Here is a 52,589-nt window from a genome sequence, read left to right on the forward strand (position 1 = left end):
TTCTGCTCTTTACTCCCTTCACCCGCCATGCACTTTGGTCCTGGATATACGGATTGCACTGACTCTGGCATGCCCCTGACCCTGTGATGAACTGTTTCACCTTCCACAAAAGCAACAAGAGCAGTTTCTTGCCAGGTAGATGAGGTTGAGCTGGCTCAGCCAAACAACACATAACAACTCTGAATAGGAATGTTATAACTAGCTTAAGATGCTCTGGCTAAGCAGCGTCCACAAAAAGAAGTGTTCCCACCCTCCAGTCTATCCCTTGCCAATTTTTCCTGTTCCTTCTACACGTTGGCAGGAAGCTGCTTTTTCTGAGCAATAAAACAATTAAAAGTTGTTTCCTGACCTTGTGCCTGCATGAGGAAGGCAGCGAGAGCAGCCAGTTGGCAATGGGAAGCTGTGGCAGGAAAAGCCTTGCTTAAAGCTACTACAAAACGCATACTAACTTGAGTGAAATCCTTGTGAAGGTGCAGAGCCTCTGTCAGGTTAGCTGTGTGTCTTGTGCATTTGATAAATGGCATGAAACAGCCAAAAAAGACAGCAAGACCTATGAAGGTAAAACTCCGCCAACACAGAAGAGAAACCATGTGATAGATTGAGCATTTTAAAGCACGTCTAGCTCATCTTTCCAGACAAACTCCTATTCTGGTTGGCAGTAGCTCTCCAAGCCTGTTCCTCCAGTTACATTCCAACAATTGCATTCTTCATACCTAGTTTTTTACCCTGTGAACTCCAATTCAGTGGCATTTCTTCTGTGTAACATCTACTTCTCATCTCTGATTTGACCTGGTGCTTGATTCTATTCTGCCTATGAAAAGATATCAGCAGAGGTGGTGATGCACTAATTACATTATGTGCGTCTTTCTGAGGCTCTGAGGTTTTCTGGGAGAAATGACAGGCTAGAAGCGATCACGCTGCAGCCTACTAATGGCCTTCGGTGCAGGGCAGCCACGAGGTGGCATGCTGAGCTTTCATTGCTGTGCCTCGATGCTCTGAGAGCAAGTCAATCAAGAAAAGCAGGCAGTGGAGTGGAGTTAGGTAAAACGTCATTCCTATTAGCAACCATCCGCCCTGCAAGTGCAAGCTTTGATTTCTAGATAAACGGCTGGTTGGATTTTAAGTTATTGTCATATGATTGAAATAGATCTCTTATGTCACTCAGACTAAGCAGAGCGTGAGTCATGCTTTGCAAAAAGCAGGAAGTTTGGGTTTGTTGACACAAGTTTTTAACATGGATAAAATTATGCAGCTGTATTGCAGCGTTTGGCTTTAAGGATTTCTGAATAAGATTATCAGTGTTTTAGAGAAGTACATTTCCAAGCCAGGAAAATAATAGCTTTTAGATTATGATTGCTATTCCTTATGCTGCAGTGGCAAAGGGGAATGTGGAGAAAAGACTCACTTGTAAACTGTTGGAGCTCCCAAAAACAAAAGACAGCGATGGGGAGACTGCTGATCTGGGATAGGGGGTGGGAACAAATACAAGGCAATGAGTTCATAAGGTGAGGATCGGTAAGGTGCTGGAACAGGCTGCCCAGAGGGGCTGTGGATGCTCCATCCCTGGCGGTGTTCAAGGCCAGGTTGGATGGGGCTCTGGGCAACCTGGTCTGGTATGAAATGTGGAGGTTGATGGCCCTTCGTGTGGCAGGGGGTTGGAGCTTCATGATCCTTGAGGTCCCTTCCAACCTGGGCCAGACCGTGTGATTGCGTGTAATACACGTGGGTGTGGCAGGGACATTTGCACAAGGCTGTTGCTGCCTTAAGCATAATAAACCTTCAAGAACCAGCACAAAGGTAGAAGTTCTGGCTTAATGAAGTATGGATATGTCCTGCAAACGCTTTGGCCGTTCCCATTTTCTTAGCAGGCTGAAGATAAATAGCCAAAATGGAGGAAATGAGAAGTGTTGCTGTAAATGAGAAGTGATGGGAAGCACAGCAGTTATTGGAAGCGAAGCACATCAATAGAAATCTATAGCTGGCAAGGCTGAGCACAGCAGAAACCCCAGAAAGCTCTCCTCCAGGCCCATTACTAGATGAACACGATTAAAACATTGGTAATGATGCATTTATGAACATTTATGGTCTGTGTTTGTGAGGGAGGATATATGGGTGAATTACTTAACAGTGGTGTGGTGAATTTCAGTCCACTGGTAACCAATGAAGCTCCCCCATCTTCTAGGGATGACTGCAGCCCAGAAGGTGGGAAAGAACCTTCATGTTCCTCCTCAGGAAGCCTAGAAAGACCAGGGGAGATTCTAGAAAGCGTCAGGAGTGCCAGGACGGCACGCGCCTTTATGAAGGGCAGCCAATGTGGAGGTAATAACTCCTGCTGGCCAGGCACCAAGAAACGGTGTGTGTGACTCAGTTATAAAGCAATGAACGACACTTTTCATATATATATATATATATATATACTTTTTTTTTTTTTTTGCTTAGAACAGCACGGTACGTTAACTAAGAACTGTAACACAACATCAGTTCAGCACTATTAAACGCCGGCTGTACCGGCACCTCGCGCAGCCCTTCTCCCCTCACACAGAGCGCGTGCACGGCCCCCCCTTCCCGCCCGACCAGTCGCCCCTCCCCGCCCCACGCGCCGAGCTGCGCGCGCCGCTGTCCCCGCCCAGCCGACACGGTAAAAGAGCCACGTCTCCAACCCGGCGGAGGCCGGCCGGGAAGAGGCGGGGCCGCGCAGCCCTGCTCTCCAGTCAGCAACACATGTGGCGCGCCGCCTCCACCAATCCGCGAGCAGCTCGGTGAATCATGCGCTTTCGATTGGCCGCGCGTTGGCAGGGAGGGGAGAGAGCGGCGTGAATCCGATTGGCCCGGCGGCTCTGTTGACAAACACCTCTTCCTCCCACCCTCTCCCTCGACTGCGCCAATGAGAGAGAAGCCGCGAGGGGAGTGACGTGCCGGCTGACCAACGGGCTCGCTCCTCGCCGTGAGGGGCCGGGCGGCGGCGGCGGCAGTGCCGGTACGTGGCGGGCGGGCGGGGCGCCGGGCGCCCATTCCGCAGCGGCGTTTGCGGCGTCGGCAGCGTTCATGCCCTAACGGCTGCCTCGAGGCGGGGCCCCTCCATGCGGGGCCCGCGGTGCCGCAGCGCTCTGGCCGCCCTCACGGTTCTCTTCTTGTTGGGAACGGCGGCGGGCGCTGAGGAAGCTCCGCGTGGCGATGCGGCGCTGGTGGAGGAGGCCGCTTTCGGGCTGGGGGCGGCAGCCGCCGCTCTGCCGGCCGGGTCCGCCGATGTGACGGTGGAAGACGACGTGGCCGCCGCGCCGCTCGGCGAGCAGGAGGCGGAGAGCAGCGGGGAGTCCCGGAGCGGTGGCAGGTGGGCCTGGAGCCGCGCGACCGGGAGCCGGGGTTGGGCTCGGGGTGAGGGCGGCGCGGCCCCGTCCTGCCCTGGGGATGTGCAGCGTGCTTTGTGCCCAACCCTTCTTTCGTTGTGGGGTGGGAGGGAGGAAAGGCGAGTGGGACGGGTTGCCCGATGGCCGACTTTGGGAGCGCAGCACGGGGAAATGCGACCCTTCGTAACCGCTGGCGACCTTAAGCTGCGGCGGGATGCTTTTAATGAATGAGTCAAATGTGGCAGCGTTACTGGGCTGTTCGCTGCCTGTTTGGGAATTGGCTGAGAGCAGATGAGGTGATAAACCGCAGAGTCAAAGTATGACTTAATGCTTCCTTTATTTGAGAGCCCGTTCTAAAAATGAAGAGCTTTCTGTTGGTTGAGCACAGAACTGGCTGCTAACTTTGCATCCTGTTTTGTATAAAGCAAATCGATTTTCCTGTTACCAGCAGGAGCATCTGTTTCTATGTCGAGCCATCCAACTCCTGGCTGTCTTATTACAGCTCTGCTGTACTCGATTTTTAATGTGACCTTAATTTATTTAGCACGAAAAAGTACTGAAAAATGTTTTTTCTGCTTTGTATCTATAGAGTTAAATGGAGGCTCACCAAAGATGCTCAATCTGATCATTTCAGTCTAAGGTTAAATGTAGGGATTCTCTCACTGATCAGTGCACTGGTAAGATTTGCTGCTGCTGAATGATGGGGCAGTAGTATTTGCCTGCATTTCTTTCTTTCATCTGTGTTTGTGAGATGTCTGCTCCCCTCAGCTGATTGTTCTTCGGCTACAAAATATCTGTGTAATGCAATGAGGTCTCAGCATAGGCTGAAAAAAACCCTCACTCTGAACTGTTTTCCCTGTAGGCAAATAACTGTGGTTTTGAGGAATTTCTCTTTCCTAGAAGAAAGTAAAAATGATGGACAAGGGGGAATGGTTTTAAACTGAGGCAGGGGAGGTTTAGGTCAGATATTAGGAGGAAGTTTTTCACACAGAGGCTGGTGAGGCACTGGAACAGGTTGCCCAAGGAGGCTGTGGATGCCCCATCCCTGGAGGCATTCAAGGCCAGGCTGGATGTGGCTCTGGGCAGCCTGGTCTGCTGGTTGGTGACCCTGCACATAGCAGGGGGTTGGAACTGGATGAGCATTGTGGTCCTTTTCAACCCAGGCCATTCTGTGATGGTTAGTGGCTTACCTTGCTCTTTGCTTACAGATAGATAGATTTGAAGTTGGAGCAGACGTTCACAGTTTGACAAATAGCTGCCCCAAATGGCTTTGGAGTCCAAAATTAGGATTGTGTTTTTTCCAACTGAAGCAAGAATAGCAGTAAATATTATACCTAAGCAATGATATGTTCTGCTTTCTTTTACTAACAAAAAGAACTCGTTTGACTAGATGTAGTTCTTTAGTACAGCGAAAGCGAGTGGACAGGCTGAATCGGTGTTCCTCTGTTCTGTTGACATCTTCCTTTACGTCTTGGCCCCTTTCTTCTGTTTGTAGGTAAATATACTTCACTTATGTGAAGTAGAGCAGAGCTGAGTTCAGGCCACCAGAACTCAAAAACTGCTGTTCTTCATGGGACGTAGCTGTGGTTACGAGCCTCAGGAGAGGCCTTTTATAAATGTATGACAAAGTCTTTAAGAGTCTCTTGCATAGTTTTGAGGGGGAACATTGTAACTGTGCTTTAATAATAAATTAGTGAAAGATAAGAGAAAGTGGTAAGGAAATAGATTTTCAGTTAATTGTAGAGACTAATTCTGGATGTGGTGTGTTTGAGGGGGAAGCATTTTTAGATGCTTTGTCATGTTGGAAAGTGAAATCTGACAATATAGTGTTAGTCTATTGGCTGCTGCAGTTGGATATATCTGTGTGCACAGTTATAAGCTTTTGTCTTAGTCCTTCTGCTGGCCACCAGTAAGGACCTAGCAGGGATTTTCTCCTTCTCCATTACCTGGTTCGTAAGGTGCTGTGGAGCTGTAGCTAGAGACAAGGTGAAAGTACAGGAAGTGTATTTTTACTGATGTTTGTTAGTCAGGAGGCTGGTTGATGTGTGCTAGAATCAAGAATACTGCTGTTTCAGATTGGATATTAGGAAAAAATTCTTCTCAGAGTGGTAATGCATTGGCACAGGCTGCCCAGGGAGGTGATGGGGTCATCATTGCTGGAGGTGTTCAAGAACTGTGGAGATGTGCTACTGAGGAACATGGTTGTGGGCAGGGGGATGGGCTGGGGTTGCATTAGATGATCTTTGAGGTCTGTTCCAGCCTTAATGACTCTCTAATCCTGTTTCAACTTCATGCCAATGACTGAATACTCTAACTGCAATCAGCAGCGGCTTGCAGAAAGATGAATAAAACTCAGTCGTTTTAACCTAGGATAAAACTTCGTTTTCTTAACCATGTGCTACTGCTGTGAGTATTTGGCATTGTATGCTACAGTAAGCTTAAGGCAGCACAGTGAGGTGACAGAAAGGAAGTGCTTGCCTGTTTCTAAGCTCTGAGTGAAGCAGTCTCTTGAAGTAGCCACCTAATTGATGTTGTCAGACTGTTAATCTACTGCTTGATCAGAACAGCTGGAAGTTGGGGAAAAATCTTTTTTTCTTGTCACCACTACTTGCTTTTAGTACTCAAAGCAACAAGCAATGGAATCTCACAGAGAGAAATCTGGAAAATCTGACAGTGAGAAAGTATATAACACAAGCATCAGTGTAGACAGGGCACATGTAGATGAACGAGGAGCACTAAACCAAGGGACAGGATATTAACTCACTGGAGTTGATGAGAGATGGAGAGGATAGCACTTAGATTTTAACATATAGAAAAATGCAATAACTAAGGATTTTATTACAAGAGCTAGGAATTGTTAGTGTGTTTTTTGTGACATGCACGAATGCTGTTGGAAATCGAGGTGAAGATGGGACCAGAGATAGAGATGGGTTGGTCCTGGTCCTGTCTCATCACAGTGTTTGTTCGGCAGGTGGAGTTTGGGAAATAAAGTCCACTTGCCAACTGTTAACTGATGGAGCAAATAAAGAGTGCTGCAGCATCCAGAAGGTGTTGGGGGCTTTTGGGGTATGTGGGATATGCCGTAGCCGTTGATTGAAGTAGCTTAATCAAAGAGAATGTGCTGTTGGGGCAGAAGTTCCCTCTGAAGGCTTCTTTTTTGTTTGTTTTTTTTTAAATACTTTCATTTTTAATGGGCTGAACTTAAAACTTAGGTGCAGTTTCATTATGATTTATCTGAGATTTATGGTGTGGGTACGTACTCAAGGACTGCCACGTTGGGTGGCAAGGCTTCAATAATGAGGGCTCTTGGTGGAAGGCTGATATTTACATCTGGTGAGAAAAGATCATATGAAAAGACACAGGCATAAAATACTCCTTACTTAGGGTTAGTGGCAGTGGGAAGAATTAGATAAAGAAAAATTAGCTGGGAAGGGGGCAGATCACCCTGTGATGTTAGAATCTGCCTTTTCTACCTGCTGAGGTTATCTCCACTCCAGCTTTTCTTCCATAACCAACTTCGCAGCTGACCAACGTAAAATTGAAATAGAACCACTTGGAATAATATTTTTTTGCAGTGCCAGAGAGCTTCAGACGAATTGTTTTGCAGTAAAACGTTCAGATTCTATTCAGTGTGTGTCCAAGGCCTTTAAGGCACATGTTTACAGTGCTTGAGAGCAGTCTCCTGCAGTCCGGTTTATTATTAACCCAATCTTGATTTCTGCATGGTTGTAATAATTACGTGTACTTGGTTTATACAAACACACATATTCCACTGTTCAAATATTTGCACATCTGACACTTTTCTTTAAGAAGATTATGGAAGAATGTGTTGCTTGGCTGCCTTTGGAAATAAGGGCTGCAATTATTTTTGCTACAGGTTGAAGATGTACTCAGTTGCTCCTATACTCACCTGTACAAGCATTTCCACCCCCTCCCACCCACCTTCCAATCTGTCTGTCAGGCTTACTTGCACAGTTGCTCATTCTCATTGAGACCAATGTCTATGAAGAGTCCTTCTGGGTCACTAAATCCCTCTGCCCTCAGTACACGCTGTCTGTAAAGAGATCAGACCCCACTCCCACTGCTTGTGAAAGTCGGTCAGCTTGCAGGGAGCCAAAACTGCCTAACGTCCCTGGCTTTTTCTGGTCAGAGCACAAGTTTCAAGGAAATAAAGAGGCAGTTCAGAATTGCTTCAGCAGTGTTCTATCTCTGGGCGTTCTCTACCTGTGAATTCTGTTGTTGTGTGTATGTATTTGGTTTGGTTTTAGTTGATGCTTGAATTCTGTCCCGATCAGGATGGCTTGTTCTAATTGCACTGCAACCTAGGAGAATCGATAAGCTTCAGGCACTGTAGAAACCAGCAGCTCTCTTGCTGTTGCCATGCATTTCCAGATAGGCTACTTAAAGCTTAAGTGGCGTAAGTCAATTTGCTTGCTTTGTTGTCTGTAGTGGCTGGAGATTTCTAGCATCGTGTTTGTCTTGGGTGAGACTTCTTTGTTTTAGGATGCATAAATCTCCCCCAGGATTTCCTTGTTTCATCCAGAAGTACTTAAAACTTAGTTGTGGCTTAACTTTTTATTCGACATACTGATTTACTTGGTTTATTATTACTGATTTTGTTTGATTTGAAAGGATGAAGAAAGGTTGAGGGAACTGGGCTTGTTCCCTCGTTGTGTCCTTCCAGTACTTTAAGGGAGCTTATGAACAGGAGGGGGAAAGGCTCTTCACAAGGATAGATAGTGATAGGACAAGGGGGAATGGTTTTAAACTGAGGCAGGGGAGGTTTAGGTCAGATATTAGGAGGAAGTTTTTCACACAGAGGCTGGTGAGGCACTGGAACAGGTTGCCCAAGGAGGCTGTGGATGCCCCATCCCTGAGGCATCCAAGGCCAGGCTGGATGTGGCTCTGGGCAGCCTGGTCTGCTGGTTGGTGACCCTGCACACAGCAGGGGGTTGGAACTGGATGATCATTGTGGTCCTTTTCAACCCAGGCCATTCTATGATTCTTTGACATGTTAAAGTTCTCTGTGAAATCAATTGGATCTATACAGTTCATAACTACTTTAAAAGATGCCATCCTGTATTGTTGTGGTATCACATGTGTGTAGGACCAAGAAATCAGCTATCTCCCTTGGAAATGAACTCTGAGAGTGTCTTATAGCATATAAGCCTGTTGCTGAGTATCAAAACAGTTTATATTTTCTCTTCTTGTTGGTCAGGGTAGAACAAAATGCTGGGTTTTTTTGGCACGTGTCAGCATAGATTTATACTTAATGCAGTGGGGTTCCAACTTCAGAAAACTTCTGATTTCAGCTACCTGTTGCTGAGGTTTTGACTCTGGGTGTTTCCACTTGCAGATCTTTAGTAATTATCAGCACTTTGGATGGGCGAATTGCTGCGCTGGATCCTGAGAATAGTGGAAGAAAACAATGGGACCTGGATGTGGGATCAGGTTCTCTGGTGTCATCCAGCCTCAGTAAACCAGAGGTAAGGCTTGATCTTTCTCCTGACTGTCTTCTGAAACAGAATTGTCAGTGATTAATTGAATGCCATTTCTTCTATATCTAATATCTATTAAATAATGCAGCAAAACTAGTATGGACAAAGTTTGACAGCTGGTCTCAAACTTATTTTTGTGAGGCTTACATCATGTTGCTGTTTCAAACTTGAGTGGGTCCTACTATTGGCAGGGTTGGTAACTATCAAGCGAGATGATGTAACTGGGTTTGGGGATTGTGTGCTGTTGCTGACTGGAAACAAGTTACTTGAAATTTGAATGGAACAGAAAGATCATCTGCTTTGTGTTACTGGAGTATGTTTTGGCAAGTCCTGTCACTTTTTTTCTTTCCTCTCAACAAAAGCAAAAGTCCTTGTGACTTAACAAATGAACAAAAGATTGTTTCTTATACTAGATAAGCAGGCTGCCTATGAAATAGAATGTATTAGCAATGAAATAGAATGTATTAGTGATGAAATGGAGCACTGAAGGTCACGCTGAAGGACTTAGTGGGGGAGGGTTGCATCATTTCTTGCAGATAAGCTGTAACAGGGAAATTTAGGGAGTTAAATTTCTTGTTTGGTGCCATTTCCTCCGTCAGTGGTTGTATTTCCACTGGTTTTGAATTCATTTAAGCTAGAAATTAGGAGAAGTTTTCTTGCTTTTTTCTTCCTACATTGACGAAATGATCCATGATTTGATACTGAGCTCTCCTAGATTTAGGAGAAGTAAAAACACCAACTATGAGGTGGTTTGTGGTGCTGACAAAATGCTTGGTCCTTCACTGTCACAGATGGTTGAAGTTGATAACCAGTCCTATACCATACTTGTACATGATGAACAGCAAAGAATGAAAATTGAGTGATGGTTATTCAGACTGCAGAGTGTGATTGCTTGTGGCTCCCTTTTACATCTACGTGACCTCTGTTGAAAGGTTTGGTTTGATGCTGTGGGTGAGAGCTGATAATAAGCAGCTCAGGCTGACTGCAAAACTGAAGTGAATGTTGACCCGTGTTCCCTTGTTTCTGATAGACTTGTATTTCCAGATGCAATCTTTTGATGCTTGTTCAGGTATATTTTTGTATTTATATTCTTTTGTAAAAGAAACACTGTGGGAAAGAAGAACTTTTTCAAACTTTTCCTACAGCACAACTGAAAAGAATATGAAGGCTATAATGAGCTTGGTAAGGAAGGTGTCCAGTAGGAACTGTCATCTTCACAGATATCTTTTGTACTAGGAACTTGAAATATTGGCCTGATACCAGTTGCTGTGAACAGTTTCAGATTAGGAACAGAAATAGAACCACCACATATAAAACAAACATTTGTAATCTATACAAAGAAAATAATTTTTCATTACAAACTAAAACATGAGCCCAGGTTCAAGATATTCAGATACCAAGAATTCTGGCATGTAGTACTGGATGAGTTTTCTTACAAATCTCTGTTTTTGTGTCTAAACTGGTTGGAGTTTTGATCTTACAGTGTGGTGTGACTTCAGAAACTGAAGGTGGATGCCTGAACAGCAGGAATTGTACTTTGTTCATGCACTGTTTAGTTCAATTGTCTGACTGCAAGTTAGTAAGTTAGGGGAATCCCTAAATTACAGTTTGAATGTTATGTATATGGGAAATGTTCTGAGAGGCTTTCAAACTGTTTCATTTCTACATCTGTGGCCAAAGGCACCGATGGCTTTTGGCAGTTAACGTGGAGAGGTAACTGATAAAAGTAAAAGGAAGTAACGGTTCATTCTGACCTTTTAGAAGCTGTTAAGAATTATGAATGTAGGCCTTTTAGAACAGCCTTTGTTGAGACATAAAGCTTATCAAAAACTTAAGTAATGAGCATTCCACATTAACTACATTAAGATGCCTCAGTATTTAAACACCAGTATTCAGCTGAAAGATTTCATAGTGAATTTAGGGACTATCTGAAGTTGGCTTCATTAGTGTTGTTGGGCCATCTGTATTTTGAGTCAGCATATTAAATTCCCCAGGCTCTCACTGTCTTCTCTCCACTTCGGTGTTTCTGTTCTGTGTGGGCACGTGGCATTTTACCCCAAGTAATTACTTTTTCTTTCTCTTCCAGCATTTTTGAGGTATAAAGTTCTCCCTGCTTACAACCAGAATATTATCTTCCACATAAACTAGCGTAATTATGTACATTGTTTATCTACACCTTGCTAGGAACGGCAGGTGGCAAATTCCTTCTGCATTACATTTGGAGTGTTACTGTGTTCCTTCAGAACGAGGAGTGTGTGCTGCTGTGTCTGGGTTCTTTTTTACTCTTGTAAAACTTGCATCAATTTTGGGTGAGAGCGCAATCAATTCCAAGTCCTGGTGCCAAAGTATCAAATCCATTTCTAAATGTGCTTTAAGAGACATGAAGAATTCAATCTTTAATTGTTTAATAAAACTGCAGTTACTGCCTTTGCTTGCTTGCAAAGTGTTAACTTGTCTATTTGGAGCTTGTGTGTTAATTAGGAAAGCAAGAGAGTAAGATTTCAAATGTTCCAGCAGCTCTGTCAAACACTTCAGATCTTGAAACTATTTCTTAAGATGCCGACAAAAAGAGTTGTTCATCATTTGTCGTGTGAACAGATCAATTAGAAAGGAAAGTCTGCTGAACTACTGATTGTTTGTCTGGGTAACTAAAATAGTAAAATTCTTTGTCTCAAAGCTCCAGTGTACACAACCATGGTCAGTGTGCCAATGCTGAAAATGTATGAGATTGCATTTCAGCCTTGTGCATCAAAACTTCAGCTGCTGTTAAAATGAAAAGCCATTCTCTCCAAGCTGCGTGTTGCACGGTCGTTACCTGCACGTGAAGATTGCCTGCTGATGTTCAGGGTGAGGTCATTGAAGCTTACCTTTCCCACAAGTGAACTTAATTTGAATGAAAAACATTTACTCTTTAAATTTAAACTTTTTATTGAATGCACCATCTGTAGTTAGAACACATTTTGGAGAGTCGACCTGTTAAAATTAGAGCTGCCTCTCAAGCAATGGAAGTGGTTTATAACACACTGTTACGAGACTGTTGTCATGTACTAACAAGGGCAATGTGTTCTCTTATTTGCATAGCTTCATGCTGAATTGCTTAATGGCATTCTGTCTCTTTCATGTATTCTCTGTTACACAAGGAGAATTAATGTAAGCTTGGCAGTGCGTTCAAATGACCAGCCAGTAGAGGTGAGCATGACAAAGGGAGGCTGGAGAACGGGTGACAGGAGGCAGGCTAAAAGGTAGATCATCTGTAAAGATACTGCTGTGGAAAAGCTGGTGGCTTTTCTCCTGGTGTAAGAAAGAGAAAAAGCAAGTAGCATGCTCCATTGTGGTGCTGTGACAGTAACAGCTTAAAGATTCATGACTCTTTTTTTCTTTGCTGTCGGGAATACTGCAGGGAGTTCAGCCCGGCAGAGTGGCACCAATTGTATTTTCAGTGGTCCAGGTAGAGGGTATATGGGAATGTACTCAATAAAAGTAACTGCCCTGGTCATAATTCTGTTGCTATGGACTCATCCCCAAGTAAGAACTGCATTTTTTTTTTTTTATTGGAGAGATTTGAGACTATGGAACAAAAAGCATTTGAGTCCATGGATGTGACATTGTAGGAGCCATAATAAACATGCCACCATACGCTGGAAAAATGGAGGTTTGTATACTATAGCAAAATTCACCTACACCCTTATCACTCTAAAAGTTCATAGTGAAGCCACACCAAACAAGATTTGCTACCAATTCAAGGAACTGTGAGATCTTTTTTTGGTCATAAGTGCCAGAGTTTTTTTGTTTGTTTTTGCAGTATAGCCTGGGATTTCCTTCAGAGAAATGCAAAGATGCAAAAATGTTTTACTCTGGTCAGCACGAATCTATTTGTATTGTATGCAAAGTGGGTCTGTAGATATCTTCAGCAGTCTGTTCCTTTTTTTCTCCTTTGGAGTACAAGGCTGCTGCTTAGAGCAGGCAGTTGTGAAACAATTTCAAGGTCTCCAAATCTCTGCTAGCATTTAATATGCAATATAAATGTTTTGGGGTTTGTTTGTTTGTTTGTTGCTTTAACTGTGTTATAAACATGTAGAATTTTCAGTGCTTTGGTTCCCTAAAAGAAAAGGAATGAGAATTTCTGCTGCAAAGCCAGTCACTTTCAGGTGCTAACTGCCTGGACTTTGCTACACATTGGATGAAGCATCTGCTGCACCCAGTCCTGGACAGAGAGGGATGTGAGTTATCCTGGGTTGCTTTGGGAACACGGGCGAAGATTCAGCCTCACTCCTCCTTTGACCTCTTACAGAAGAAATTGCCAAACCCTCAGTGCAGCAGGTCAGGGCAAGATGAGAGGTCAGCGTGCCCTCTGGGGTCCTGGCTTTTGATTTGTGGATTTTCTTCTGTGTGCCCTCGCAGAGGTTGGGAGTGGGTGAATAATTTGACTGTCTCTTTGAAAGAGAAATCTTGTGACATCAGCTGCAGGAAAATCACACCCATCGCTTACAGCATCCCTGCAGCAGCATTTTATTAACCTGATTTAAAATGAGGTTTTTTGTTTGGCCCGTCGCTTTCTAGTTTAGTTAGTTTTTAATTAAGTCACTTTCTGTAAATATCATCCAATGGGAAGCTGAGATGTGTTTTTTGGGTATGGGTGGGGAATACTTCGCTGTCAGTCATGCAGTAAAGCTTGTTTGAGTGCTTTCACTTAAAGGGTTATTACAGCAGCTTTTGACTACAGTGTTGAATATTCCGAATTTCTATCAAACCTGCACAAATCTTCCCTGTTGCTCCTAGCAGTCACTGGGTAAAATAAAAGGAGATACGATCCAGTCTACAAGAGCACTGAGAAAATGGCTGTCTCGGCTCTCGCTTTTTGCCTTACAAGCAAGTTGTTCTGCCTGGCTCACTAGGGTTAATCTTAACTTTTAATGTATTCGTGCATCTTAAAACATCTGGCACAGGACACGTCAGCAGCAGAGGCAATCTGTTCTGCTTGGCACTTGGCTTTGTGCACAATTCAGGCTGCTTGCAGGAGCAAATGCTGTGCAGCGAGGTCTGTCTGCCATCCGCAGAGAAGAAGTTGGTCTTACGCTTCAGAGTATGTGCAAAACTCTCAAAAGCAGAACTTTACTCTGGAAGGGGAAGAATAAAAATGTTTAAAATTTCTAGTGGTGCTGCGAAATTATTTTCCAGCTGTTCTATGCTGTAGCCAGGTGCAAAGCCCCAGATTGCCACTCAGTTCGAGTAGACAGAGTGCGTAAAATGATTGACTTGTTATTGAGGCATGTAACTTGGAGGAATCCTATTTCCTGACAGGTAAAGTGATATACTTGTAATTGTCTGGAAATGCATATTAGTAGAGCTCCTCATGTCCTGTAGTTCTTCCTTGTTTTTTGTATACTGCTGGGGTAGATGCAGGACCACCAAATGCTTCTGTTGCTGGAGATGTCATTCCTCTGGAGGAAGGCATAAGCCAATTGTCCATTATACATCTTGTCTGTAATAGAAATGGAATTAAACTATCCTGAATGAAACACAAGATGTGGGGACTGATAACAGTGTTGTTGAGGGTTAGACGTGGTTGGTTTATAACTGAATATTGTGTGGTAAGAGGTCCTGTGTCAGGTTATCAGCTGCCATCTCTATTCCTCTGCAGGGGAAGGAAATGTGATCCTACACTGCTTGAGGGCACAGAGAGATATTAGAGTCTTAAATGGTCCTGGAAAAGCTCATAATGAATGAGAAGTGAGTGTCCAGAATTGTACTTCAAAGGAAGATAAATTCTAATTGCAATTGAGACAGAAAAGGCTTATTAGGGCTATCAAGGGGAGTGGAGCCTGTGTTTTACAAGAAGAGAATAGATGTGACTGCTCTTTAACTACACAGATGTATTATGATTACTGATGACCCAGACAGTTCTTTTTATTTTGCTGGCAACATGCAAGGTGCATTTGGCAGTAAAGCAGTGAATGCTTTGCAGCCTTGCTGCCTGTTGCTGAGTGTAGGTCTTTGCTGGTTTCTGGGTGAAATTAAAATGATAATTCTCCTGGCAGTCATTTTTCTAATATTTAGTGGACAAAATTTCATTAGCAAAAGATAAATTATTTTTAAGTATCTGCACGGCTAGAAGTTGTGCTGTTGTAGGAACTTGTTAAGGGGAATTGCTAATTGACACTTGAGCAAAATTAGGGATTAATGTGCTGCAGCAGCATGTGTTTTGGTTGGGTGACAAGTAGATCTGTTGCTTAGAAGAGTGGCCTTGTGCTGTTTTGATAAATACATCCTCAAATACAATAATCTAAGTTTAATGACTTATGCAATTAAAAAAAAAAAAAAGGGCTTCCTATAACAGCAGCTTGGTGGCTTTTTTGCTGACACTTAAAGTAGTTAGCACTGATGAAGCTCTGATAAAGTGCTGACATGTGTCTCTAACTTGTGCTGTAACAATGTCTGAGGGGGAGGGGGTGCAACTGTTCCAGGGCATGTGGGGAGCTGAAATAACGAGGTGTTATGGCTGGTGTGATATCAGAGCACTCAGCCCTAATTCTCACAATGCTCTTCCTTGAGCACTGCCAGCGAAGTTTTCCCTGACAGTCACTCAGGCAGGGTTAATGGTTATGGCCAACTTTCATCTGTTATGCTGACAGGCGTGGTCAAAATGTATTGCAGCAAATCTTGAAAAGGTCCTTTATCATCATCTTGCTGTCTCTGTTTAGTTATCTTTGTAGTAGCCTTTAATTTAATTACATATGGTACACTGCATGTTTTGTATTGGTTGTTAAGCAGCTCCAGTGTTCTCTGTTTTGAAATGGGTTGGCTCTAGTGGTGCCTAGGCAAACACTCATTTCAGAACAGCGTGAATGACTTGGGTACTTGGAACCTAGCTGTCCAAAATGCAACAAAGTGATTGATTCTGCCCTGCACTGCTTTTGAACTTCTGGCCTGTAACTTTATCTGTAAAAGGAAGTGCTTGTTTCAAACGTTAAACATTTCAGACAGTTCAGCAAATCATTCCTTTAACAGCACAGCTGCTGCTATCCCATTTCCAAAATTTCATCTGGACTTTACTCTCCATGCACAGGTAACTTTGTTAATCTTTCAAGATCCCTGCATGTTTCATGCTTTCTGTCCTTTAACTTCACTACAACCTTTGTGTTCTTGAAGAAAGAGGATGCATTTGCAATTTTTGTTGTTCTCCTTTATTGGGATCTATTTTCTCATAGGAATTGCTCTGTGGCTCCGTCTTCCCCTAACCTTGGGACTTTGTGTCCTTATCTAAAAGACCCTGTCCAGGCAGGACCAGGGAAGAAGCACAGCCAGCCTGGCAGAGATCATCTTAAATCCTGGACTGCTGAAGTGATGTGGGTCGTGTTACTGCTCATCTCTTAAGTGAAGCATCTTGCTTAGCTTCTTACTGATGCTATAAGAGCCCATTAGTGATAGGACAAGGGGGAATGGTTTTAAAATGAGACAGGGAAGGTTTAGGTTAGATATTGGGATGTTAGATAGGAGGAAGTTGTTCATGCAGAGGGTGGTGACACACTGGAACAGGTTGCCCAAGGAGGCTGTGGATGCCCCATCCCTGGAGGCATTCAAGGCCAGGCTGGATGTGGCTCTGGGCAGCGTGGTCTGCTGGTTGGTGACCCTGCACATAGCAGGGGGTTGGAAGTGGATGAGCATTGTGGTCCTTTTCAACCCAGGCCATTCTATGATAGTCCTGCATGCTGAAGAGGAGTTAAAACATCTTCAGACATCCCAGTATTGGAACAATACCAGTTTTGACATAATGACTAATGACCTTCCGTACAGTGCCTGCTTCTCTAGGTGAAAGGTTTGGCATAATCTTCATTTTCCTCACTGACCTTTTCCTCTACATGCTGTTGGTTTCAGTGACCTCAGGGGGTAGACTCAGTAGCAGCAGCTCCAGAGTGCTTTAGAAAGGACCACTCTGAACTTCCAGAATACTATTGAAGTCTTTTTTTTTTTTTTTTTTTTTTTTTAAACAAAACTTAGTGTTAAAGAGAGGGGGATGGAATAATGTCAAAATAAAATCTTTCTTAAAGTACTGTGCGCTTTTTTTTTTATTATTATTATTAAGGAGAACAGTTTTTTTAAAAGTCTGTTACCATGGCAGCAAAGCAGGCTGGCATCTCTGCAGTCAAAATCCCAAGCCTTGTTTGACTGTGATTAAAGTAACAGCGGTATTTTAGTTTGCTGCTCTTCAGAAGAGGGATCTGATTGCACAACACAGTGTTGGAGAACTGATCTCTTTTGAAGCCAAGGCAGTCTAGTTAACATGCTGCAGTTCCTGTTTCACTGCATGGCTGCTCAAGGGAGGGCAGAGGACAGAGTAGCACTAATTCTTTTAATGGCTAACTTGAGCCAAATGCAATACTGTACCCCGGTGCTGGCAAGGAATGTTTTAATTCTCAAGCTGCTCTGCTGCTGTCATATATTACTGTTAGCGCTGCTCCAGCGTAGAAAGCAGTTTTGTAAGCTGCAAGGGTCCTGACACTCAATCAGGTTTTAAGATCTGAAGTGTAGAATTATGCTGGAGATACCAAACACAGTCATTTAATAAAGTTCACAGAATCACAGAAATGTAGGGGTTGGAAGGGACCTCCAGAGATCATCGAGTCCAACCCCCCTGCCAAAGCAGGTTCCCTACAGCAGGTCGCACAGGTAGGCATCCAGACAGGTCTTGAACATCTCCAGAGAAGGAGACTCCACCACTTCCCTGGGCAGCCTGTTCCAGTGCTCCGTCACCTCACTGTAAAGAAGTTCTTGTGCACATTTGTGCAGAACTTCCTATGCTGCAGTTTCCAGCCGTTTCCCCTTGTCCTGTCTCCACTCACCACTAAAAAGAGTCCGGCCTCGCCATTCTGCCCCCCACACCTTAGATATTTATAGACCTGGATCAGGTCCCCTCTCAGTCTTCTTTTCTCAATGCTGAACAGACCCAGTTCACTCATAGCAGAGATGCTCCAGGCCCTTCACCATCTTTGTGGCCCTCCGCTGGACTCTTTCCAAGAGATCCTTGTCTTTTTTGTACTGGGGAGCCCAGAACTGGACACAGTACTCCAGATGAGGCCTCACCAGGGCAGAGTAGAGGGGGAGGATTACCTCCCTCGACCTGCTGGCCACGCTCTTTTTAATGCACCCCAGGATGCCATTGACCCTCTTGGCCACAAGGGCACACTGCTGGCTCATGGCCAACCTGTCATACACCAGGACACCCGAGTCCCTCTCTGCAGAGCTCCCCTCCAGCAGCTCATCCCCCATCCTGTACCGGTTCATGCAATTATTCCTCCCCAGATGCGAGACTCTACACTTGCTTTTGTTAAACCTCATCCGGTTTTTTTCTGCCCAGCTCTCCAGCCTGTCCAGGTCTTGCTGAATGGCAGCACAGCCTTCAGGCATGTCAGCCAATCCTCCCAACTTCGTATCATCAGCAAACTTGCTGAGGGTGAAGTTGTTGGAAGTATGTTGTAGATGTTGCTTTGAGGAAAGAGGAGGGGGAAAAAAAAAGGAGTTTCCAAACAGTTTTGCTACTATTCATCTAGGCACAGGCTTATAGCATTGCTTCTGCTCTGTGGCTGTACTCTGCACTAATCATACGTGAAACACAGGACCTTGAAAGTTAAGTCCATGTCTTGGTCTAATCTTTTCTAAGCAATGGAAGATGAAACAGACTCTATCAGTTAGTGGAGTATAAGACATGGTGGAGAAAGAAGAAAAAAATGTATTAAAACTACTTTCATATGGATCTTACTATGGGCAGGAGCAGAGGAGCAGATTTGGACATTTCATTAATCCTGTGAACTCCTGTTTCTGGGTGAACCACAGTTATAAAAGTCATCCTGAGGTTTTAAAATCACATATGCTCACTAATCCTATGCAAAGCTGGTGTGCCTTTTCACTGTATCACAGTCTGACTGAGATGAAACCTACTTCCTCAACTACTCTGATGTGCTGCTTGGGCATAGGCTGCCTTCAGAGCAGGAAGGTCTTATGATGCCTCCCCACACTGCAGCAGCAAATACTGATATATCAGAGTTTAGGTGCAACCTTTCTCAGTGCACTGGTCTTGAAGATGTTTTCAGTGTGTATGCTATTTAACAGAAATAGGATGCTGTTAGGAGCAGATACATGCTTTGCAAACAGCTGCTATGCAGAAATAGGTAACTCTTATAAGAAAGTGTGAAGAAAAGTGTGTCCTTATTCTGGCTGGTCCCTTCACAACAGTGTATTTCTGTTTGAATAGGGTTTGCCTGTTAGTAATGCTGTTGTCTTTGTGTAACCTGTGCTGCAGCAACCAGCAGGGACTCTGAAGGGAAAATGTGCATCAGCCATCCTGAAACCCAGGCTGAGGAGCAGAAATGAGCTTTCCTATTGGAAGAAAGAAATTAACCAGTGTATCTGTGCAGATACCTCCTAGCATGTGAATTGAAAAGGTGGTTAATAAATCAGTTCCAGACAAACCTGAGCTAGGTGCATTGTAAGGCCATGCCCTGTGTGAGACCTGAAAAACTGTAGAAGCTTAGTATAGAGGTAACCTTACTGTACATGCCTGCAGTTTCTTTTTATACGTGGGATGTGAAGCGATTGCTTTTTCTTTCCCTGATTTGTGTAGCTGCTTCTTTCCAGCCTTTATAATGAAAATGCTAATATTCTCTCCTAATATGTTCCCTGGATGAATTTTAAAGGAGTTTAAAAGACACAGTTCTCACTGAAGTAGCTCTAAGAGCACACCTGATGTTGGCTTTGATCTTGTTTGTTACAGTAATCTTACTGTAGATGCAATCACAGAGACAAGAATTGGAACCGTTATTTAAGGTCATATAGCTTAGTTAATTAGTAACTGTACTGAAGCTCTTACAGCAATGGTAGTTTATGATCAGAGTAAGGTTTGAAATCCACAAGCTGAAGTGTTGGAAAAACAAATGCATTCTGCTTCTTATTCTAAGGAAGGTATTTTACCTCTGATGAGTTATTCCCTTGGAGCTGCTGGGAAGTCTAGCACGTCTGATAGCAGTATTGACTGTTTTGGCATCACGTTTTTTTCAGATGTCTGCATTTTATATGGTAAGGATGGCTAGGTATGGAAATGAATGTTACGCTTGCTGTTAAACAGCTCGTGGAAGCTTTTTGATCTCTGTTTACATGACCTTATTTTTTTCTTCCTTACAATAAATCAGCAGCTTTCTCCCTGCGCCGGTTCAACCTGGCATGGGAACTCTCATGCAGCGCCCTCCTTTCCAGTAAAAAGTCTAGACAGCAAATTCCCTGGTAGCGTATGCCATTTCGGATCGTTATGCCTTTTTGCTTTTTGTGAAGGCTTTTTAGAAACTGCATTACCTCACCCGTCGGCCTGGAGATTGAGCAGCCCGCGTTGCTGATAGGCCTGCAGCACCCTGCGCCCAGCCAATGGACAACTTGAGCTTCAAACTCTTAATGAGCAAAAAGAGCAGCGTCTCGTTTAGGGCTCCATAGTTAATGTGTTGGGTTTTTTTGTTTGTTTGTTTGTTTTTGCTTTTTTTTGTTTTAAAGTGTTACTTCTGAAAGACAAGCTACTTAACAATTATGTGCCATATTGCTGACCAGTGAAGCTGAACAAATAGCTATTTACATTGACAGATCAGAGGAATGTGTAAGTGCATCGTGGTAACCTACATTTTCTGTGCCAAGAGATTTGCAGCTGACTGCCTGGGTGACTCACTCTTTGGATTAGGAGATGAGGTAATGCTTTTGAGATACAGGGTGATGTCATTCCTTTACCTGAGCTGCATGCCGATGCTAGCTGCTATACTTTCAAGGAAAGTCCCTTTGCTGATTCTGATTTACTAGAGCTGTACAACTCTGAGGAATTGATACTGTTTCTGTGCTCCTAAAGCCTCTGCATGTAGAACCACATTTGTGTGCCCACAGATGCCCTTCTGTTATATGGATATATCTGCACCTGCAAGTATACACGTTTGCATACCAGTTCCCTTACTTGAATAAAGCTGTTTTAGCGATAAAGGAGCTTTGTGTAATCAGATACAATCCCCACTTCTGCCATGTCACACGTTCCCATTAATAGAAAGATTCATCTTAGAAGGTGAAGTTGTTTTTTGCTTCTGTTAATCCGGTTGGAGCTTTCTATGAAATACCTTGTTTGTGATGGATGTTAACCAGAATATCTATTTACACTTATCCATGGTCAGTTTAACCCCATCTGTTCCTCCTCTCTTTGTCCTTCAGTGCTGTGACTCTTTCTGCTGCCTGTACTTGCTGCTCTGATGTGTTCACCAGCAGCAGCTGTGCCTTTTCTCAGCCTTTATTTCCAATGTCACACAGGACACACTGCTCCCGTGGGCACATTCCCAAGGTTGGGAGCATGGGCAGGTGATCAGCAGAGCTAACCAGAGCAGTCTCATCTGTTATCTGTGGCTGCTGAGGACCAAGGCTGTAACAGATGAGCAGCTACCATTGGAAAATTTCTGAAGGCATACAAGGCATGACCTGATTTGACTCATATCTTGGGAGCATACAAACAAGTGCTGCTAAGCGAGCTTATTCTGTACTGGGGGTTTGGGTGTGTTGTTCCCAGAAATGGCCAACATTTTTTGCCAATTTGAGGAAAATTTTCCCAGAATTACTGCTGGAGCCTTGGACAGAGAGCTTCAAAATGAGAGAAATGCTCAGAGTGCCATGTGTCATGTTGTGCCCAGGGCTCACAGAGTTAATTGAGAGCCTCCCTTGCTCAGAAAAGATACCTCACTTTGCAAAGTGATGGCAAGGTGCTCTGAGTGTACCAAGCCACACAGCCCCTGCTGTTGTGACTTCCAGGGAGCATATCTGGAAGTCTGAACCCACAAGTAGCTGTCTGGCTGCCAGCAGCATGTGTGTAGCTTGGCCAGGCTATATGAATTTAGCTGGCTGGTAGCCTGGCTGAATTTCTTCTGGCTCCAGCTTGAAGTCAGCCTCAGGTCCTTGCTGGCATATCTTGAGAGATGAGGGTGCGTGTAGCTGTTCTGCAGGAAACTGAAGTAGTAGCACAGTGCTGCTGATCCAGAAGACAGAGTGGGACTGCTCACATGTATGTGGCTCACAGACAGAGCTGTGACACCTCGGTGGCATAACAGGGTTTCCCTGTCTGGGGCTCTGTGTGCTGAAACACAGTGCTATAGGAGCTGCTTTAGCTTTTGGTTGGTTGGAAAGTTACCTGTGAAAAGACCAGTGTCTGTTGTTTGTTCTTTTTTCTTTCATATGGGATATCTGTATTGCTGGAGATAAAGCACAGCTCTCCAAATTACGTGCAGGTAACTGAACCGGGTGTGGGAGGAAGCCTCATGGATAATTTATTAATGCAGTACTGCTCAAGCTAAAAATTTTGATCGTTATTATGTGCTTCTGAAGGACTATATTACAAAAACATTTTTTGATGCTACTTCTCTGTGCTGAATATTGTAACAAAGTACTCAAGCTTGGTTAAGGCTGTAAGTTTGGCACAGGCTTATTTTGTTATTAAAAAGTGTTTTCCACGATCTGCATGTCTTTGTTTCTAAAGATCACAAGGCTTCTCTTGCATATGAATGTTTATGTAAACCTTTTGTTTGCTTTATTTTCATACTAATCATGTGATTTCTGCGAATGACCCCCTGCACAAATGTTTGCTTTTTATTGTTTTATTTCTATGCACGTATCCAGTCATGTATACGTGTACGTGTCCTCTTCCCCTCCTTGGAAAACCATTCTGCAGCATGTTTTGTGGATCACAGCTCTCACAGTGTCTCCTCTGGTATGCTTTGGCCTTTTTTAGTTATAATGTAAATATCCAGGAGGAAAATATACATACTTCATTTTGCTTTGTTTAAAAAAGAAAAAAGATCACTGCTATTCATGCGGTTATTTTTATCATCTCTTCAATTACATGTTCTATTCCTGAGAAGGATTTTTAATTGTCAGTCATCATGCAGCTTTTCAAAGCCAGGAAGCTTTGGTCTTAGATCCCTTAGGGATCTTAGGGGCAGTCACCAGCATTATCAGGTAATTGCCCTAAACTTCTTCTCTGAATGAGGTATATGAAGCACTGCAAGAAAAGAGGTCAGTCATGACACGTGCACACTGACAAGATCTTTCTTTTCCTTCCTCTTTATGTGAATCTCAACTTGTGATTGTGCTGTATGCTCTTGTGCAACCCAGTTAAAATAAGAAGTTTCATGTTAGAGAGCATTTCAATCGAAGATGCAACATCAGAACTTAAATTAAATCCAAGCAGAAAACTCCTGGATCATGTGTGCGTGTTTCCTTTGAAGTAACTAATATACATGTACCACAAGTAGTCTTTAGAATGTGTAAGGAGTCTGAATATAATGTAATTATGTTGTAGGGTACTGCCCAAATGGACAGAAGGTCTGCAAAAGCCTTAAAATCTTCCATGTTAATCCATATCCTCAAAAGCTAAGATTAGAGGGATTACGGTTTCTCTCCTTGATGGGCGCAGCCACCGCGGCTCCACAGTATTAGTTATGGTCTATCATGCTGATAATGAGTTTCTTAATAAGTCCCTTAGTACTCATTGACAATGACTCATGCTTCCGAATGAGGATCTCCTTGAATATCTGTGTAATGGATGAAACTGTATCCCAGTGAAGAATGTTTGACCTCTTGTGCGTTTTAAGAAAAATCAGAATTTGAAGGGATCTGTGTGTAAGCATAAGGCGATCTGGGGAGAAGTTGGATTTTACTGTTTGAAAAGCCATAAATGCAATGTAAGGTCTGTCAATGGTAGTTGCTCTGTCTGCTTTAAAGAAGGGTGGCTTTTCTGGTGTAGTCATCACTTGCAAAAGAGCACACATACAGCCTGAGCTTTTCTTTTAGAACAGAATTTAGTTGTCTGATCTGGAGGGAATGCTCAGTTCTGTATTTACTACTAAATTCACTCTGGGGAAGGTGTAGAAATTTAGAGCTTTACCTAGAATGCCACTATCTTGAAACAATCACAATAACGTGCTTAGTTTTCAGCCACTGTTCAGTCTCTTCAAGACTACTTCTACCCTTATTTCTCTGTTTGGATTGTAGAAATCAACTGATTGAGCTTTGAATGCTTAAAATGGAGGAAGTGTTAGAACTGAATTGTTTTTTAACATGATGCCTGAAAGTGTTCTTTGTAATTTTGAAAAATAAGATTCTGGGATACAAAACCATAAAATAAGGTGCTGCAATGTAAATCACTATACTTGCTCACGCTATGCTTCATTTTGCATCTCTGTATGTTTTGCTAGAAGTAGTAACTTATGTTCTGTTGGCTTGTTTTAGGTATTTGGAAATAAGATGATAATTCCTTCCTTGGATGGAGATCTTTTCCAGTGGGATCGGGACCGAGAGAGCATGGAAGCAGTTCCTTTCACAGTTGAATCTCTTCTTGAGTCATCCTACAAACTGGGCGAGGATGTTGTCTTAGTTGGGGGGAAGTCTTTAACAAGCTATGGGCTGAGCTCCTACTCAGGGAAGGTAAGAGCTTCAAAAGTTGTCTTGTGTGTCTCAGATTTGTGTATCTTCTGTTTCTAGTACTATCTTGCAAGTAGATTGCTCTTATGATTTAAGCTGCACTACGGTTTTGGTGTATGATTGCACAGCACCAAAGAGCAGAGTACAAATTTCTTGGGAAACAAATGAAGCAGGCTGAAGTAAGACTTAGCAGCTGTGGTTGGATGACACTGCTGAGAGCATCGCTGCAGTGTCTTCTTGTGTGAGCTTTTGCTCTCTCCCTTGTGCTGCTTGTGTCACTTGCCATTTGCTAAGCAGAATCAATTTGCTAACCTAAGAGAAAAACTCCTTGCTTCTATTGGATTACTTTTGTGCTGAGTTAGCAAATTCAGAGCAAGGGGAAGAAATGACCCCTTTCTGCAGAATTGGAAGATGAGTTCAGCTTTATTATGTGGCTCTGCCTGGAACAGCCTTCCCAGTTCAGCTTACTGAACATCAAATAAAGTTTTAGATGGTGCGTTTTTCACAATTAAAGATGTTAATTTTTTTGTCAGCTAGCAAAGAGTATCTGATTGAAAACAAGAGAAGCATTCAATGTACATGAACTTCTGAGATTTGTTCTTGTTGCCAGTAAGTTTACTCTACCTTAGGAGTTCTTAAATTTTAAACTCATGCAGAAGTTAAGTCGAAAACTACTTTTTATCTGACTGGTTCAGAAAGTGTGTTTTTTTTTCTGAAATCTTTTGGTTAAGTGGTGTGTGTTTTTAAAAATGGAAGGAAGAAAGGATTAAAACACAGGAATTGATTGCATTCTTTTGAGTCCTAGACTTTGACTTTCTTATCCTCCTCCTTCCATGTCCTGCATTATTTAAGTGATCACAGATGTTTTGTGTAGTGAATAGCAGATATTTGCTAAAATCAGAAATGTTGTTTTTAGAACATGTAAAAAGAAAATGATAATATTTGCTTTTCAAAACAAAACCAAGCCATAACAGTTTTTTCCATTTTAACCAGGTGTTTTCGTGTAGAATGCTGTTGCAGTTTCTGTAATGATCACTCATGATAAAGATCCAAAGCAGTAGTTTATGAAACCATTTAGATTTTCTCATTGATGGCAAAGGGCACTTGTACCAACTGTTAAGGAAGTGGTAATTTCAGTTCCTGCTGTGATTCAGGCCCAGACTTGCAGTACCAAAGGTGCTGCACGCAGGAAATAGTGCTTTACTCTTCCATGTTAAGAATTTTGGCAGTGTGGAACAGGCTGCCCAGAGAGGTTATTGGTGCCCCATCCCTGGAGGTGTTCAAGACCAGGTTGGATGGGGCTCTGGGCAACCTGGTCTGGTTTTAAATGGGGAGGTTGGTGGCCCTGCATGTGGTGGGAGAGTTGGAGCTTCATGATCCTTGAGGTTCCTTCCAACCCTGGCCATTCTGTGTGTTGTCCTTGGCACTGTAATGTCAATTCACGCTTCCTGAAAGTGTGTCCAACTTACTTTCAAAACACAAATGGCTGTATGTATTCCAAATACTGTTTGAGAATTGGACTGTTGCAAAGTCTGTGTGACAGCATTAATTTGAGGTCCCCACCCCATTTTAATAGCTGAAAAGACCAAGTGGGATGGCTCTGCAGTGTTTTATATAGATCAATAGTACTTAATTTGAAGTTAATAGAGTTATGCTGAGGCAGATATGGCACGAAAACAGAATTATACTGTGAACCTACTTCTAGAAATTATCTTTCTGTCAATATGTATCATAGGAAAAAGAGGAACTATGATTTCTTTCTGTTAGAATAGAAAACTATGCAAAGAGTCAATAAGTCAAAGATATTCCAGGCTGTAGGATTCCTAGAACTTTTTGCAAAAACAATTCTCTTAAACCATGCTTTGTGACATCCATCAAGTTGAACATCTAAAATCATAGAATGATAGAATCACAGAATGGCCTGGGTTGAAAAGGCCCACAATGCTCATCCAGTTCCAACCCCCTGCTATGTGCAGGGTCACCAACCAGCAGACCAGGCTGCCCAGAGCCACATCCAGCCTGGCCTTGGATGCCTCAGGGATGGGGCATCCACAGCCTCCTTGGGCAACCTGTTCCAGTGCCTCACCACCCTGTGTGTGAAAAACTTCCTCCTAATATCTGACCTAAACCTCCCCTGTCTCAGTTTAAAACCATTCCCCCTTGTCCTATCACTATCCATCCTCGTAAACAGCCATTCCCCCTCCTGTTCATAAGCTCTCTTCAAGTACTGGAAGGACACAATGAGGTCTCCCCAGAGCTCTTGTCCAAGCTAAGCAAGCCCAGTTCCCTCAACCTTTCTTCATCCTTTCAAATCAAACAAAATCAGTAATAATAAACCAAGTAAATCAGTATGTCCAATAAAAAGATAAGCCACAACTAAGTTTTCAGTACCCTCTCCTGTTTCTATGCTCCCTTCAAGCATAGGAGCTTGAAGGAGCTCTGTATCCCCTGTGAGCCGAAAATGAATGAGCCGAAAAATGAGCCGAAAACTGTAACAATTGTTAGTTTTGAACATTGGTGTTGGATGCTCTTTTTTTCGCTCTTGAGGCTGTTCACATTTCCAAGCTGTGAGTCTCTTGTCTTGTCTCTTAGGTGAAGTACATCTGCTCGGCTGTGGGCTGTCGCCGCTGGGATGACGATGAGGCAGAGCAGGAGGACACACTGCTGTTACGGAGGACTCAAAAAACAGTCCGTGCTGTTGGACCACGCAGTGGTAATGAGAAGTGAGTATTATAATAACATAGGTTTTAATTTGTAACTCTTTAAGAATTTGACCTTCTTACTCTCGTAGAAAAGGAATGAGGGAGTTTGTTCCGAAGGAATGTCACAGGCTTATTTAGCACCTATCTCTTCTGGTCTTCAATGTTTCTAAAAAAAAGAAAATCTGTAATTTCAGTTTTAGACCATTAGAAAAAATACTCATCCATACTTACTTCTCTTAAGTCAAATGACAGTGACTTTTCTTGTCCCTGTATATCTCAAAAGTGTGTCATTACTGCACAAGATAAATGTCTCTATTGTTTGTTTCAACTGATCATTTGGTATAGCAGGAGATAGCCTGAAAGCCTTCTGTGATTTTTTGATTCTCTTCTTAAGTTCTTTACAGAATCAGAGAATCACAGAATGGCCAGGGTTGGAAGGGATCTCAAGGGTCATGAATCTCCAACCCCTCTGCCACATGCAGGGCCACCAACCTGCACATTCAGTACCAGACTAGGCTGCCCAGGGCCCCATCCAATCTGGCCTACTAATGGTAACTGTCACTTTTTTTATACTTGATGTTTTAGCTTTCATTTTAAGTTGACAAAAAATGAACACTTCAAGACTGAAGACATTTCAAAAAGCCTCATTCTTACATCTCCTTTTGTTTCATGATTTAGGTGTTCTTTTTTTCACAAGCTGTAAAAATTGCTTTGGTCTGTGACTTCCCTCATGCTCTCACTTTGAAGTTTCCAGCACACTGAGATTTTTAAAAATAAAAAAAGCACGCACCCAAAACAAACAATAAAACCCAGCCCAACAACAGCTGAAAAAAACAACAAGCTAACACCGTGCTTAAATACAAGTTTACAAGGCTGGCTGCTATACAAAGATACAAAGATAACTGCCCACCAGTCAATGGAGAGCTAGTCATTCTCTGTTCACCTGCGCCCTCTTCTGTTTGCGGCAGGATTTGACGCATAGTGTGTCTGCAGTCTGTCAGAAAGAAGCTAATTAGAACTTGACTAGATTAGCAAATGAGAAGTCTTAAGAGAAAATCTTGATTCTTAGAGACTGATACTGCCAGGGAGAGGTATGTCATGAAAGCACGTTTGTTGTTTGCATGTCTTTCAGAAAAATAGCATGGTACCTTTGGTACATGAATTCTTTAGTTGTAGCCAGAAGTAGAGGAGCCTTGGGTACCGAAAGATATTGTTAAAGGAGTGTTTTCCTTCTTTTTGCTCTTTCAGATACCAACTTCCCATTCTTTCCCCTCTGTATTTGTCTACAGCATAATTACAGCTCTATGAGGTGGAAATAAGAGCTCTTTATTTTTCTGAGAGTAATTTTGGTTTTGTCCCAGTTCGTTGTTTACAGAAGTTGAAGAGTTTTAGGCTGTGCAAGCGAGCTCTATGTTCCTTATACAGCCATATTTGTTTCAGAGTATGTTAACCTGTAACATGAGCTGTCCTGGCTTTGTTGAATTGCCCATCAAAGAGATCCTGTGTTACGGTTTCTGTGTGGGATTAAAAGAAACAAACAAAAAAGAAAGCACCATCCCTTCTCTTGCTTGAAAGCCTTACATTTAAAATAAAATATCCTTTGTTAGTGAATTATGTCTTCTGTAGAATGCTGCTTCCTAAATGCTTTATACTTTTATCAACTGTGTAACATGTTTTTCCCTAAACAGACCTAGCTTTATTATTATTTGATGATTTTTAATTGCCCTCTCCATATACTATACCTTTAATGTCATTGGCACTACTTCATCAGCTGTCTTCTAACCTTGGATGTCATGCTAGACAACAAGATTTCTTTCTCGTTTGGTTTGTATTCTGGATACAGTTATAGGATTAGCACTCCCTCTCCTGGTACAGCTGTGTTACTGTGGCTTACTGGGCCAAATACAGGTAATTCAGTTTAAGAATCTTTGAATTGAGGGTATGGTACTTGCTTAGAATATATAACTTTTACAGATATTTTTTTTCCTCTTTTTCTTTTAGGTGGAATTTCAGTGTTGGTCACTTTGAGCTGCATTATGTCCCAGACATAGAAAATAGAGCAGGATACATTGAGAGCAATTTTAAATTGCATGTGAACAAAGAAGAAACAAAAATAATTTCAGATGTGGATGAGCAGGAGGCAATGATGAAAGATACAGTGATAAAAGTCTCAGTGGCTGACTGGAAGGTTATGGCTTTTAACAGACGAGGAGGACATCTCGAATGGGAATACCAGGTGTGGGAAGAAACAGAATAATAAATGTTACAGTTGTAGAAGATATGCAGCTTCATTGTTGATATCTTTCATCCTGGGTTTTAGATGCAGTCTCTGTGTTTAAAAAAACAAACAAACAAACAAACAAACACTTTTTTGGAACTTATTTTACTGATGTACTGTTTTTGAGCTGCTGCATCTGTTACACAAGCCAAACTGAGGTATTTAAGCACTTGATCTCTTACATAACACCTAATTAATATGACATTAATTTCCTTGTTATATCTGTCTGCTTCAGTTTTGTACTCCAATTGCTTCTGCATGGCTAGTTAAGGATGGCAAGGTAATTCCAATCAGTCTGTTTGATGACACAAGTTACACCACAAACAATGAAGTGTTGGAAGATGAGGAGGATCTTGTGGAAGCTGCCAGAGGGGCCACGGAATCCAGTGTCTATTTGGGTGAGGCACCAGCTGTTGTAAACATCATCGTTTTCTGTGAGCTTTTAGTAAAGCAGATCATTCCATACTGGTAGAATTAATTTCTATGACTATTTGGCCTAAAGTGGTAAATAAATGATGTTGTGTTTTGACCAAGAAGAAATAGGTTTTAAAACATTGTACTCTATTCTATTTACTGCTTTATAGGTGCAGTACTTTGCACATGATTGCAAATCTTGAAACTTTTAAAGATAGGTTTATAGTTAACAATGCAGTCTTATTGCTCAGAAAGCTGTAAGAAATATCTCCCTCTAGTCCTCTAACATTTCACATTATTTTTTTTCCTCTGCAATGACTGCAGTAACTTACTGTGAATATATTCCCGTTAAGTTCATATGTGATTGAGGTTTTTATCCAGCTATTAGAATTAATTTGATGTGATTTGTGACAGTTTGAAATAGTGGCTCCAGGCCCTTCTTCTCAGCTATCTGCCTGTCTCTGTATGGAAGATGTGCTTTGGTTTTCAAGGACTTTTTTTTTTTTCCCTTAGCCTCTTTCTTGAAGCCTTTCTTATTAATGGTTACACAGATATTTTCAGCCTTCCTGTTACAGTGTTGAAGAGTAGTGTTCACCAGCATTAACAAGGGTAGGAAGTTTGAAGGAAATCTTAGGCTAAGCCCAAGATGCTTGGTAACACTTCAGAACTGGTGGCAATTTTTTGAAGATGTTCTGATCTCATGCTTTTCTAGAGCAAAGGGAATATGTTCTGTTTGAATTCAATCAGTCAGTATCTCAGATTCTCAGAATATAGAGAAATGCTTTTAAAAGTATTCTAAACCATACATCTTAACTGGATGATTTGAATCTGAGAATGAAGGAAACCAAGTCTGAGTTATTATTTATTATATTATTATTGGTTTTGTTTCTCAGGTATGTACAGGGGCCAGCTGTATCTGCAGTCATCAGTCAGAATTTCTGAAAAATTCCCAACCAGCCCAAAGGCCCTGGAATCCAGGAATGATAATGCAATTATTCCCCTCCCCAAAATTAAATGGAAACCCTTAATCCGTAAGTAACAACTCAGAGTCTCATTTATTGTCTTAGACCTAAGAGCATCTTTCTGATAATTTTCAAGCTAGTCTACTAGTTCCTGAATGAGTTTACAGTTGGGAACATCTGTGCTCTATTAATTCTTTTTTTTTTTTAATGAGGCATTTGAATTGTAAGTGACTCTGTGGATTTGATGGGGTCTTCTAAAGTGATGCCGTGTTGATCTTCTAAAACAGTTGTTTTACCAGAAGAAGAATTCTTTTTGCATGATGTGAATATGAAGTTAGTTGACTTGTCCAAAATAGTATGTAGGCTGGAAAGTAGCATTTAGGCTGGAAAGTAGTGTTCAGCGGTGGTTACCTCTCTTGATTTCTACCTCCTTTGTGTTTCCTTGCATTAATTTTGGTCCTTACGGCCTGACCTGGCAACCTCATGTTTTCTAAGGTAATGCAATTGGAGTTCTCATGAAATTCATCCAAGAGCAGAATCTTGTTAATAATCATCCATCTCAGAAAGTTTTTCTCTTCTTTGCTTAGATTCTCCTTCCAGGACTCCAGTGTTGGTGGGGTCGGATGAATTTGATAAGTGTCTCAGCAATGACAAGTACTCTCATGAAGAATACAGCAATGGAGCACTTTCAGTCCTGCAGTACCCATACGGTAGGTTGACCTTCTGAATTTTGAAGTGTTACACAACAAAAACAAAGTGTGCTCACAAAACCCAGTGTCTATTGAGAAGACTTATTTATGAGAAACATTGGCTTTGTAGTTGTGTAACAAACAAATCTGTGCCCTTTTTGTGCCTTCTATATGCAGATAATGGATATTACTTACCCTACTACAAAAGAGAGAGAAGTAAACGTAGCACCCAGATCACTGTTAGATTTTTTGATGACATGAATTACAAAAACATTCGCAAAAAAGATCCTGTTCTTCTGCTTCACTGGTGGAAAGAAATTGTTGGCACCATTCTATTTTGCATTGTGGCCACGACCTTTATTGTACGCAAACTTTTCCATCCCCATCCCTACAGCAGAGTGAGTATTTTATTTTTTTTCCCCTCAATCCCAAATACAGAAGGTCTTATTCTAGCCTTTTTCTTTTGGTTTTGATTCTGCTCTGTGTGGTGTTAATAATTTATGAGATAACGTAGCCTAAATGTATTATTTAATCTATCTGTGAAGGCTGTCAGCTGCCACGCACAATTTGCTCATCTGCTTCAGCTAGCATTGCTTCAACCATATCTGATTACTTTGGAGATGCTTACACTGAAATGATGGAATGCGTTATCTACAGGTACAAACTGATCTCAAGTACTTAGGACTTGAATTTTTGTTTTTGTTCTTGTTTTGGTCACCATGTTAGCTGCGGAAGGAATCTGAAACGCAGTGTCAGACTGATAGCAAATATGAGCCTGCATGTGGAGATGTTAAGGACACCAGCTGGAGTGATGTCAAGAGCTCTGGATACGTATCAAGGTGAATTCAGTTCAATACTGCTCATGCAAAGTTTTTAGTCGGTGTGAAAACTAATGCTGTCTGCAAAAAAGAGTTGGTGGTCATTAGTTCTTACCTACCTGTAGTCCCCCTACTCCACAGAACAGTGAAAAAGAACCCTGTTGCCCCTTTATCAATTGGAGATTGCTGTTATGATTAGTCTAAGAGTCCCTCAGAGCCAGCACAGGACCTCTGCTTGGGAGTGTTGCTCAAATACTTCCTGCTGATAGGTGAAATGAAGGATTGATTCTTAATGTTCTCATTCTGTCTGTTTCTGTGCTTCTGGATTAGAACATGGAAATTGCAGGTGGAAATATGTTTGATGTATGCTACAGAACAAGCAGAGTATATATGGAAGAAACCTTTGTTGCTTATTAGGAAAGGGTCGTTTAAAATGGATCTATAGGGGCATGTCAGTAATAGGAGAAAATGTGACCATTCCTAATTTGCCAAAAATAGGAGATGGACTATTTAAAATGAAGAAGAAGAAAGATAGTGAGATTTAACAAGTGATAATTCAGAAGATGTGCTCAGGGTAGTAGCAGAAATACTTACTTGTGGTGGGGTTAAAAGCACGTCATGATTTGGAAAATACCCATCTATCACCACCTGAATTGGGCATGGGAGTTTAACTGAAATATCTGTGGTCTGTGATCCTGTAGTCATAAAACCTGGCACTGTGCAAGGCTTCTTCAGTTTGTCAGATGCACTTAGATGCACGTGTGAGGAGTCTTGCTGAGGATGTGATAGACACTGAATAAATGCATAATCAGCACCTGTCGGTTTCCTAAGTAGGTAACCATCTGATTGCTTCAGTGGGTGGGTGAGCAGAGGAGGAAGAGGAGAAATGCTTGAAGTCATTCAGCACATTTTGCCTGTACAGAATTATTTAACACTTAAACCCCTTCCCCTGACAAAAAAAAAAAAAAAAAAAAAAAAACAGCACAGCCTTCATTTATGTCTATTCTTGCTAACATATTTTTCTCCATCCATTCTTCTGTCCCTTATTCACATCCCTCTCCTCCCAGATATCTGACAGATTTTGAACCAATTCAGTGTCTGGGCCGTGGAGGTTTTGGAGTCGTTTTTGAAGCCAAAAATAAAGTGGATGACTGCAACTATGCTATCAAAAGGATCCGTTTGCCAAACAGGTACTGACTGAGTTTGCTGAGAACTAGAAAAATTAGTGACTGGCAGGATCTTACACAGTTCCTGAACTGATTGCCCAGGTTCTGCATTAGGATGAATTACATACTTTTTAATGGGTGGGCTGACTTAATTTTGGCATCAGGAATTTGACATATGTATTCACAGCAGAAGGGTGACCTGTTTGGCTAAGCTACTAACATAGCAGGACCCTTATGAGGATGCTGCAGCTACATGGGAACTCCATTGATTTCCTTGATGAATTGAGCCTTTAGTAACAGCACTAGTTATTTGTAGCACTGTTAATTTGCTTCTCTCCTTTCTTTCCTTACCTTTCCTATTCCACCCTTTCTTTCTCATCCCCTTTCCTCTCCTGCTTTTTTGACTCCATTTATCCATGTGTTTCATTCTCCGGTCCCACAACCCCTACCTTTTCTTTCAGTCATAGGTGGTCAAGCCTTGATGCTGAATTATCCTACACAGAACTTCCTTTTAGTGGGAGATGGGAGACACTGCTTCTGGAAATCTCAAGTTAGAACAGCAAACAGGCAGGCCAGTAGTGGGAGGGGGGTAAAGCTGTGAAATCTAGAATTACTATTTTTTGAATGTGTTAAATAAACGTGATTACTTAAGATAAAAGGTTGTGTTCAGAAATTTAAGGTAGCCTTTTCCAGGCATATCCAAATCATTTGAATAAAACCATTAAACTTCATTTGATGGAGTGTTATGGTCTTAACAAGAGGTCCGTAGAATGAAGATGGTCTTTATGTTGTGCCAATTAAAAAAGAAACACGAAGGTATTTCTATCTGTCTGTGTGCCAGTGTCTTCTACATCCCTGTAGAATATTGCTGTCTAGTGGATTTCTGTTTTCTGTCCTTGTAAATAGTTGAGAACAAGATGCACCTTTCTTTTCAGTTTTGTTGCCTGTAATTATTTGAAAAGAGGTGAATGAATGCTTAGCTGTTAGGAGCAGTCTGCTCCTCCATGCTTCTAACATAAGGGAATTACTGTGGGGAATTTGAAAAAGGTCTTCTTTGGGGTGAAGAGTGGTACTGCGAGCCTGGCTTACACATGGCTAACACTGGTTAAATTCCTTTGCAGAATTTTCTGTGGTGTGCTATTGCTTTATGTAACCATGTCACTGCTTTTCTTCTCACCCCAAATCCTAGGGAGCTGGCACGTGAGAAGGTGATGCGGGAGGTGAAGGCATTGGCTAAACTTGAGCATCCAGGTATTGTCCGGTACTTCAACGCGTGGCTGGAAGCTCCACCTGAGGGATGGCAGGAAAAGATGGATGAACAGTGGTTAAAGGATGAAAGGTAACCTGTGGGTGTTTGATCAGTTGAACTTGAGGTTGTATGCCAACAGAACAGGGGAACTGGAAGATGAACTAGGAAAGAAGTAGTTATTGACTGTCAAACTGTCAGTTCAACAAGATACAAATGTATCACATTCATGCCTGGCATTTCTTAATTTCTGGGTCCTCTTTAAGACCCTGCTTTAAGCTTCAGAAACATCTTGTAATTCTTAACATCACTTCCCTATCTGGGAATCCTAAGGAAGATCAGAGCACTGTTTACTACGGTGATTTGGTTTTAACCTTCAACAGCTCTGTTCTCTCTGTTCCTTTCCACAACTGTCCTTTTTTTAATGTCTGTCTTAGTTTTGATAGCTCTGATCCAGTACTTCAGTTAATTTATTTCAGCATAAATATGTGAGGGCTTATCAATCTGATGAGTTATAAAGCTTGGTAGAATTAGGTTAAAAATGAAAAATTAGATAAGGGAGGTAGGTGTTAGTTGTACAGAAAAGGTGGGTGTATGTTAACAACATTTAAAAGTGCAAGAGAGAATGGGACCTAATATTCTTATGATCCACTATTTAGTAGTCTCTTAATAACATCTTAACATGCCTATTCTAATTCTTAGGATACAGCAGATTTTGTATTTTAGGTACTAAATTAACATTTCACAGCTGTAATTCTTCTAAGGCACTTTAAATAGTCATGTCAATGCTTGCTCTAAAGGAATGAGGTTTGTTTGAGCTGAAGTTGAGCCTGATTGCACATTGGGAACTTGGCAGTAGAGCTTGCTATTTTTCTTTTCTCATTTGGGAGATGCTATCCAAACATTTTTGTCTCAATTAGAAGATATTGTACTCGCTGAGAAAAATAGGTGACAAATCCTGCTTGTTAGTGGCTCCCACACAGGGATAGTTATTTCCTGTTTTGCCAGAACTTTGTTTTCAGAAAAAGTCTTCTGAAAATGCATTCTAGTGGGATGAAGTTCTGTAGTACTGACCTCTTCATTTGGTTTTCCTAGCACCGATTGGCCACTCAGTTCTCCCAGTCCAATGGACGTCCCATCATTCAAGATCAGAACAGAGCCATTTTCCACAAAGGACCACATTGAAGTTATTGCTACTTCATCGGAGAAGGGAAGGTCTTTCTCTGTGGGAATACCACGTGGTCAGTCTGATTCATCTGAAAGTGAGTTCTCTCCTCTGGAATTTTTTGCTTCAGACAACAGGGACTTGCACCAGTCAGCAGATCCACTGTTAAACCTTCAGGACAGCGTTCTTACGGGCTGTGATGTAGAAGACAGTACTATCAACAGTAATGAGCTGGGTCACTCCGAGTTGGATCACTCCCTGGAAGTCTGTCTTCCAGCTGTTCCTGTGGTACAGCTGAGGGAAGGGACTTCCTCCTCTATTGTGTTCGAGGATTCTGGTTGTGGAAATGCTTCTAGTAAGGAAGATAAAATTGATGCTTCGTGTGATGAAAGTCTTTCTGAGGACAAGCCAACGAGTACAAAAGAACCTGGTAACAAGAAATCTTCAGGAAGTCCCCTTTCTGTTTCTCCACCAAGGCCAACAAGTTTAAGCCTGGACCTTTCTAAAAATACTACAGAAAAAGTCAAGCCCACCTCTCCAAAGGTGTATCTTTACATCCAAATGCAGCTCTGCAGGAAAGAGAACCTTAAAGACTGGATGAGCAGACGATGCATAATAGAGGAGAGGGAAAGGACAGAGTGTCTGCAGATATTTCTGCAGATAGCTGAAGCAGTTGATTTTCTGCATAGTAAAGGATTAATGCACAGGGATCTTAAGGTTTGTATTCCTAGGATACTATTGGAAATGTTTTTACCTGTTGGCATGGTCGTGATCAAATGTCTGAAGTTTCCAAATTGTGGTTTAAATTCCTTTATTTATATTTATTTTAGAGCTAGTGGTGGCAATGGTGATTAGGAGACGGTTGGACTAGGTGATCTTGTAGGTCGTTTCCAACCTTGTGATTCTATGATTTCCCATGCTGGCAGTGTCCTATACACAAACATTTTTCTCATTTACTACCATGAGATTATGAGATTTTCTTTGGAGTTGTTGTAACTTGAACTGTTTCTGCTCTACTGTTGTAAAATTCCTGAAACACGTGGACTGACTCAGATGGCATTGCTAGCTTGGGTGTTAGCAGTTACACATTTGACTGCTCCTAACAGCAGTGCCAGAGTGTTCATCTATGTCAGGTTCTGCTTTAAGCTGGCAGATCATGTGCTGCTACAGGTAGGTGGTGTGGTGGTGTTTTTTTTGTTGTTGTTTTGGTTTGTTTTGTTTTTAATGTGAGTAGTGCAGTATTGGAAGGAAATAACAGAACGGATGAGGCTGGCAGGGACCTCTGAGTCCTTCTGGCCCAGCCCAACCCTAGCAGGAACACTCAGAGCAGGATGCCTAGGCCCACATCCAGGCAAATTTTGAAGAAAAACCCAGATTTGGAGTAAACTCCCACTCTCTGGTCCCTGTGCCAGTGCTCCAGACTAGCACAGCAGTGCTGCCTGATGTGCTGGGAGAGCTCCTGGTTTTGGGTTATGCCTGGGCAACACTGAACAAAGCCTGTCTCTGTCCTCTTGCACTTTCCTACAGGCATTTGTGGAAACTGAGATCCTTCTGAGCCTCCTCTACTGTAGGCTGAGCAGCCCCAGTAGGAGAGTCTCACTAAGATAGTTGACTGCCTATCACTGACCTCAGGATGGATGTTAAAAAAGCTGAATTCACATCTGTATAACAATTTGGAGTTGTAGTGCTCCAGGAAGTAAAAATTAATTATTCATTCCTGCAGGTTTGGTTTTTTTACAGCAAGACTTTTTGTATCCCATACATTTTTATGGCTTTTTTAGTTTATGGCATTTTTTATGGCATTTGTAGTTCAGGAACTTTATGCAGGTTTCTTCATTGCTGAGCTGTATGGCAAAGAAAGCTATTTTGAAACCTGTTCTGTCCTTTCAAGTGAAGCAGATAATTCTGGTGTACATCTTCTGTTTTCCATAGAAATACTGCAGGACATCAGCAGTGTTAGTCCTGGTTTGAGAGAATGTAAGTTCTATGTTACTGCTCTAGGATTGAAATGTGAACTGTTCTGGAGTTGAATGTTGAGTCAGTGATGACTCTCCAAAAACAAATTTCTGGGGGATTCATGATCTTTTAATGTCTGATAACATCCAGGCTGTTAATTCTGGAAGTGAGCGCTGTACAGCATGGGAAAGGCTGTGGTTGTTTTTACCTTTGATGTTGAAGATGACTGAAGTCAAGCAAGACTTTAGTGTCTTCCTTTCATTTTGCTTCGTTTGTGCCTAGTCTTGATGGAAGTTGTAGCTCTGGGAGTGTTAGTATTTGTTACACAGTACCAGAATTTAGTTGAAGGGCCCAGCTGAAGTTAGTCTTAATCTTCTAAGCTGTGAGGGATTGACTCCTTTGCTTTTGTCAAATGGAGATGCAGTACCTGTTACTTGAGGAGGCATTGTTGCCTACCTCAGTGTAGAAAGCACTGAAATGCTTACAACCATTCTTGTAGCTCCTCAATAATCACCTGGTAGCAGTAGAAGCAGAACATGAAAATACCATCTTGGACATGGCTGTTAAAGGGGATTCAAGTTCAGTAACACAAAAAGATAACCAAAGTTAGAAAAAGCTCATGAACCCATCCAGCATTAAGCTATTACTTTGAGCCATTATCTGAAAAATCTTTAGTGCTTAAGGAAAAGACCAGAGAAGCAATTTAATCATTATGTCAATATGTTGCTAGATGTTATTAATTAACACATTTCTTAACAGTACTGTCTGTTGTAACCCTCTGCAGACTCTTAGTTTGCTGTTCAATAAAGCTTAGATAGGTGGTCTTGAAGCTGATTCACTCTTGTCATTTGCATGGAGTTTTGTTGGAACATCTTAAGGCCAGTGTTAGCAACTATTTGAATGTGAGGTTGTATTTTATTTACTTGGTTGAACAACTTGAGAAGGCTTTCCCAAAACAGGCTTATCAGGGTAGTAGCTTTTGTGCACTAAATGAGCTGTGACTCCAAAGGACATTCAGTCCTGAAAAGTACAGTGGATGATAAGACCTGGCTCAGGTGGCAGTTTTACAGGCAGGCTATGAGTAATGTGAAACTAACAAGTTAGATACCTCAATAGCTCAGCAATAAGCAAATAGTTGTGTTTTTACATGCTTATGAAAACTAGTAGCCTTTTCTTCTCTCTTTTCTGGCACAGAGTGGGTTTGCTTTTAACTGAGGAAATTGGATGGACTTCGAAATAGGAATTCTTGGGAACTGTGGAGTTCTTAAGCACTGTTACAGAAACGGTTATTCCCACAGTTAAACTATGCAAAGCTGACTGCAGACTGGAAATCTAGGAACAAGGTCTACTTTTATTGATAAGATAAGGTGTTGTGCCACACACTGGTTAATAATACTGTGAATGAGTGTAATACTCAGAGATTGGAATTAAAAAAACAACAAGAAAACAAGAAAACAGTCAGATCTGTAACACGTGATGTGAATGTGCCATATGTTTGGAGAGTTAAGATAGCTTACCTGTGCCATTCCCCACAATCTGCCAGAACGCAGACTTGTTTATAACGTGCTTTTTTCTTTCCACCTGTTTGTTTTCTCAGCCTTCCAATATATTTTTCACAATGGATGATGTAGTAAAGGTTGGGGATTTTGGACTGGTAACTGCTATGGACCAAGATGAGGAGGAGGAATTGGTACTCACCCCGATGCCAGCTTATGCCAGACACACAGGACAAGTAGGGACCAAACTCTACATGAGCCCAGAACAGGTTTGTGTTCTCTCAAACTATTTCCAGCACCACCTTGAAGACACTTGAATTCCTGGGAGCTCAAGGATCAAGTAGTCTTTCTTAGTAAACTGTTACAATCAGGTTTACGTTATTTCTCATCGAAGTAGAGTTTTGAGCTAAACTGAATTCCAAAATGAATATTTTAAACATAAAATAGCAAAAACGAACACAAAAAAGGGTTGGTGACCTGTTCTTTGGTGCACTGATTTATCTTGCTCTTAATGTATTAGGCTGTGTAATATTCAAGTCAATGAAGAACGTGGTATTCTTCAGGAGGTTTCAGTTGAAACGTGGCTAGGTCTGCAAAGGGGAGCTGATGATAGGAGTTTTTACTCACACATGCTCAAGTTTGATGTGTCAAAAGGCTGTTACAGTTAGCACCTGTTCTGTGCTTTTCTGCTCTGCACAGAGCTGATCACTCTCGTGCGTGGGAAGTTGTTTGATTACACTGTACGTAATTCTGTGACCAAACTGGCTGACCTCACCTGAATTCTGAATTTTCAGATCTGTGGGAACACCTATTCTCACAAAGTGGATATATTTTCTTTGGGACTGATCCTCTTCGAGCTGCTTTACCCTTTCAGCACACAGATGGAGAGAGTCAAGGTAGGTATGGTGCAGCAGCAAGGGTTAGCCTCTCCTTGATCACTTCTTCAAAAGGATTGCTTCGTAAGACACTTGCAAGAGGTTCTTCTCAGCTTTAAAAAAGCCTTGGAATTAGGAACATGGAATCTTTATCAGCCTTGTCCAGATTCCCTGAATCACTGGAAATGAATTGCAGCCTTCCTTATATGTGCAGTTGAATTGAGGCTGCAGTTTCTTTGCAAACATTCTCTGTTGTGGTGCCAAGTAAGAGGAAATAATGAACTGAGATATCTGAGATCTTAAGCAAAAAATAAGTGTTGCAACTACAAGCCTACCAACTCATTCTTCATTCAGGAGTTGGAGCCATGCTGTGCATTTTCACTATTTCTTCTTTTTGCGTTTCCAGTGCGTTTCTTTAATGAAAAAAGTGAAAAATTGTTATTCATTTTCTAATAATAAAATCTTAGCAGTAATTCCCGCTCAGTGTGAAGCACCGTGTTCCCTGTAATAGGTGACTTTCATTGAATCCAATGTGAAATTGAAGTTTTTATGTATCTTCCTTGCTGTTAAGATGCATGAAATCAGGAAAAAGTTCATAGAGAAGAGCAAGGGCTACAGCCAGAAGGGTATTTCTCTTGCACATGGTGACCAATGACCTACACAGGAATGAGAGTTGTCACAACCTGTATTTATCAAATCAGTATGTTTAGTGCTTTGAAATGCTCATGTGAAGATGGATTGCTTAGCAGAGAAGTTAAAATCATGCTGTGAGTGCAGGCTGGCCAGATACTTTGCTTCTTCTGGTCTTGCTTCCTGGTTTTTGTTGTTTTTTTTTTAATGAATAAGAGCATGGTCTGGAGGAGGAATAACAGTGCTGAATCTGAACTGCTTGCACTAAAACCAATTTGAGATGCCCTAAATGAAATTAGTTTTACTGACACTTATACCTCTCTTGGTTTTTAAACTCTCCTTGGTTTTTAGGTCTGCAGGACTGATTACAAGCTTTGCCCTTCCTGTTTCTATTCTAAGTACAGAGGCAAAGCAGGTAATCAGATTAAATGAATCGTAAATCTAACTCAATACCCCAGGAATTTTGATTCTTAGAAGGAGGGTAAGAAGGTTGCCCTAACTTTCCCTGATTTATTTAAACTCTTTTTGATAAGATCAAAAAGAACTTCCAGCCATTTATTGTCTATTCTGGAGCTTGGCTTCTGTAATATTTGCTTCCAGCTTGTTACACTGATGTTTTCATTGGCCAGTCTTTAGTGCTATGTGCTGAATCAAAGAATGCCCTGTCTGATCTATGAGCCCAGTAAATTCTAGGAGTCTGTGACCAAGGACTGAAGAATACCCGTAAGGAGAATATGAGACCTGCCACTGTCACAGGCTGTTAGTAGTTCCTCTGCGACAGTACCCTTCATTTCCAAATTAGATGTTTGAAAACAGATCACTAAATGCAGCCTGACTTGGTAGAGGAAAGCACTGTTTGCAGCAGTTTTCTGTAATAAACTCCAATTCTCATGAACTGGGGTTTGACTGTTGCCCATCACTATTAGCTGGTTAGTTCGTACTTTCAGTGCAGTAATAATGGGTTTGTTTTAACTTCAGAATTCTTGTATTTTGTGCTCCAAGTTTTGCAGTATTGTAGTTTTGGGGGGGGAACTGTCACTAGGTGGAGCCAATGTGCTCTTTATAGGAGGAGCAGTGACTGAGCTGCGTGCCTAGGGAACAAGCAACTTAACCATTAAAGTACGTTGTGATCTTAACCTCTAAAACAAAACTGAAAAATGCAGCTTTTCTTCATTGGGCTGATTTGTTTGCATAGGTTAAAAAATAAGAATAATAGTGTTAAATGGTGTTTTGGAAAAGCTTCATCTTTTTCTTAACGTTTCTGCAGACCCTGAGCGATGTTAGAAATCTGAACTTTCCAACGTTGTTCACTCAGAAATATGCACAAGAGGTAAGTATGTTTCCTGCTAATAACTGTAGCTTTTTTCTTTGCTTTCCAATTGCTTTGCAAGTAAAAAAGAAAACAAACAAACAAAAACAAACTACCAACCCCATCAGCTTTGCTATTAAGACACATTTCTCTATCCGTGATGTACTTTACTGTGTTTCAAAGTTATAATATTGTGGACATTGATACTTCTGTCACAGGGTTTATCTCCAGTAACTATACAGTGTTACTCAGCTTCCCTTTGGCACTTGATGTCATTTATGTTGCATACTTCTTGCCATGAGTTCTTGCAGCAAATCCATATTCACAAAGAGAACATGCAGAGTTGTAGACAGGTAGAAGTGGAGACAGTGTGGTAGCATGGTGTAGAATTGTGGCTGCATGGGATGTAGCTCCAGGAATTGCATCTCTCAAGTAGAAAACCATTTACTGAATTGGTCATCCTTAGAGCTATACACTTTCAGATAAGGAGGAGGTGATGTACAGAAGCCCTCCAGTAAAAAGCTGAGATGCTTTTGGGTTTTCATGGTACTTCAGACCAGTAGCTAAATGAGAGCTTCCCTGCTGGTTTTACAGCTGCCAAGTGACAGGGCCAATGGGATGTGCTGTGCTCAGTTGGAACAGGACGTTGTTTTTCACTAATAAAGATGTTGTGCTAAGTAACTGAGATAAACCTTCAGACTGTTCTCATACTTAAAGGAAAGCCATCACCATCAAAAATTACTGCATTGCTTTAAATATGGTGATTAAATGTGAAGCTCAAAATTACTCATGAATGACACTTAAAATATTTTAAAATTCTTATGATTTCAAATCTTATAAATGTTTTATAACTCCATTGAATCTTGGGCCAGTTTTGGTTTGCCAAATTGATTGTTGTCCTTGATAGTAAAAACAATTTAAGGAATAAATTACAGTGCTGTATTTTCCAACATTTAAATCGCTCCTGACTTCTGTGCCAAAGTAGTAATGCCCAGATTACTAAGGAGGCAGTTGTTTATATTGACATGAAATCAGAGCATTGAATAGGAATGAAGGTATGAATTGGTTTGAGCAGCACGTCTCGTGCTTTCTTTCAGTACATCATGGTGAAGGACATGCTCTCTCCGAGTCCCACTGAAAGACCAGAAGCAGCTGCAATCATAGAAAATCCTGTATTTGAGGACCTGGAACTCCCAGCCAAACCAGTGCTGAGGCAGAGGTCACGGACAATGAGCCTATCAGGAAACAAGCATTCAAGACAACCAAGCAAATAATTATCCTCAGGATCACTTCTTCCACTCAGCAGGTTTTCAAGGGATTGTTCATCAGAAGGATCCTATGATGCAGAATGTCTATCTTGGAAATGTTTACTGATGCTTTCTTTTGCCATAGCCAATGTTTAAGATGTTGGATGGATTTTTGTTTACTTTGACAGCCAACAAAAGCCACACTTTCCACATTCCATTTTTTTATCTGAACTCTCCTTGGCAGGTGGGTTCAGCGACTGTGCTTACCAATGTTGTGCTCCTTTATCTCTTTCTGGGGGGTTGGGATTGCTGGAAGATTTTTTTTTATACCCTTTTTTTTTTCCTGAAGCTTGTATATGTCTGCTTGCTGGGTAAGTGAGAGACCTGTAACGTGTAAATAGAATTAAAATACTGTATTTTTATAGAGCAAATTACAGTCTCTAAGCCTAGTGAGTGTAGATCTGAATCACTTGCTCTTCGGTGAAATGAAGATGATTTGGGAAAAGAAAAACAGAAGAAAAACCACAAAATGATGACTCCATTTTTTGTCTCTGGTAGGTAAACTGGGAATCTGCACTATTTTTAAAGCAAAAAAATTACCACAGCTGTACATACTGTCACTCTTCATAGCCAATCTTTACAGGAAAGTTTTTCATATTTCTACACTGTAGTAGATCTTAGGGAATGCATTTTATACAGATAAACCTGTAGGGAAGGGAAAGGAGCTTTTTGCTATTAAAAGAGGGCTTATAGACAACGGGTGGAAGAGCCATAATAAAAATTATGTACAAAAATGTTGTGATTCTGACAATTTAAACCTAATGAAGTCATACGTGTCGTATGTAATCTTGTAGATTTGTACTTTAAAAAGAAAAATCAACTGGTAGGCATTTGTGTAATCTGCTAATTTAACTGCCTAATGCCGTGCTTTTATTTCTCATTGTAAATATGTTAATTTTTATTTATAAAATACAGAATCAATCCATTTGGGTTGGTGGTGTACAGAATGCACTCGCTATAATCGCTGAGCGCATTAATTATTGTGACTTATTTAAAGTCTAAATGATTTAATAAACTTTTTTATTTAAAACAGTAGTAGTGGCTTCTGTTCAAAACCTGCAGCTGTGTGCTGCAGGTGGCAGTCTCATGCAGCTGGAACTGGCAGCTAGTCTGTATCTGTAACTGGTTTACTTTCTGGTCCTGTACTTGCCCAATGCTGCAAGGAAACGAGATACAGACAGAGCAGGAAGCAAGGCATGAGGTATCTCAGCATTTTTACAAGTGTGTGCTCCATCAGTGCTGTATAGCTCAGCTCATGGCAGAGCTGCACAGACTTCACAGTGCATTACAGGGAAGTAACTTTGCTGGTGTTGGGCACCTGTAAGCTGCAGCTCAGAGTGCAGCTGAGCCCCGTGCTGCCTTTATTGAACACCAACTTTGCTCTTTAACCACATCCTTCCCATCACCTCCCCTTTGCAGAATGACACAGGTGCACTACTAAAACTGGTTAAATTTATAATGTAAAGTGCAAGAGCTATAATTGCTGGATCAGAGAGATTGTTTCAACTTAAGCTGTAGGAAGTGACCACGATGTATACAGAGGAAGTCAAGTTGATGTTATACCGAAATATTTCTCTAGCATGAAGATTGAATTTGTCTTAGGAAGTACGCATTTTAAAAAATAATTACCCAGGAAGGAATTTGCTCCATTTGCTGTAGCCAACTGGTTCTTGTTCATAGAACTGTGGTATAATTGCATTTTAACCATATGCCCCCAGCTGTCACATTCCAGTCCCTTCTTCCCCTGTTTTCAAGACACTTATTCTTACATTAGGACACGCTCTTGAATGTTCTGTACCACCTCCTCCAGTAACTGGTTCTGGACTCTACTGCTTGGGCTTGCCCTGCTGGGCATCACTGGGCACTGGCACTGTAATGCTGTAGTCCAAGTCTGGAGCAGTCTTGGTGAAGGTGGCTATGGAAACCATGTCTTCTCCAATGTCCACCTGAGACCTGTGCCTGCAGATGAGCAGCTTCCTCAGTGCCCGCTGGAAGTCCCTGTTGAGGAAAGCATAGAGCACGGGGTTGATAGTGGAATTGCAGTACCCCAACCAAGTGATGATCTTGAAGGTTTCAACCAGGACTGTGCTTGCGGAGTTGCTGCCCCTGGCAGCAAGCCACACGTTCAGGACAAAGTATGGCAGCCAACACAGCACAAAGACAGAAATGATGATGCTGATGGTCCGTGTGGCCTTGTTCTCCAGCTGCAGGTGGTTCTGCCGCTTGCTGTTAGGGTGGTAGTGGATGTCCAGGGTCTGAGACACGACACGAGTGGCCTTGAGCCGGGAAGCTCGATAGATGAAGAAGTACATACTGCACATGACCATGAAGGGGACGAAAAACGCAAGAGCAGATGCTACGATGGCAAAAATCCAGTTGGTGACGAAGATGCATTCCGTGCCTGCATCAAAATCCACCCCGGGGATCTCATTCCAGCCCTTCATGACGGGAAGGAAGGAAATAAGGGAGGAGTATACCCAGACTGTGCAGGTCATCACAACGCATCTGCCAAAGGAAAGAGATGGGGAGAGGAGAGATGGTCTGAGTTACTTTGAGCTGAGAACATCCAGTACAATTCAATCCCCATGGTAACATTTGTGGGATATCACTGTTCAGTAGTCCCAGAGGGCTTTGAGAAGCCACCGAGCACAGAAAAAGCTGGAGTACAATAAGTCTATACGTGAACAGCTCTAATAACTGAGCACTAGGATCTGTGGCTTGCAGAATTGGGGTCAGTGTAAGAGGTGCTCTGAGCCAGGTGGGAGAAAAAAAAAACAAAACAAGAAGAAAGGCTTTACAAAGGATTTTTATTAACATTTAAAGTAACAGCAGGCAGATTTTTCTGATTGGTTTCAGTATTAGCTTCCAGCCATTACTCTCAGACAACCTTCTCCACCCTGCAGTCCTCACTTCAGTGTTTCACATGAAACCTTGACAGGAGGAGCACTCTGCAAAACTTCAAATGGAGCGAAGTTTCTTTTCTCACACAGTTCTGATTTGGAGCAGAAAATGCCAACAGCTTATTTGGGCCCTGCTTGCTACAGGCTGTGGCCAAGCAAAAATTTGGAGAGAGCTGGAATGAGGAGCAACTGCACTCACCTGCCACGGGACATCCTTCTGGAATAGTGAGATGGGGTCACCACAGAGCAGTATCTGTCCAAGCTGATAAAGCACAGAGTGACAATGGAAGCAGTGCAGAACATGACATCAAAGGAGATCCAGACCTTGCAGAACAGCTTCCCGAATAACCACATCCCCGTCACCTCGTAAATGATGCTGCAAGAGAAATGGGTAGAAAACAAAGCTGGAAAGGCTGATTTAACGTATTTCAGGATTGCACTGAAATAATGTTTTTCACACGGAGGTGCTCAAGAGCAGTGCACAGCAAAGTTAAGGTCAGTTACACACCAGAGATTAGCCCTCCAAGAGCAATCCAAGGCATCAACCCATGCATAGAACGAGGTTGAAGAAGATCAAGCCCATCCTCCCTGCTTGTGTTGTAAGAAGTGCTCTGTTCCCAGAGTTCTTGCATTTACGTCTGCACGGCTTTGTTCATCGCCGCTTTTTCCAGTGCCCTTTGAAGCACTGACCTTTATCAATCCTCCTCGGTTCCTAAGGTGTGGAAGGTGCCCACTTTTCAATTCTTGGGTTAAAAGAGTAGAGGCTAGGAGGAAGCCTATGCAGCTTGTACCTTATATAGCCCAGAAACGCCTCAACCAAGGGAACACACCAGCAAAAAGCAGGCATTATGCCAAAATCATTCCCAGCAAAGTCAGAGGGGCCTATAAGAAGTGAGCAGCGATGGAAGGAACATATGGCAGCTGTAGGAAAGCTGATGCGTGTTCCTATAGCATTCAGCTAGATGCAGTTTGCTTCCCTTTTCTGTAGCTCCTGGAGTGCTGCTGAAACAACCATTGTGTGGATTTGATGTGGAGAGCTGAGTAACAATCTGTTCCTGCAGAGCTTTAATTATCCTCTAACTTCACAGCTTTACGGTCAAATACAGTGGAAGCAGAGCAACAGCACTGCAGTGCCCTTAGGTGGGCTCTTAGGTTGGCAGAAACAGCCAACATGATGTCAGGAGCCAGGAATCAACGCCTGCTCTGCATTTAATTAGCAGCAGTTCATTAAAACTACTGGGAAAGGTTGTTTCAAAGCACGATAACTGCTCTGAGTGCATTAGCAGAGCACAGTGCTGTTGAAGGGCTCCAGCTCTTTTCCTTCCCTTTGACATGTGCTGCCATGCCCGCTGAGGAGCAAACTGCAATTTGGAAAAGCTATGTGGATGTGCAGCTGAGAACCGTCAGCAAAATGAATCTCCTGGTGAGGTCTCTGCCTCATTCCCCGTGTCTTCAATGGGGTACGAGCAGGGTAGGTCATCCTAAGCTGTAACCAAGTCCCTGGGGTAAGAGACTGCAGCTCCAAGAGCACTGAATGCAGTGCAGCCACCTGCCGTACACAGACTTATGGCCACTCTGCAGCATGAGACAGCAGAGCCCACAAGTTGCCTTGGTTTCATAGAACCATAGGATCTTCCAGGTTGGGAAAGATCTTTGAGATTACCAAGTCCCAGCACCAAACCATGTCCCTCAAGCCATATCCACACATCTTTAATACCTCCAGGGATGGGACTCCACCACTTCCTTCATTAAATATAGGGTGAGCATAAATTACCCTACTTCTACTCAAGCAAAATCCTTACTTTTGTACAGAGTGAGGAGGAGATGGCCTTTGTTTTGATAACAGTGACAGTTATCAATTTGCAATGGTAATATGTCTAAAACAATTCCCCAGACTCAGTGAATCACATTTGATTTCCCACTGAACACTACAGCATTTCTTGTCTATTGATGTAAGCAAATGATCTGTCTTGAAAGGTCACCAACCTTCCCAACAAACCCCACTCAGCATTGGCTGAGCCAGAAGGAACAATGAAAACTCAGTGTTTTGCCATGAATATGAAGAACAATACCATTGCGATAGCCTAGCAAGTCCACTGATCTGAAATCGTTTTCTTACACAAGTAAAGATGTAAGGGTTATTTTTATTTCTCCCTCCCACTACCAGAAGATAAAACAGGAGGTTAAAGCGGTATAAAACCAACTGCACATAATTTCACTGTGCTGATTTCAACAGACTGGCAGAGATGAGGGGAAAATATCCTCCATGATTTGCTCTACCTTTGAAACATTAGTGGCCCCCACGCAGTCATTGCAGTTAATGATGACACACCAGGGGCTGTCCCCACCTCTCATCCTCCAAATGCTGCCAAAACATTCAGCAACATTCAGACTGGCTCCATCACCCTGGAGCCCTTCCATAGCCAGCAAGAGAAAAAACTCTCCATTCATGACAAAAGAAACCTCACCAACAGGTTTGGGTCAGGAAACTGAGGCACAGAAACATCTGTAATCACTGACCCAGCATTCAGATCTTGGGTGAGCTCTTCTTACCTGAACGGCATGACAAGGCAAGCCACAAGGAAGTCTGCCATGGCCAAAGACATGATAAACATGTAGGTGACAGTCCGCAGCCTCTTTTCCACCACTGGGCAAATAAAGACTACTGTATTTCCCAGGAGTGTGACCAAGTCAATGAGGGTCAGTACGAGCCCGATGGCCACCTCCTGGAGGCCGATCCCTGCCCATCTGCCAGCTCCTTTCACAAAGGATGACGTAGAAGACGAATTAGAGAGCCACGACTCATTTTTGTCCATCAGCATCTTCCCACCGTTAAGAGCTGAAAGAGAAAAAGGGGGAAATATTAACACTTCAAAGCACGGTGAAAGGAAGTACAGAAAACATTTATGTTCTGCTGGCTTCAAGGAAAATCCACACACCCTGCTGTGCCTCTGCCATCACCATCCCATGGTCATCAGCTCAGAAGTGTCTGGTACAACGTGCTGTGCTGGCTGAAGTTCTCCTTGGCAATTAAAACCTCTCCTGTGAAGGACAAACGAAGAGTGCTGAGAAGAGAGGGAACTCAAGCAAACAACTGTAAGCCAAATTAAAGCAGCTCTGCTAAGTCCCACTTAGCAAGAAGCCGTAGCCTCAAAATACATCCTTGGGATCACCTCATGCTATCCACAGACCAGGTGAGATTGCTAACCCAGGCTGGGTGCTTTCATAATCCATAGTTTATACATAGCCTGGATTGTCCTGTTTGTTTTTGAGGCTCTGAAGGTATGATTTTTCTCCCACAGGTAGAGAACAGTAGGCAGCTCCATCCCATGCTCCGAATTGCAGCCAGAGCTGCCAGTAATCTTTATGGCAAGCAACTAATTTAGGGCCTTGGGTGCAGCAGATGTGTGTCCCCTTCTGAGCACAGCAGGGATGCTCCCAGCTCCTCACTGGGTCAGGATAAATGTCCCCATGACCCAATATGCCAGTGATGGGCCCTTTAATGTCTGTCACACTCCCCAGCACCCTCATAACCGCTTGGTCAGCATGAAGAGCCCTCAACAACTTGCTTATTCCTCATACAGAAGCAATTTCAGGCTCCTGGACACCCCTGCAGCTCCTCTAACACTGTGATAAACAGAACCTGCAAACAATTTCCAAGAAGTAAAAGTACTGTGGATTTATATAATGACATAATGATGTTCCCCGTTTTGTCTCTGATCCCTCCTCGCTGCAATTCCTAATGCTGTTTGCTGCTTTTGATTGGCACTTAGCACTAAGATGACCTGCTCATGATCTAAAGATCTCCTTCCTCAGCTCAGAGCCCACTGCTGCACACACAAAGGTAGGAAGCAATCAGGTTCCTTCCCTTGCATCATCACTGATGTCTGCCACTTCACAGCTAAATTTCTCCTTCCGTTTAATGCTCTGTCACTGAGCCTCATAAAAGCTTCTCTGCAATTTTTTGGGTCAGGCCTCACAGCATTAAGATGGGCTCTCAAGACACAGAAAACTCAGATTTCACTCAATTTCAAGTTTTTCTCCTGTTTTTCCTTTGCACCTGAATAATTATAGATGGGAGCGCTGTGTTTGCTGCCCGAGGTGTTTAGATGTGACACTGAAACACGGGCTTAGCAGTCACATCTGCCCATCACATGTGCCCACGTGATTCTTTGGTAAGCATCTGTACAAAGCAGATCATTACTTACACACAGCTGCTCTGGTGATGATCCGTGAGCACGTGCTGCATTCAAACTTCAAGGAGAAGTCTGTCTTTGCAGTCTCTCTATGATGCTCGAGTACCACCTTAGTTACTGGTACAGGCTGGCTTAGAAGGTCTTTCCTAGTGAGAATTCTAACAGCAAGCTGCTTATAATGCAGGATACATCTAGAAGGACACAACAGTGCTCAAACAGAGGTGACAAACATATCCACATTCACAAAGCATCGAAGAAACACGTGTATTATTGTTTGGTTATGACACAAAGACACACTGAGCAGCTGGAAATCAGGCGCTCCTAATCTGGCCTTCTATGCCATTTCTCCAGCAAGAAATACTCAGCAAAAAGAAGGTTGTTGGATGATTGAAACCCCAGAGCTGGGTCAGGGTGCAGACAACAGGGTCCTGCTGCTCCTGGCTGCATTTCAAGCATCCTCACATAGAGTCTGGAATTGCGTCTGCACACTGTGTTACACAGATTAGCCAACAACTTCTTTCTTACTTGCTAAGAAATGCTTCTCCTGAGTCACCTGGAGCCTTGTTAACACAGAAAAGCAGTAATCTTAAAACTTCTGGGACAAAACAGGATGGGCCATCCTTCCAAGAGATGTACTTTGCTGCCAAACCCTGCTAACCAAGGAAAAGCACAGGACAACATGCAGCTATGCCTCCCCACTGTGCTCCCACCTGTAAAGCAGTGAACCACAGAATATCCTGAGTTGGAAGGGACCCACAAAGCTTTTCAGGTATGTAAAGCATGCCTAAAAGACAGCTGCACCAGCAAGCACTGCCCAGCACTACTCTCTCCTTTTCCATCTGCAGAGTAGCATTTTTAGTACGAAAGATGATTTCTTCCCACCCCCAAATCAGCGCAGAATAACTCTAGGGCAGGTCTGGAAATACACCAGCAGCAAGCACGATCCTTACCTTCAAACCTGACCACGGCCACAGCTGGGTGAAGCATCAGAGCAGCATGGGATGCAGCATGCAGGACAACACAGTCCATTCCCACTCGGTGCTTGGAGTTGGGCTGCATGCGAGCATCGTCTGCTCCACCACCGTGCATCAAACCCTGCAGAAGTGAGTCTGCTGCTCCTCTCCGAAGAGCTGGCAGGAAACAGTAAAACTCAGGGCAAACTTAAACCTGCAGTGTGAGGGCCAGAGAGCCCACAGGTGTCAGGGGTGCAAAACCCCAAAAGCCAAGGTGTGAACCTCAACCTGCAGGGATGCGAGCTCACAACCCCAGGGCTGCAAAACAGCAACCGCTGGGGCTACAGATCTTCAAGATGTTGGGTTCAGACCCCCCAACCCCGGGGATGCCAGCACCCAAGATGCAAACCCACAGCCCCCGGGATGCAAAACCCCGTGTGGGGGTGCAAAACCCCAACCGTGGGGGCTGCAGATCCCCATCCCTGCGGCTGCCTGCACCCGAGATGCAAACCCGCAGCCCCCGGGATGCAAAACCCCGTGATGCGAGAGTTCAAAACGCCATCCCCCGGGATTCAAAACCCCATATCCTGGGGGGTGTGGAATCCCCACGGGCGAGCTGCGCATCCCTGCGAGTACAAAGCCCCCACCCCGGAGCACGCAAAGCCCCAACCCGCGTAGAAAACCCCCAGCGGCGAGAGCTCGGGGAGGCACAGCCAGCATTCCCGGCTCAGTGCCGGGGGTCTCCCGTTGCCCCCAGCCGGGCTGCACTTACCGGCAGCAGGCGGTGCCCCGGCCCCAATCCCCCGGGAGACCTCGGCCGCCCCGCCCCGCCCCGCCTCCCAGAGCCTCCACCCCTCGGGTCCCTCGTCTGCAAAACGAATGGTTTGGTTTGGTTTTGGTTTGGCTTTTTTATTTTTTTTATTTTTATTTTTTTTTTTTTGGATGAGGGAGTCTGGAGTGTTTTACCTCGGGTTTGTTGCTTCAGAAATAGCAGATCAGCCTCTGAAGGTAATGAAGTCTGCTTTAAGTGGTGCTTTTCAACTCCAGTGATGAAATTAAACAGGAAAAGGAAAGGGAAAAAAATTGATATCACAACTATCTATCTATCTATCTATCTATCTATCTATCTATCTATCTATCTGCCTACCTACCTCCCTCCCTCCCTCCCTCCCTCCTCTTTAGGGAGCTGCTGGGGAGGGTCC

At 42.6% G+C, this 52,589-nt stretch overlaps 2 protein-coding genes across 4 annotated transcripts; one reads left to right on the plus strand and one right to left on the minus strand.

Annotated features, from left to right (window-relative positions):
• The first annotated feature begins 2,983 nt into the window (after nt 1-2,983).
• Nucleotides 2,984-44,368, plus strand: EIF2AK3 (eukaryotic translation initiation factor 2 alpha kinase 3). Its single transcript, XM_052683035.1, has 17 exons — nt 2,984-3,331; nt 8,704-8,833; nt 24,134-24,328; nt 26,918-27,048; nt 29,029-29,263; nt 29,541-29,703; nt 30,613-30,750; nt 31,269-31,391; nt 31,548-31,768; nt 32,097-32,209; nt 33,256-33,378; nt 34,544-34,693; nt 35,696-36,482; nt 39,319-39,486; nt 40,012-40,113; nt 41,990-42,052; nt 43,129-44,368. Exons 1-17 carry the CDS (start codon nt 3,081-3,083, stop codon nt 43,303-43,305), a joined length of 3,270 nt encoding a protein of 1,089 aa, XP_052538995.1. The 5' UTR covers nt 2,984-3,080; the 3' UTR covers nt 43,306-44,368.
• Nucleotides 44,369-44,428: 60 nt separating this feature from the next.
• LOC128080656 (octopamine receptor-like) lies at nt 44,429-52,209 on the minus strand. 3 transcript variants are annotated; one of them, XM_052683041.1, is made up of 7 exons: nt 52,160-52,209; nt 51,385-51,529; nt 50,447-50,625; nt 49,178-49,280; nt 48,792-49,077; nt 46,438-46,614; nt 44,429-45,843 (listed from the first exon to the last, which is right to left on the minus strand). In XM_052683041.1, exons 4-7 carry the CDS (start codon nt 49,200-49,202, stop codon nt 45,165-45,167), a joined length of 1,167 nt encoding a protein of 388 aa, XP_052539001.1. In that variant the 5' UTR covers nt 49,203-49,280; nt 50,447-50,625; nt 51,385-51,529; nt 52,160-52,209; the 3' UTR covers nt 44,429-45,164. The 3 variants fall into 3 exon arrangements, with proteins under 3 accessions (XP_052539001.1, XP_052539002.1, XP_052539000.1); XM_052683042.1 differs by lacking the exons at nt 49,178-49,280; nt 52,160-52,209 and having other exon boundaries at nt 51,385-52,022; XM_052683040.1 differs by lacking the exon at nt 52,160-52,209 and having other exon boundaries at nt 50,447-52,022.
• Between the last annotated feature and the right edge of the window lie 380 nt (nt 52,210-52,589).

The sequence above is a fragment of the Tympanuchus pallidicinctus genome, unplaced genomic scaffold, assembly GCF_026119805.1.
Source record: "Tympanuchus pallidicinctus isolate F22 unplaced genomic scaffold, pur_lepc_1.0 scaffold2, whole genome shotgun sequence".
NCBI lineage: Eukaryota > Metazoa > Chordata > Aves > Galliformes > Phasianidae > Tympanuchus > Tympanuchus pallidicinctus.

What these genes read in the sequence shown, in the direction of transcription:
- EIF2AK3 (XM_052683035.1), top strand. Translation starts at nt 3,081, where the DNA reads ATGCGGGGCCCGCGGTGCCGCAGCGCTCTGGCCGCCCTCACGGTTCTC. An exon ending in TAAATGGAAACCCTTAATCC is followed by an intron (nt 30,751 to 31,268) that starts GTAAGTAACAAC and finishes TTCTTTGCTTAG; the next exon opens with ATTCTCCTTCCAGGACTCCA. An exon ending in ATCCCCATCCCTACAGCAGA is followed by an intron (nt 31,769 to 32,096) that starts GTGAGTATTTTA and finishes TCACCATGTTAG; the next exon opens with CTGCGGAAGGAATCTGAAAC.
- LOC128080656 (XM_052683041.1), bottom strand. Translation starts at nt 49,202, where the DNA reads ATGGTGATGGCAGAGGCACAGCAGG. An exon ending in TGCCTTGTCATGCCGTTCAG is followed by an intron (nt 46,615 to 48,791) that starts GTAAGAAGAGCT and finishes TTTCTCTTGCAG; the next exon opens with CATCATTTACGAGGTGACGG. An exon ending in AGAAGGATGTCCCGTGGCAG is followed by an intron (nt 45,844 to 46,437) that starts GTGAGTGCAGTT and finishes TTCCTTTGGCAG; the next exon opens with ATGCGTTGTGATGACCTGCA.